The following is a 72089-nucleotide window of genomic DNA, read 5'->3' as shown; positions in this document are numbered from 1 at the left end:
CCTCCAATTAAAACAAATTAATTAATTTAAACAAAAAATAAGAGGAGTGTGGTAGGCAGAATAATGGTCTACAAGATCTCCACACCTTAATCCCCCAAATCTAAGAAAAGTGAAGTGAAATTGAAGCTGCTCAGTCATGTCTGACTCTTTGCGATCCCGTGGACTGTAGCCTACCAAGCTTCTCCATCCATGGGATTCTCCAGGCAAGAATACTGGAGTGGGTTACCATTTCCTTCTCCAGGGGACATTACATTATAATGCCAAGGATAAGTAAAGTAGCATTTAAATCAAAACAGGGAGAATATTATGGGTTATCTGAGTAGCCTTGAGGTAATCAAAAGAGTTCATAAATGTGGAAGGCAGAGGCAGGAGAGTCAGTGTCAGAGTGACACAATGTGAAAAAGACTTAAATGGGCATTGCTGGCTCTGAAGATGGAAGGGCATCACCAAATGAAGAATGTGGACAGCCTCTGGAAGCTGAAAAAGGCAATAAATTGACTGTCCCTTGGGGTCTGCAGAAGGCATACAGCTCTGCTGACATCGTGATTTTAGTCCAGTGAGACGCACATCAGGCTTCTCACTGACAAAACTGAAAGATAACTGTGTGTTGTTTCAAGCCACTACATTTGTGAGAATTTGTACAGCAGCAATAGAAAATGAATACAAAGAGCTACTATTATTTCTCTGAATTTAAAGTGAGAAATGTTGGGTCCCAAGTAAGGAGAGTTAATTATCTCAATGGACACATACTTTGTAATGAGACAGTCTCATAGTTTGGGATATGAAGAATGTGAAATTTCTGTTTATTTTCTTTAATGATACTATTATATCAGCTACTCCTTCTCCTAAAAATGGGTGTGAAGCTATGATTGATTGCACTTGTCATATAGCACATGGCTTTTAAAATTATAAAATTGGCCTGTATATAATAAAGGAATTTTTTCTGAAAAATCTCATCTCACAGTCATGGGATGAACATTTCATGTAACTCAAGCGACAAAAGCATCTTCCCAGACCTGGTAAAATTTCCATGTAATAAGTCCAAGAACTTTAAAGAAAGTAAGTAAAAGAGAGTCAACCAAGCAAAGAAATCTATCATAAAATGTTTTAAATCTATCAGAAAATGGCTTAAAACTGGGAAGAGCATATGGATGTTTTTAACTGAGCTAAAATGCCATTTTCTATTGTTGACTATATAAAGCAAATAGTTGTATCTCTTGAAATCAACCAGCTCATATTAGTATCTCTGGTATATAACAGAAGTTTAGTGTTTGTGCCAAATTCCTTAGGGGTGTCAGACACATCACAAGAGCATATTTCATGATAAGCCCTATGTGTGTTTTTATTAAATATCACAGTAAATCCTCACCTGCATAACTCTGAATAACATATTTCTGTGGTAAATCCTCCACCAGGCAATGATCTATACTGAGACAAAAAAATGCCTCAAGCACCTTCATTTTTAGCACTTTGTTCCAGTGACTTTAATCTATAGCTTATTTCATCAGCAGAGTACATACTGATATATCTAATGGGACCTAAACACTTTTTGGCTTAAAATGACATTCTCTAGGGAAATGAAATGTGCTTACTGGTATGAAGTCAGCTAGTAACATAAAAACTATGTTTAGCAATTTATTAATTTCATTTGTTAGGCTGCACAGCAGAAAGCCAAAACAACAATTGCTTTAATCTTTTGTTCCTTATCCTGTTTCTACCCACTGATAGGCCATCATTTAGGTGGCTCCTAGGGCTAAGCTTCGGAGTCTGCCTGGGGCAAAGCTTTCACACTGGTGGGGCTTTCTCTACCCTTCATCTTCAAGCTGTCCCCAGGTCCAGCAAACAAACACTCCTGAACAAGTTCTCATGTGCTTGGGCCATGTATTCAAGTCCCTTAATCACAGTCCTTCATTTCTGACTTTGTCTATGATGACTCAAGAAGACTATTTTTCATCTTATGTATCTCCAATTATTTTATGTACACATTGTGGCTGTATTAGTCACCTTGCGGCATGATATTGCTACATAACAAATGAGCCTTGAAACTCAGTGACCTACAGCTGTAAGCATTTATCCTTACATTTATGGATCTGTGCATAACATGGTTTGGCTAATCCAGGCTTTCTTTCAGGCTGTGGGTGGGCTAGCCTTGGCTCTTGGCTGTAGGTTCAGTTCAAGTCTGTCTCAAGTATCTTTGTTCTGGGCCTAGGCTCATGGAGAAACCGCTGTCGAGGGCATGTTCCTCTCATGGTGGAGCACTGGAGCATAAGAAGGCAAACGGGACCATTCAGGCACATTTCTGGTCTCTGCTATGTTACCCATATCTGATTACTAAAGCAAGTTACATGTCCAGGCCCAAAGTCAGAGACTAGGAAAAATACAGTTCACACACATGAGGGAAAGGCAAGGGAGGAAATGATATAAGTATCTCATGGGAGAAGGAAGAATTGAGACCAAAAATTCAATCTACCACACTGGCCCATCTCCACAGAAAATGTTGGGCTTCCTAGTGAACCAACTCCTGGAAGGAGAGGGGTAGAGAAGTGTTTAAAAAAAGAAAAAAGCAAACTGCAGTTAGAAAAGCTATGAGTTTCCAGCAATAAATCAAATTAAACAGGTATATGATAGGTTTTATTTGCTAGCGACCTTAATCCTTGCATTTTTAGCATAGTTACAATTCATCCACACCTTCTTTTATAGTTACTGTTCCATTTTCTACCTGTGTAGGCATCCTGCTACTAGCATTGAGGCTTTTAAAAATAGTGCTAGCTCTGGAGTTTGAAAGGCCTGAATTTTAACCATAGATCTACCATGTATTTGTGAAGTAACCCTGAGTGAGTCCTTGTGTGTTTTGTGGCTTAAGGTTCCTTATCTTTAAATTATGGTGATATCTGTGCTGTTGAGTTCTTGTAAGGATTAGTCATAACACATGTAATACTTCTGGCACATAGTAGGAATCCAAAATAAGAACTTATTTTCTTATAATTTGTCCTTCATCTCTCCCCTTCTCTCTGTCCTTTGCCCAGGATCCACCATAGAAATTTGGTTGTTGGTTCAGAATAGTTGGTGAACATCCGACCATCTGTCTGCTTTGACCATTTATCAGCAAACAAATAATAACTTGGAGCCAAGCCATTTGGGGTTATCAAGAGCCCACCATCTAAAGAATTTTCTCGCAAATTGGCAAGTTCTTGATTTTGCTCTCATTCCTGTGAAGTATCTTAGGAAAATATAAGTATAGAATTTCAAGCATGTCACGTCTAACTGTACTATCAGCTTTCAACTAAGCAAGAAAGAAAAATGGATCCCACCTCCTACCAGGGTGCTCTAGGTCTACAGGGTTTAGAAGTTTAAAACTTCCTTTATAAGAAAGGATTCCTTGAGCTCCTACAACACCACCTCAAATTTAATGTTTAACTCCACCTCAACTTCCTAATATGTGTTCTAATTCACCAAAAAATAGTGCAATCAATTGACAAACCACAGTCTATTTTAGAAGGTTGACTTCATCTCTCTCATCGCTGTAATTTTACCATTTGGCACAACAGATGCTCTATAAATATTTGCCAAATAAATAAAAGAATTAATGACTGAATTTTTAAAAAGCTATGATGGTGGTTTGGTTGCTAAGCCGTGTTCGACTCTTGTGACCCCATGGACTATAGCCTGCCAGGTGCCTCTGTCCATGGGATTCTCCAGGCAAGAATACTGGAATGGGTTGCCATTTCCTTCTCCAGAGGATCTTCCTGACCCAGGAATTGAACCCAGATCTCTTGCATTGCAGGTAGATTCTTTACCAACTGAGCTACAAGGGAAACAAAACAAACTATAGAACTTCTAATTAAATACAAATTAAACTAAGCCCATTATTTTTATTTCTCAACTCAAAATGTATTTTATTACTCAATTCTATTGACTTTAAGCTGCTATTCAAACTATCAGTCTTAGGCCCTAATATTTGGAGTATAATAAATTACTCTTTGAGATTTACTGTGTAATAGCTCAGTTTTATACAAACCATGCATGCAGCATTTTAGGGGTTAAAGAGGAGGTCATTATAATCTAACCAGGGATATATTTGAATTTATAAAATGAATAATAATGCTAAAATGAAGTTTTCATTATTCCATAGTTTGATCTTTAAAGAATTGGACTTCAACTTTTTAATTCTCATGAATTAAAAGAAGTCTTGCATCTAGGGGTATTTATTGTATTTTACTTGCTTTAGAATCAAAAGCAAATGTTTGGCAATCATTTAAAGGGATTATCATAATATCACATTTCAGAATTTGAACTGAAGCAGCAGTTCAAGAGTTATTAAGGAACTGAGTAAACAATGAAGTTATGTGAGTGTGTATGTGTGGGAACACATATGTGTGTGTAGACATAACATGTACAATATACTCTAATCCACCATAGGTAATCATAGGTAATATTGTAATCATAAGTAATATTGTATTCATATACTCTAATATATATTGAACTTATAATACAAAAGTTTAAATATAATTTCAAACAATGCCTTAACTCTTAGAGTCTTCTTTTTGTGAAAATGTTTCAAAGTAACATTTGTTTATTCTAATTACATTAATTTGAAAAAAAAATTATAAAACTATCATAAAAATAATATATGTATGGGTATATTCCTATACACTTTATTGGCACCACCCAGGTAAAATAGTCCTATTGCATTTTTGGTATATTTCTTTTTCTTTTACTATGAGTATATATATATGGGTAGGGTGTGTGTGTGAATGTACTCAGTTGTGTCTGGCTCTTTGTGGCCCCATGGACTATAGCCCACCAGGGTCCTCTGCCCATGGAACTTTCCAGGCAAGAATACTGGAGTGGGTTGCCATTTCCTGCTCCATGGATCTTCCAGAACCAGGGGTCAAACGTGCATCTCTTGCATCTTCTGCATTGGCAGGAGGATTCTTTACCATTAGCACCACCTGGGAAGCTCATATGGGTTGGGGGAGGATTAATAAACACTGCATAAACAGCTTTGCTCTCTCTTTCTTTCACTCAACAATACATACTATATAAAAAGGATATCTTTCAAAGTTCTTTATTTGCATCATTTTAATGATTGTATAATATTCTATACTACATATTTAGTCAATCCTTTAATGTTGGTCATTTAAGGTATTTCAAATTTTATAATATTATAAATGAGACAGTAATTATTGTCTGCTGCCAGCTATTCTGTTCTACCCAGAAGCAGGCTTCAACCTAAGTGGTAATGCTCCTCTTGGCCAGATTTTCAAACCAGGACAACTTGTCGGTCAGTTATCAAACAATAGAGTGGTGATTCTTTAGCTAGGTATTCACCCCTGGTTGAGCTAGTTAAGGTCAGCAGAGATCATATGTTCACAGTGTTGAAAATAGTGCTAATCAAAGTGTGGTAACTGCAGTGGTATTCAAAGGTAGACAAGATGGTTTTAGGTGGTGTATTTCATGCATAATAAAATAATATCAATAGGGTAACCTCTTTGCATGAATACTTCAGTCAGTTTCAGTGATGATTTGTGCCTTTCATACATTCTTTGAACAAACTCTCATTGAGAATCTCCTAAATCCTAGGCTCTGTTTCTAAGCATGGGGAATGCCAGTATAAACAAGATGTAAGTTTTCTAACTTCAGGAGGCTTGCATTCTAGCAAGCTGCTGCTAAGTCACTTCAGTCGTGTCCGACTCTGTGCAACCCCACAGACGGCAGCCCACCAGGCTCCCCCGTCCTTGGGATTCTCCAGGCAAGAACACTGGAGTGGGTTGCCATTTCCTTCTCCAATGCATGAAAGTGAAAAGTGAAAGTGAAGTCACTCAGTCGTATCCGACTTCTAGCGACCCCGTGGACTGCAGCCCACCAGGCCCCTGCATCCATGGGATATTCCAGGCAAGAGTACTGGAGTGGGGTGCCATTGCTTTCTCTGATTCTAGCAAGAGAAACAATAATTAAAAAGTAAACAAATATTTAAGTTCAGGAGGAAATTAAGAGAATGGAATATGATTGGGTAGGCTTGGATTCATTTTAGGAAGAGAGATCTGAGTATATATTTTCATTGGAGGTACCCCTTCTATGGGGAAACAGTGGAAACAGTGTCAGACTTTATTTTGGGGAGCTCCAAAATCACTGCAGATGGTGACTGCAGCCATGAAATTAAAAGACGCTTTCTCCTTGGAAAGAAAGTTATGACCAACCTAGATAGTATATTCAAAAGCAGAGACATTACTTTGCCAACAAAGGTCCGTCTAGTCAAGGCTATGGTTTTTCCAGTGGTCATGTATGGATGTGAGAGTTAGACTGTGAAGAAAGCTGAGTGACGAAGAATTGATGCTTTTGAACTGTGGTGTTGGAGAAGACTCTTGAGAGTCCCTTGGACTGCAAGGAGATCCAACCAGTCCATTCGAAAGGAGATCAGCCCTGAGTGTTCTTTGGAAGGAATGATGCTAAAGCTGAAACTCCAGTACTTTGGCCACCTCGTGCAAAGAGTTGACTCACTGGAAAAGACTCTGATGCTGGGAGGGATTGGGGTCAGGAGGAGAAGGGGACGACAGAGGATGAGATGGCTGGATGGCATCACTGACTCGATGGACATGAGTTTGAGTGAATTCCGGGAGTTGGTGATGGACAGGGAGGCCTGGCGTGCTTCGATTCATGGGGTCGCAGAGTCGAACACGACTGAGTGACTGAACTGAACTGAACTGACCCCTTCTATTAAATGAAGGAATGAGTCATGTAAAGATCTAGGGGATTAGCATTCTCAGCAGAGTGAGCAACAAGGACAAAGACATGAAAGAGAACAAGCCTGGTGCATTCTGGAAAACAAAACAGCCTGCTTGACTCAGTAGACTGAGCAAAGGGAAGCTGGTTAAGATGAAGTCAGGAGGGTGATTCAGGAGCCAGATTATAGAGGGCCTTGTAATATATGATAAGGATTAATTTCTTCAAAGTTCAATAGCAAGTGTTCAGAATGTAATAGCAAGCCACAAGACAGTTTTAAGTGGATTTTAAGGAACAAATTTATATTTTGGAAATATAATCTGCTGCTGTATGGAATATAATTGGAGGAATGCAGTAACAAAAATAGGAAGGCAAATTAGGAATTTAATTGATGTCACAGCCAGTTACAATAATAACTTGGACCAACATGACAGATGGATATGATGAGAATTGTCAGATTCAAGGTATGTTTGAAAGTACAGCAGACCAGACTTGTTGACAGAAGAGAAGTAATGTTTGAGAGAATAAACCACATATTTGATTGTGTAATTCAGTAATTATGTAGCTTGATGTGTGTGCTAAATACAGAAACCTCTTGAGAAGTCTTGTTATAAAGCAAAGCCCAAAAAAGCTGCTGGAACCAGAGTGTGATAATAAGTCTAGGAGGGTCATTTTATTTCATTGAGATGGGAGGTCTATTTGTATGATGATGAGAGTGATCCAGTATTGGGGGTGGTGGGATGGATGTTCACAGGGTACAGCAAGAGTGGAGGGCCTGTCCTTCAGAAGAACTGGACCTGCTCGTCCTTTGTACCTAGAGGGAAGAGCATAAGGGTAGGATCAAGGAGGCTGGCAGCTTGGTAAAGGGGAAAGGAAGCAATTCTCTTGTTCTTATTTTCTTAGTGGAATTTTAAAAGTCAAGATTATCACCTGAGAGTGAGGACTGGGAAGGAATGTTGGAGATTTGACAAATGAGAAGATATAAAGCACTCATTTAAAAACAAAACAAAAACGTGGACAGGAAATGGATGAGAGGATTCTAGCATAATTATCTCTCCTACAGTTTTGAGATCTGTGGCAATACCCAAAAAGCAAACGTGTTTTTCTTCCATTTTACTTAGCTGCTTAAATGAAAGGGTCAAGTAAGCAGAGTTTGGGTTTGGGTTTTGCCAAAGAAGCACAATGGAAACAGGGAAGAACAAAAGAATTGACAGTATATGAAAGGGAGTTATGGTGACATCTATGGAATCTAAGATGGGTAACTAAAGGACAAAGCGGAGAACTGGACAGAGAAGAGGTATGGGGTGGACCCATGAATTATTGGAGTGGTAGGGTTCTTGAGGAGACAGGAACAGATGCTCTGGATATCAGAAAGTGGGATGATGGAAAAGAAGAATTTGGAGGTTGCTGATAATCATAAAATCTAGGCTATGACTGTGGGATTAGGTGAACACAGTCGAGGGTGGGAGTGGGAGGGAGGAAGAGATATTGGAGTGACGAGGTCAAAGAACTAGAATTGATCTCCCAAATAAGTGGTTCTGAATCGTTTCTGTTCATTCAGAGCAACCTGAGAGTTAAAAAAAAAAAAAAAAAACTTAAATACTTGAATTCCATCTTGACTAATTAATCTACTGACACTGTTTGTAATAAAGGAAATACAGTGTTCATTTACAGCATGCCAAGCAACAAAAACAAGGTAGTTCATGCTCAGAAGATCCAAACTCCCCGGTGGATTTCAGGGAAGGGTTTTAAAGGCATTACTTGGGGTGAGTGTTGCAGCTTGTGGACCTTCTTCTGATTGGCTAATGGTGAGGTAACAGGGTGATGATTTAGGAATCTTAATCATCAGCCTTCTGGTTCTAATCAGTCTGGGGTCTGCTTGCTTGTGGTCAGCATGTTGTCAGCATCCTCCCCCAGAAGGTCTTAGTTGAACAACTCGAAGATATGTGACAGATTGTTACGTAGAGAAAGAATATTCTATCTGAACCATTGTCATTACTTTTCTTGCTTGACTGCTTTTCCTTTCTGCAATCCCTGTCTTCTATAATTGGTAACTGCTTGAGTCTATTCTTGGCAACCTCAGGGAAAATCTAGAAGAGTAATGCCTTTCTCTGCAAACAAGAAATGGAGAACATGGGGGGCTTTTTTACCTGAGACAACTTCATAAGGTCCTGCTTGGTTTTAACCCCCACTTCTCTTTGATACTCTTCAATCTGGAGGGGAACAAGGATGAGACAAGAAAGGGAATAAAGTTTCCAATAGAGATTTTAATCATAAACTTGGCAGGGGAACTTGGTTTTAGGGAACTCAATTTCAGGAGTAGCGGTGAAGGGAAACACAGTGAGCCAGCTGCTAAAACCTTTCATGCATGAAGCAGAATGACTGAGTAGATAGGAAATGAAAGCACTTTAACATAATCTCAAGGGAACTGGGGTTTCTGAAAGAGAAGCAATGATAAGAAACAAGGAGAATAACTATTATTCTATTCCTCCCTCTGATCTGGAAATGTGGGGCATGAAAGCAAAAACAATTGTCCTTTGAAAGGGCAGCAGGTAAGCTGGATGTAACTGGGAGAGTCAGGTCTTAGAAGGTGATGTATCCAGAGAATAGACTGAGACAAGAATTCAGAAAAAACAATTTAGAGAAGAGTGTGAAGGTAAAAGAGTTTCAAGCCCTGAGTTCCAAAGGCTGCCCTGGCAAGGACTGCAGTTTGGGAAGGAATGAGAGAGTTGGTCAGGTAAGGGGATATTCAGAAATGTATGGATGAGAGTCCCCATGTTAATCTGAGAGGCTGGAGTTGTAGTGATTAGTCCCATGGTCTCTCAGGGAAAGGTGGAAAATTAATTCTAAGGATCACTTCCTTCTTGGGATAGGTTGCTTAGTAGCATGTGATGAAGCAAGTGGAGGAACTGGGTAGGTGGAGTGGGAATCTGTGAATCTCAAACCCTCTGAAGTTGGACTGAGAGCAGTGTCAAAAGCTGTAGAATAGTCGTTCCCACAAGTATAAGCTATGAGCTTTCCTTAAAATCTTTGACATGAGCAGTTAAATGGCCTGAAAATCAGAACTTAATGAGTCCTGTTGTATTATCTATGTATCTGTTTACTAGGCTTTAAATTGCCCTAGCAGAATCTTTTTTTATTAACTTTTTATCCTCAGCACCTAGCACAGTGCTGGCTGCAAAGGAAGTGCTTAATAAATGTTTGATGTACTGAAATGAACTGCTTAAAAAGCTAAAGACAAGACTTTATTGCATCTAGAGTTAAGTAACCAAGTGAGGCACAATATTTTGTTAGCAATTCTGGACTGCAATCTTACCAGGCTGGACCTACTGCTAAGTACACTTACATTTCTAACCACAAAGAGCACTTTTATTTTTCACTTGTTAAAATAATTAAATTAAAATAGTTTCTGCCAGGAATTGGTGCCACAATATACATGGTTAAGTATTACATTAAGAAATCAATATTTCTAGCTTGCACTAAGTACATTAGCATCCCTTAATTTTAGAAGCGTGAACAGTGTGTGAGCTTAAGATTCATTTCATGAAAGGATAAATTAGATCAGCTAACCCAAGGAGAAAATGAGACCTCAACATAGTTTTTAGTTCTAAACTTTTTGTTCTATGTGGGGCACAGGTTTTCCCTTTCTTTGGAATTTGTTGTTTGGACTCTGGGCAATCTAACACAAAGCAAAGGCAAAGAGGAGAGAATCTCTGCTCAAAAAAATCTGCCGTCTGATCTCGGTCTCTTGTGTTAGAACCCTGTTGTATTTCTTCCTCATTTATAATGATGTATTTCAAAAATCCAGGTACCAAGTGTTTAATCTAATATGTGATTTGCTAGTATATTATTTTTAAGAAATCTTTTTTATGCTATATATTAAAATAAAGATTTATTATGAGAGAAAAAAATAAGGAAAATAGAACAAAACCATTGTAAATTCATGCAACCCAAGTGCAATAAAAAAATACAAAGGAAAATATTCAAATATACAAAAATTTATAAAATCATAAATATGCAAATCACAAAACAGTTGAAAGGAAAAATATTTTCATTAAATAGGAAAAAGGGTTAATAAGAAAAATAACCTCAATAGTTAAATAATCAAAAGATATGAATGACAACTTCACAAAGAGATGAAAATTGTAAAGGAAATAAACTTAAGATAACAATCAAAATACTAGTTTATACTTAACAAATGAACCAAACTAGATTAATAAAAATACAAATGCTAGTGAAAGTGTGGTATAAAATATTTGCACAGAACTTGTAATATTGTAATTTTGGGTAACCATTTTAAAAACTTATACTGAAGTGTTATTGTTTTAACATTCCTACCTTTATATTTAATAATTCTAGCTCTTCAGTTAAAAAAAGAAATCAATAGAGTGGATACAAAATTTTCCAAGATGTCCACAGACTATTTTCGATTGTAAAATCATAATAGGAACAATCCATACAAATAATAACAAAGGGATAGGTATAGTTAGAGTACTACGAAGGTTATATGAAATCCGTAGACTGACTGCTCTACAGAAAAACCCCTCTTATTTATGGTTTCACTTTCAGTTACCTATGGTCAACCGTAGTCCAAAAGCATTAAATGGAAATTTTCAGAAATAATTCATAAGTTTTTTAATTGCACACCATTCTGAGTAGCAAGAAAAAAGCTTGCTCCATCTCACTGTCCCATCCAGGATGTGCGTCATCCCTTTGTCTAGCTATCCTGCCTCTTAGTCACCTAGCAGCCATCTCAGTTATCAGATCAGCTATCACACTGTCGCAATGCCCGTGCTTAATCACCCTTATTTTACTTAATAATGACACCAAAGCACAGAAGTAGTGATGCTGGCAATTCGAATATGCCAAAGAGAAGCTGTAGGAAGATTCCCTTAAGTGAAAAGATAAAGTTCTTGACTTACTAAGGAAATAAAAAAAAAAAAATTGTATGCAGAGGTTGCTAAAATCTAAGTCAGAACAAATCCCTCTGTGAAATTTTAAGAAAGAAGAAGAAATTCTTGCTGGTTTTGCTGTTGTACCTCAGATTACAAAAGTTATGGTCACATTGTGTGATAAATGCTTAGTTAAGATAAAAAATGCTGGTGACTCAGTGGTAAGGAATCTGCCTGCCAATGCAGAAGACGCTAGGAGATAGATGTGGGTTTAATCCCTGGGTCAGGAAGATCCTCTGGAGAAGGAAATGGCAACTTGATCCAATATTCTTGCCTGGGAAATTCCATGGACAGAGGAGTCTGGCGGGCTACAGCCCATGGGGTCACAAAGAGTCAGATGCGACTCAGCATGCAGGCACGCACCGCAAGATGGAAAAGACATTAAGTTTATATCATGAGATATTTTTAAGAGAGAGAGAAACCATATTCACATAACTTCCATTACAGTATATTGTTATAATTGTTCTAGTTTATTATTACTGTTGTTAATCCCTTACTGTGCCAAGTTTATAAACTAAACTTGATCATACTATATATATATATATATATATATATATAAATATATATATATATATATAAAACATAGTATATGTGGAGTTCAACATGGTTTCAGGCATTCAGTGAGGATGTTGGAATGCACCCCACATAAGGGACTGCAGTAGTACATGACAGTGGAACAATGTAATGGATTATATTAATTATTATCAATATATATTATAATTATTATAGTAGTTATAATAATTAATAATTATTATAATTAAATAAGCTTACAAAGTCTATTTAGCCACATGAAAAAATACTTCTGTAGATCAACAAAAAATGTGAAGTTTAAACTTATATATGCCCTGAGATTACACTCAATAAAATACATGGAATTTGGATTAAGATTAAAAGGAACATTTTTAATATAACTATTTCAAAATGCATAATAATGGTAGCTAATATTGGCACCCCACTCCAGTACTCTTGCCTGGAAAATCCCATGGACGGAGGAGCCTGGTAGGATGCAGTCCATGGGGTCACGAAAAGTCGGACACGACTGAGCGACTTCATTTTCACTTTTCACTCTCATGCACTGGAGAGGGAAATGGCAACACACTCCAGTGTTCTTGCCTGGAGAATCCCAGGGACGGCGGAGCCTGGTGGGCTGCCGTCTATGGGGTCGCACAGAGTCAGACACGACCGAAGAGACTTAGCATAGCAAAGCATAATATTTACTAAGCACTTACTTGGGCTAAGGACTGCTCTAAGTACTCTACGTTTTTTATCTAATGCAATCCTCAAACCACCCAATTAAGTAGGTATTATTAATATCTCCATTTTGCATATGAGGAAATGGGAGTCCAAAGAGGTTTCATGTTTAATAACTTTTTTCATGGTCACTCAGCTACAGTCAGAAGGCAGAGAGTCAGAATTCAACCCCTGCCAATCTGGCCTCATGGTGACATAACAATGAACTATTTTCTTTTTCAAGCTGCTTTATACTGTGGTTGAGACATTGCTTAAATGATGAACAAAGAAGGGTTTTTATGCAAACTATTCTACACAGATAAATCTAAAGGTATGGAAAATAGATCTTTTAATTCTTTGCCATGGGGATTTCTCTAACTCCTAAGAATCATTTATTTAAAAGGAACTTGGAAAACAAGGAGCATTCCTTGTTTCTCCATTCCTGCTATCATTCCTAGTAAACCAGTCTCCGCTATAACTGATTCAGGGAGTTAATACTGTCAGCTCTAGGGGACAATCAGCCCTATCTCCATACTGAGATAAAGATAACGCTTATAGGTGCTCATCCACCTGGTGAGTACTGTTACCATTCAGCTGTTGAAAAAGCTACAATCAAATCAAAGAAAATCATGCTTCCTGGGGGCACATGAAGAAATGCAAAGGCACAGGCTAGAAAAAAAGATACAATAGCAGATGATATCACTTATACTGGGATCTAAAAAATTGTGCAAATCAACATATCTATGGAACAGAAACAGACTCACAGACAGAAGAGACTTGTTGCTGGTGGTGGAGGAGGGCAGGAGAGGGAAGGCATGCGAGTTCTGGATTAGCAGAGGCAAGCTATTACATAGAGGATGGATTAAAAACAAGGCCCTACTGTATACCACCAGGGACTATATTCAATATCCTGTGACAAAAGAATGTGAAAATGGAAAAAGAATGTGAAAAACAATGTAGCTATATATATATATGTTTCACTGAGTCACTTTGCTGTACAGAAGAAATTAATACAGCCTTGTAAATCAACTATACTTCAATAAAATTTTTTTTAAAGATTATATTAAAATGATTGAAATCTTTTCCTCTTTCAAAAATAAAAAGCCTGTAGGAAATCTCGCCTTGAGCAGTTTTGCCCAACGTCATAGCAATCTTCTTTTGCTTTCCCTCAAAAACAAAAGTAATCTGAGTGTCCTCCAGCACACACATGCAGTTTAGATTCATTTGAGAGGAACAGTCCACTGGTGTCTCTGGCATAGCACGAGACTGTGGGGTTGTGGAAACATTTCCAGCAGACCCAGAATACTGATTCATCACTCCAAACTAGCCCTCTTCTCTAGCTCACTCCTAAGAATCAATATTCTTTTCAAATGTTCATTATTTTAATCTACAAATAAGAAAAAGAGTCTCTTCACAGTCCTAAAAATGGCATTACAGGAGGCACCAGTGTGAGTGCAACTCAAATGTACTCTGGGGGAAAAAGAAAACAATGGGAGCTTAAAAAGGCAACAGAGAGAAATTACACGGGTTATCTTTACAGAGCTATGATTGGTGCTGGCAGGCATTCAGTCACTGGCTGGCAGCAGGTAGGTTGCTAGGCTGTGATCTCTAAGGAATAAAGAATTCTAGGTGGTCTCCAGGGGGCTGGATCCAAAGTTCATGTTGGGTTAGGGGTGGACACGTGTAAGCTCTACTTTCTTAATGACCTCCCAGCTCCCTCTCAGATCACTTTGAAATAAATGGCTTCATTTCTTATTGATTTAAGCCACTGATACTTAAAGAGATTTGTGTTACAACACCTAGTACTCTCAGCTAACCATCATTTATGGCCCCCTCACCTCCCTACTCTTTTCGACTTTGGAAGGCTCACCCTACTTCTTCACCTTCTGCCTCCAGAACACACAGAATCACCAATTCAGTCTGCCACAGACTGGGCCTGTTAAGCAGCAGTCAGTGTGACTGCCGATTAGGGCCTGAAAAGGAAGAAGGTATCCTTGGACCTAGATATGTTCACCAATCTTCAGTCCAGTTAGATTTCAAAGACTATCCTGGGGACATCTCTCAATGAAAGAAAGGGGGGGAACCTGTAAACAGAAGTCTGAGATTGCTTCTCATAGGAGACATCAGTTCAGTTCAGTTCAGTTCACTTCAGTCGCTCAGTCGTGTCTGACCCTGCAACCTCATGGACTGCAGCACGCCAGGCCTCCCTGTCCATCACCGACTCCCGGAGTTCACTCAAACTCATGTCCATCACATTGGTTGACTTAAAGGACATGAGTTTGAGTGAACTCTGGGAGTCGGTGATGGACAGGGAGGCCTGGCGTGCTGCAGTCCATGGGCTTGCAAAGAGTCGGACACGACTGAGCGACTGAAGTGAACTGAACTGATGGTGGTGCTGGTGCTGGTGGTGTAGGCACTAAGTTGGGTCCGACTCTTTTGCGATCCCATGGGCTGTAGTCTGCCAGGCTCCTTTCTCCATGGGATTCTCCAGGCAAGAATATGGGGGTGGGTTGCCATTTCCTGCTCCAGGGGATCTTCCCAATCCAAGGACTGAACCCAAATCTCCTGCATTGCAGCTGAATTCTTAACTCCTGAGCCATTCAGGAAGCCCCTACCGTGGATGGGCCTCATCCAATTATTTGATGGCTTAAAAGAGAAAAACTGAGTTCCACTGAGGAAGAAGAAATTCTCCCCCCAGACTGTCTTCAGACCCACACCTGTAACATCAACCTACCCTGGGTCTCTAGCCTACTGCCTGCTGGCACAGCTCTCTTGCTACAAACCAACTGATGCTTTCACAGAAACTGAGAGCGTGAGCCTAGGATTAGTTCACCCCTCTCATGATTACCCTGGTGGCTCAGTGATAAAGAATCCACCTGCCATTGCAAGAGATGTGAGTTCCTTCTTTGTGTCAAGAAGATCCCCTGGAAAAGAAAATGGCAATACACTCCAGAACTTTTGCCTGGGAAATCCCATGGAGAGAGGAGCCTTGTGGGCTACAGTCCATAGGGTTGCAAGATAGGACATGACTTAGAGACTATACCACCACCCCATGATTAGCTTCCCTTATCCCGTCCCTGACCCAAAAGAGAAGTGCGTATGAGATGCTTCATAAATGTTTCCATCGTTCTGGACTTTGATCCCAGCACAGCTGCTTTTGCTCTGGAAAAGCACGACTGAGCGACTTCATTTTCACTTTTCACTCTCATGCACTGGAGAGATCCATGCATCTAACCTTCCAATGGTTAACCAGGAAAACATTGGGTTTATTTGTGTCTGTCACCTCAATTTAACTCAGGTGCCTTTCTCCCAGAAAATCATGGATTATTTGAAGATGAGACGCTGTCTTTATTGTAAGAGTGCCTTTTATATAGCAAAACCCCTCTGCTAGAAATACTTGGCTGCTTCTCCATAGCTGTTGTTTGGTACCATCCCCCTCCCCTGCTGAAATGTATGCGTTCCCTTTAGCCCTTTCCAGAGGTCCTAGGATATGATTTTATCTCACTGTCAATTCCGAGGGGACCATCTATTGATCCTTAAAGGAGCTGTCAAACTAGATTGAGTTCTCCTCTTAAAATCCTGGACTTCTGGCATACCTTTAAAAATAAAAATAACACAGAGGTGACTGGACGATTGATCACTCCCTCCCTAACAAGATTAAAAGTCATGGTTTTCAAAGAATGGAACTGATTTACTAATAAAATCATATAGTAAAAGCCAATGATATTCCATTGCCCTGTAGTGTGTCCAGTCACTTCTCCTGATAAAATGTTTGCTTTATCCTCCAGATGAAAATGCAATTAGATCACATAGAATCTCCTCCTTAAAACACTGTAATGCTCTGCACGCCCTACAGAAGAGAGTCAGAACTTCTTAGTGTATATAATATAAAGATCAAAGACGTAACTGCTGATGGACAGGAGGCTGATGACTGTGCTGAAGGAGGAGAGACCCGGCGCAAACTGGGCGGTGCACATGCCACCCCTGTCGCTGTGCTGGAACTTCAGCAGCATTGCCAGATCCTCTAGATTTTCTGGAAAGCCCGGAATCCCTGGTTTCCCAAGTAAAACATGCTAAATTTTAAATGCCGCTGATTTAAGGAAAATACTGAATGAGCCAAACAAAACCAATCTAACTTCAAATTCAGGCCACAGGGCCCTCTTTGCAAGGCTGAACTCTGACATCTGCTGCCTGTAGGGCATCACCTCTCACTCACCCGTTAAGCGCATACCCTGTGCTCAGGTCATGTTCTGAGAAAGGCAGCTCTGTAAATGCCCTGCCTTCAGCCCCATGTTCACAAGCCCCTTCTTGCCTGTGAACACATAAGTCATATTTCATGATTCAGCTCAAGGGCCTTTCCTCAAGACACCCTTTGACCCTGACTCAGACCATATTCACCACACTGTCCTTGTACCCTTCTCTCCAAACTCCATGTATCTTCTCCCTTAATCTGTAATTTATTGCTCTTTTTTATTTATCCAACTCCTCCTAAGAGACCCTAAACTCCCCAAAGACAGGAGCAATATTTTATCAATTTCTCTCTCAATGCAGCGCCTGGTACCTCACCATCATCACTAGTACACACAGTATTTAACCGTGTTCCTGATGCCTTGCAAGTATTAACTTGAACTTTCACACCAGACTAGTAATAGCCTCCTCATTTGACAGATGAGGAAACTGAAGCACAGAGTGCAAGAAGATTCAACGCCAAATAGTCTGGAATTGGACACTAATCTAGACACTTCTGGAGAAGGCAATGGCACCCCACTCCAGTACTCTTGCCTGGGAAATCCCATGGATGGAGGAGCCTCGTAGGCTACAGTCCATGGGGTCGCTAAGAGACACGACTGAGCGACTTCACTTTCACTTTTCACTTGCATGCATTGGAGAAGGAAATGGCAACCCACTCCAGTGTTCTTGCCTGGAGAATCCCAGGGACAGGGAAGCCTGGTGGGCTGCCATCCATGGGGTTGCACAGAGTCGGACATGACTGACGCGACTTAGCAGCAGCAACTAGACACTTCTAGACACTAATCTGGAAGCGTAGTCTAGATGTTAGACCACGTTAGACTATATGGAACAGCATTATTCTTTGGAAATAAAATTATATCTAACGGTCATTTTCTAATACAGGATCACTCTTTAGTACTTCTAATCCTTTTCTAATGTATCTTTCAGTTGCTAATCAGAAAAGCTGAAAGACTATTTTGTCAAGAAGCCAAAACTTCCCTAAAATAATGTTTAAAGAATCTAAGCCTACCCAGGTTTCTGAATTCATCTGCCCTTGATTCAGCCTTGGTGAGAAACAGTGCAGCTTGACCTGGTGATAACCCCATTAGGGAGTTTCATTTGGTGCAAATAGCAATTTAAGCAAATATGCCCTTCTGTTTTTCCTAGTGCTCTTTGTTATTACAGTAAAATCCAAGTTTGAGTTTCATGTGGGAAATCAAAGAGCCAAAGAAAGGGACTTTTCATTATATGCAGAAATGCAAAGAAATGCTTTGTATTCCTATTCAAGCAGTTATTATTTTTCTGCACAGCTAAGGAATGGAAATTCTAAAAAGAAACTAAGTACTAGACTGGCCTCTGCTCTTTTACCCAGACGGAGGTTTCACAGGCCTGTGTGAGTTTCAGGGTAAGTGCTGTTGGTCTCAAAAAACCAGTAGGTCTGCATTTTCCTTTGCAGCTCAAGTACTCAAACTGTAGACGTTGTTACTGTTTTTAATCTGATTATAAATGTCCAACTAAAGCTGTTGAATGTTTAGAAAAGGTGAAGACCTGATAATAGGTAAGAGACTTTGAGGTACTCTGTTGACACTCAAATAATGTAGCCAAGAGCAACGCAGGAAGTCATTTAGCGCTATTAATCAGTAATCCAAAAGCATTGTGTCTGTGTGCAAGTGTCTTTTTCTTGGCTAACATCTGTGAAGTGATCGTTGAAAAATCTGATAAGGGAACGTTCTTGAAGTATGCAGGAAAATCCAAATGATTGCCATCAATTACAGCTCACCTTTTGTAAGGCTCAAACTTGACATTTTAAAACATTTTTATCACCTTGCTTCAAAATGAACAATGTACTCATGATTAAAATTCTACCTTCCTTTAGTCTAGATATTTGTGACATAGAAGGTCTAATCCTCTAGTTAGTATTTTTACTTCGGTAATTATTTTTTTCTTTCTGCCACACAGTCTCTCTTTATTTCATGTAATTTTTAAAATAAAGTTTTCATACCGTCTGTCTTTTCCCCCCTCCCCCCGCCCCAAATAGTGTTCTATATTCCTGACCCATGAAAAGTGCTGCCATCTGCTGGCCATTGATACATATAACTGCATATGAACAGTTTGGAGATTTTTGAGGAAAGAATTCTGGGGAAAAAAAAAAAAGGCGCCTTGTTCTATACAAGCAATGGAAGCTGAGGACAGTTGTTTAACCTTTAAATTATCACACTCTCTCATATGAAGCTAATATGACTCAAGCGTTAAACAATGTTGACTTGCAGGGTTAAAAGCAACAAAAAAGCTAACGTTTGCTGCCCCCTGCTGTTCAAATTCCTTGGTGTTTCTGAACTTTAATTCTCACTGAAAGCAAACATAATTAACGCATCGGTTCCTCTATTCATTCACTCATATAAGCCGTTCACTCAGCTTTCATTAAATGAAAGAACGGAAGCCATCCTATGCACCTACAAACCATGCTGTCTGCAGGCGACTGAGACACAAAACTGATCAATGTGACAAGGAGAGAACAAAGAAGAATTTCAAGGCAAAATTATTTGAAATCTGTTTTTACACATCCCTAGAACCCATCAAAGATTGAAGGCAGGAGGAGAAGGGGACAAGAGAGGATGAGATGGTTGGATGGCTTCACCGACTCAGTGGACATGAGTTTGAGTGAACTCTGGGAGTTGGTGATGGACAGGGAGGCCTGGTGTGCTGCAGTCATGGGGTCGCAAAGAGTCGGACACGACTGAGCAACTGAACTAAACTGAACTGAGAACTCATCAAATCAGTTGTACAAAATCTGTGGTGCCTCGGCTTGGTAATAATATGAGGATGGGAAAGAGAGAATGGAAGGGGAGGACAGGTGAGGGGCGGGAGAGGGAGAAGCAGAGTGTAGGTAGGCACAGTGAACATGACGAAATCCAGTCTTGACAACTTGCTGCATCCTCTTTAGTCCATTACAAGCATTAAAATTTTTAGTAAGGCGCTAGATGAGTTTAACACAAGCATGTTCCTTCTGGAGCAAGTTTTCTGTCTGATGTTTTAACTTTCTCCAGGAAGACTAGCAAACATGCTCTGCTCTGCCCTTTCATAGTACCTAGTGGCAGTCTCTATCCTCACCCTGACCACAATGTGTGATAATATCTGACTTCCTGACTCCTCTCACCAGATGGCAGTTCATTATGGGCTGAGAGAGGATAAAGTCATACATCTTTCTCTCTTCAGCTCTTAGCTTAAGGCCCAGCACATGGTGGGAAGGATAATACAGTCGTTAAGAATTTAGACTTTGCAGTTAGATTGAGAACTGAATCCCAATTATCTAGTTATATAAATTTGAGAAGACTTCTTAAATGTACTGAGCCTCATGTGATAATTGGCATAATAACACATACCCTTGTGCCTTCTCTAACATCACATTCCACCTAGAATTTTATTATCTTAGTTTGTTTTAATCTCTGTAAAATTCTCAGATCCCTAGGAAAGGTAACATTAAAAACTGCCACTGGACATTTAAAATTTATCAAGAGTGATAGATGTGATGGACTTTTAGATGGCAGGTGGGGGTGGGAGAGAAAGACTGAAGGCCAAAACAGACAAGGAAGCTTTTGAAAAAGGTAAATAAGCAGAAAAAGCGGGGTGAGGGTGAGTCAGCTTTTCTCAGTCTCGTCAGCTTTACAATGAGCATTATAACAGCATCCAAGGTGATTGTAAGGGTTAAATCAAGAATTTGTAATTTTCAAGAAATATTAGCTGTTCTTATTGTTGTTCATAAAGATTCGCAGAAGACAAACATGACCCCATTCTCAATTTACTTTTAAGATATTATTTCCAGACAGCACATGGATTTAGCAGGGAAATAAGGAAACATTATAAGTTATTTCCTATATTTTAATTTTTCTCCACTGCCCACAGGTGTGCCTCATGTTTTAAAAGCAGAATGAAGAGAAGAAACCACAGTTTGCTATCACAAAAATACCACATATTGCGGGGCTCAAACAGCAAGCATATTTCACAGTTCAGGAGGCTGGCAAGTCTAAGGTCAAAGTTCTGACAGATTTGGCATCTAGTAAGGGTCTGCTTCCTAGTTCATAGGTGACTGTTCTCTCAAAGGGCAGAAAAGGTAAGGAAGATCTCTGGGGTCTTTTTTATAAGAGAATGAATTCCATTCATGAGATACCCCCCTCCATGCCCTAATCACCTCCCAAAGGTCTCACCTCTTAATACCATCACATGAGGACGGGTTAAGATTTCAACATACAAATATTGGAAGGACACAAACATTCAACACATAACATTTGTCATAGCTCAGATACTGACTTACTGAACAGAGCATATTACATCGCAACTGTATGTTAAAATATAGTTGAGCACTTAAAACATCCTGGTCCTTTTTCTTCCAGAGTACAGAAATGCCCATGTCTCTTTCTCTTTTCTTTCCTTCTTCTTCTTTTTTTTTTTTTTTTTTGAGAATTCATGATGCCTATGTTTCACAATAAGAAGGAGATACAGAGAACGATTTAGTTACATAGATACTCTATGGCACATATTTTTATTTTCAAGCATTTTCATGTAATGTCATTTGCATCTTGTTTAAAATGTATTTATTAGTTATCTATTTAAAATACACTAGAGTGCACATGTCAATCCCAAACTCCCACTCTCCCCTACCCTTCCCCCCTGGTAACCATAAATTCACTAAGTCTGTTCCCTGTCTCTTTATGACAAGATTGCATACTCTTTGCTTCACCAGCGGAGGTGAATAGGCTTTAGGAATTCACCTTGATATTCCTTTTCTTACAATAGAAACAATAATAACTACCTCAGAGGATGTGAGGACTTTGTAATTCCAGGATGGAGAGCCATTCTGTTAACCAGAATGCATTCCTCCTGTGCAGCATTGCTCTAGGGAGAGTGATCAAGATTTTCCTTCAAAAAATCCAAATAATACATAACAATTCACCTTTGGTGGGATCTCCAGAAATGAAAGGACAGACACAATTTGAAGTGAACATGGAAGAAAAGACAAGATGACTTGAATGGAAGCTATTTCTAGGCATTTTAGGGCGAAATGAACTCATGGTAGAAATAAGTAATGGAAAAAACTAAAGAAGTAGAAATTGATTGGATGCAATAAGACAATTAAATAGGGGAATCTCCAACTATCTCGAGCACACCAAGTTCAAAATAGCTGGTCAAAACTGACCCTTATTATCTCATTTCAAATCATGTGTTTCCTCCCTCAATCAAAGATACAAGTTACATGTTATTGCTGGACACTCCATTTTTATTAAATATGGGATTGCTGGGGCTTCCCTAGTGGCTTAGCAGTAAAAGAATCTGCCTTCAATGTAGGAGACTCGGGCTCAATCCCTGAGTAGGGAAAATCCCCTGGAGGAGGAAATGGCAACACTGTCCAGTAATCTTGCCTGGGAAATCCTATGGACAGAGAAGCCTGGTGGGCTACAGTCCATGTGGTTGCAAAAGAGTCAGATACTGCTTAGCAACTAAACCACTGAAATATCTATATAGTACCTTAATCAGAACTTCTAAGGTGGCCTGAGTACTTTTTTAGAATTGTCTTCAGAAAGACAAGGTACAGATGAACAGAGGGAATTTACAGGGCAAGAACAGCAGGGCAAGATAAGGTTATAGACACCTTATCTTGTTCCAGATTCTCTATGCCAATCATAAAGGGAGAGACCACTGACTATCAGAAATTTTGGCCTAGTTTGATTCTGGGCCTTGTTAAGAAAAAAAATTATCCCAACTTGGAAATAAGCCAAAAAAGATTATTGCCTGCTTATCAAAGCATTGTCTGACAAGTCAGCCCAAAGGTCATCTGCTTCTGGGAGGAGAGAAGTTCATTCAATTAGATATTATCTATCTTTTGCCCCTATGAGTAGTGGGCTATCAGCAACAGGACAAGCTCTCCACAGCTGACCCAGCTTTCCATCTGTTTTTGTATAGCTTCAAACTAAGGATAATTTTTACAATCTTAAGTGACTGGGTAAATATCTAAAGAATATTTTGTCACAGGTGAAAACTATATGAAATTCAAATTTAAGTGTCCATAAGGCTGCGCTGGAATACAGCCAGGCTCATTCAGTTAGATATTGTCTGTGTTTTTTAACTTCACACACTCCTTAATTTTTGCTTCTTTGTAGGCAAGTTTTGCAGACCTCTTACCTAAGGGCTGTAACTGTGTTTTATTGTTTTTTATTGATAAGGGTTCAAACTCTGGTGGTAGTTATCTTACATCAAAGCACCTAAGTTTGTCAAGATTCCCTAACTGTGAAGCATCATATAACCCAAGGTCTCTGTGTCCCTGCAATGGTTCCCCTCTGAGCAGACAAGCTCCTAGGAAACCACATTCAGGAGGAGCTTGCAGCCCCCTGCCCTTTCAAAGGAGCACTCCAGTCTTCCACTTTGCCATTTCATTTTATAATTTAAAAGAAACAGAAGAAAACTTTACATTGCAAGAAAATTTACATCTTGAGCAAATAATGAGTGAAAATTTTTACTGTTTTAAGTAAACAGGATATGGGAAACACCCAGTGATGTCTGAACGAAGTTATACTTGTGTGGGGTTTCAGTTTTACTGCTGTAGGGAAAAAAGGAAGTTCACCCCTCCACAGCCATTCTCCCACCCCCAGAGTAAAATCTTTGCAACATTTCTGCCTATCAGAATATCACTGTCACCCAGCATTTTGTTGAAGAGAATTCAACTCATCCAAAGAGTTTAAATTGGATTATCCCAATGGAGGGCTGGTGCAACGTGAAAGGGCGGGTGGGGGTGGGGGGGTGCCCAACTAGTGGTTGAGTGATGACAGAAATCCGGATTCTGAATCTAGTTGAATTGGACTTTGATCGGGTTGGTTAGGGTTGAAGTCGGCCTTGGCATTGTGGACCCAGGCTGGAAGTTAGGGAATGGTTTATCCCGTGGAAAACCTGCCCCATAGCCAGAGTTTGTAGGTCAGAAAGTTCATCATTATCCAGCAGCACGTTACACTGTTTATTTTCTTTCTGTCATTCCAGAGTCTTGGGCCAGCCAACCCCACTCTATTCTGTCTCCAACGACTTAACAGAAAGGAGCAAACCCCCGGTTGAGTAGCGGGGATGAGACGAGTCAACGGCACCCCGCCCCGCATTCGCAGCTCGAGGCAGCCTCAGCAAAGAGCCTGTCCCCTCGTCGCCACGATTCTCCCTCCCCCGCCCCCGAGAACTTCTGGAACAAGATGGGCCCGACTCTACAGATGAGGGCGAGCTTGCCGCGGATACGAGACGGCGCCAGAAGCGCTGCTCTTCCTTGTCGTGTTCTTGCGAAAGGTAACGGAGCCGATGAGAGTGCAAAGCACAAAGTCTGGAACAGCATAAGCTGTCAATCAACGGTCCCTATTATTATCACTATCATGAACCTGTTAGCTACAACTGGGGGTAAGTCGAGGCGGGGAAATCAGCCGAGAACCGAAAAGGTCTGCAGAAGAGGCGGGAGGCGGGCGTCTGGAATGGAGAGGGGAGGCGGGGGAGAGCCCACGCCAGCAGCCAATCCAGCTGTCCCCGGGAGGAAGAGGAGGAGCCACCGCCGACCCCAGGACCTCCCTGCTCAGTCCCGCGCCGCGCGCCTGCACCCGCGCAGCTGCTCTGTTCCCCGCCTCCATCCCGAGCGTGGCCGCCGCTCCTTCCTCGCCAGACATGTCCTCAGGTGCCACTCCGGCTGCCGTGAAGGTGAGATTAGACGTCCTGGCTGCTGCGATCCTGCCTGACCTGTACGCTGTCTCTCTCTTCCGGGAGGACAGCGCCTCTGGGCCGTGCGCCTAGCGGGGGCGCCCCCGCCGCGGCGGGGAGGGTCTGCGGCTTAGCCCGGGGCGGCGAGCGAGGGACAGGAAACCACGGCAGAGTTTGCCATTGCCTTGCCTTAGATCTCAGCTGCTCACGCAGGGCGAAGGCTTCCCTTCGGAGAGGGGCCGCGAATCGGTACTGCAAGTACCTTTCTGAGCAGATGGGTCAGGCTGGGGCTGGGTGTGCCACGGGGTGGGCACCTACAACCCCTGAGGGTCTCCTCGAGCCCTGAGCCCTGCCCGACTTAAACGCTTCCGCTCCGACTTGGCCCTCTGCCCGCGGCCCACGTGGGAAAACTGCATGCTTGCTCTTTTGCAAGCTTCCGGCTTTTTGTTTGTGCTCTAAACGTAGGCCTTCTCTGCTTTGGGAACTCTAGAGAGTTTTTACAACACCGAAATGGAGTATAGGAGTACTGGGCTGCTCCCTGTTTGGAGGCCTCTGGCTTTAACCTGCTTTGCTGTTGTTTAGTCGCTAAGTCGTGTGGGACTCTTTGGGACCGCATGAACCACCATAGCTCACCAGCCTCCTCTATCCTTGGGATTTCCCAGGCAAGAATACTGGAGTGGGTTGCCATTTCCTTCTCCATAGGATCTTCCCGACCCAGGGATTGAACCCCGACTCCCCCTTGGCAGCGAATTCTTACACCATTGAGCCACCAGGGCAGCCCAAACTGCTTTGTGGGCAACCTTGGAAGGTGGAGATCAGTTTCCTTGCCCTCGGTCTTCAGGGGTCTCCGTATAAGGGATCATTGTACTGTGGAAGCTTTGACCAGTAGTTCCAAGGTTTGCAACGAGTTTCCCAGGGGCTTTTAAACAGTTTTTCCTGTTGGTCCTTGCTTTGGGGGGGGGGGGGGGGGGGATGTAGAATTACAGTCCACAGAAGTAAATTAATGATCAAAAAGTTAACATCGCTTTCAGGCCTAACCAGCCAAGAGGTCAGTTAACTTGTCTGGCTTTAGACATTCTTGGCTGATGAGATAGGAAGGTCCATGATTCCACGTTTTGTGGAATCAGTTTTCAGTTCCCCTGGAGAAAGCAAATCTGTGGTCAGTGTGTACTCAGCCAGAGTGATTACCTTAGTAGGCCCTTGCAGCTATCAGAGACACTAGATGAAAAGGGGGTGGGGTGGGCAGAGTTGCAGTCACACTTAGGATACTAAATTCCTTTTTCCATTTCGAAAAGAATCTTGCATTAAACAAGTATTTGTAGACTACCTCTTCCTTATCAGTCATAGAGAACAAAGCAGAATTTTTACAAAGCTCTTTTTCATTTCAGTAAAATGGGAACCTTACTGTAGGGTTTGCTAGGACATTAGAATGTATTGTCTTTTAGCATGTGGCTGAAACTTATTCAGTGGTAGTGCTTCCAAGTGGGGGAAATGAGATTAATTTTGATTATCTTTTTTCCAAAAATTAAATTAGGTTGCAGCTTTCAGTGGGCAAGCAAGAAACTATTGCCTTTCTCTTACAGGAATGCACTTAGAGTGACGTTAAAGATAAAGAGGGGTGATATTTAAAACAGTCTCACTTTAACCTCGTTTGGCATTCTCCCTACCACACAGTTTCCCTGTAAATTAGTGCATTTAAGTGCAGAATGGGCACTGTGATTAGAACTCTGATGTAAATATTGAATGATGTATATTTGTTCTTGGCCAGCTGCTGAAGATAAAATTAATAGGTCCAAATAGTGCTGGGCCTGCCTGCTGATTTCTCTTTGGAGTCAGAACAGGTGAAAACTTTGCTGTTGCAATTCCTTTATTCCTACACCATTTCTGCCAGACTGTTGAGGCAACGTCCTATATAAAGAACACGAGATGGTAATGTCCTGAGCAAAATAAGCTAATGAAAATCATACCGTAGCCCCAGATCATAAACTGTAGAGCTAGAGTGTTCCTTAAGACCATATAACCACACATACCTCTTTTTTCAGAGGCCCAGAAAGGTCACCTAAAGAGTCCAGAATTACACAGCTGGACCTTGACAGTGATTGAACTGGTGTAGACATTCCACCAGTTAGATGCTGTGAGCCATTTCTGAACTCTGACACATGTGGTCCCTGTGCCCTGTTTTACTGTGTTGAGAAAGGTCATGCAGCTTTAAGGAAGAGGGAGTATAAAGTGTGTCCATAAGCAAGCAGCCTTCCAAGTGCCTTCTGGACACTCTCCCACAGAATTAATAGCAGCCAGTGTCTGAGAGGACCTCAGATATACCATATCCTACGGCACCAGGCATGGGCAGGTGGCATGCTTAACCACGTAGAAGGTTTGAACCAGTCTCTGCCATTCTGAGGGGCTCCTTTAATGCGCCATGGCTCCCTTAGGCAGCTGCCCAGCTTCTACTCTGACAGATTAAAAATCAATCTTGTTTACATGATTGCTATGACAAGGAGGGGATGTGGTCCCATCATAGTTGGGTAGTGGGCTGTAAACAAAATGGTAGTAAGGGGGATGATGGGCCAGTTATGGAGTGTAGACTGTGGAGGACAGGCCTTTGAAGCTCTCCCTTTTGCTGGCTGAGTGTGGACCTTACACTGAAAAGTCCTTGAGTGACCTTAAAATCTGGTAGACAACCCGCAGACCCCAACTGGAAACCACATGACGAGGAGCCTTTGTTTTCTGCCTAGAGACCCAAGGACAGGATGGTTCCTCCCTTAGTAGAACTGTCCTGAGCATTGTTGGACATAAAAGAAACACATCCTGGGTCCCTTCTCCCCACAAAATGCTGGTAGCACTCCCCCAGTCATGGTGACGGCCAGAAACGTCCCCGTGGGCTCCCAGGCACCTCCCAGGAGAGCCTCCATGCTTGGTTGGGCACCCCTGAAGCAGAGACCGCCTGGTGAGGAGATGATACAGCCAGGGTTGTGCTCTGAGTAGCAGAGAAAGACAGAGATAAGGGGCTTGTTGTTGTTGCATTAAGGAAGGCTTTTTTTATTTTACTTTTGCTGGAGGTGAGAAGGTGTATAGAAACAGTGACAGATATAAATGCATTATTTCATTTGATTCTCATAGTTGTACAGATTAAGGAAAGGCTGGGCTTACCTGGTGGCTAAGAATCTGCCTGCAATGCAGGAGACCCAGGTTCGATCTCTGGGTTAGAAAGATCCCCTGGAGAAGGGAATGGCAACCCACTCCAGCATCTTTGCCTGGAAAATTCTATGGACAGAGGAGCATGGCGGGCTATAGTCCATGGTGTCATACAGAGTTGGACATGACTGAGTGACTAACACTTTGACCCATTAGAATAATACCTTGACTTTGCAAGGAGAGGTGGGTTAAATTAAAACCATGATGTTCTGAACCTGCAGTTATTTTAGATTAGCGCTCCCACCCCGAGACCTCAGTTAATGTTACTTGTTCAAAGACTCATTCTCCAAAAATAGTCAAATTCTGCTCAATGTCACTAATCATCAAAGAAATACAAATCAAAACCACAATGAGGTCACCTCATACCTGTCAAAATGGCTATCATCAAAAAGTCGCCAGGACTTCCCTGGTGGGCCAGTGGTTAAGAACCTGCCTGCCAGTGCAGGGGACATGGGTTCGATCCCTGGTTTGGGAAGATTCCACAGGTGCAGCAACTAAGCGCCTGCACAACTGCTCAGCCTGCACTCTAGAGCTCGAGAGCCACAACTACTGAGCCCTCATACCTAGAGCCCATGCGCCCCAACAAGAGAAGCTACTGCAGTGAAAGCCCACGGACCATAGTGAAAAGTAGTAGCCCCTGCTCACTGCAACTAGAGAAAAGCCCCCATGCAACAAAGGAGACTCACACAGCCAAAAATAAATAAATAAAGGGCATACAAATATCATGTTGATGGGAGTAACCTAAGTGCTCATCAACAGATGAATGGATAAAGAAGTGGGGTGTGTGTGTGTGTGTGTGTGTGCACAGTAGAATCAGTTCAGTTCAGTTCAGTTGCTCAGTCGTGCCCGACTCTTTGCGACCCCATGAATCGTAGCACGCCAGGCCTCCCTGTCCATCACTAACTCCCGGAGTTCACCCAGACTCACGTCCATCGAGTCAGTGATGCCATCCAGCCATCTCATCCTCTGTCGTCCCCTTCTCCTCCTGCCCCCAGTCCCTCCCAGCATCAGAGTCTTTTCCAATGAGTCACCTCTTCGCATGAGGTGGCCAAAGTACTGGAGTTTCAGCTTCAGCATCAGTCCTTCCAAAGAACACCCAGGGCTGATCTCCTTTCGAATGGACTGGTTGGATCTGCTTGCAGTCCAAGGGACTCTCTAGAGTCTTCTCCAACACCACAGTTCAAAAGCATCACTTCTTCGGTGCTCAGCCTTCTTCACAGTCCAACTCTCACTTCCATTCATGACCACAGGAAAAACCGTAGCCTTGACTAGACAGACTTTAGTCGGCAAAGTAACGTCTCTGCTTTTGAATATACTATCTAAGTTGGTCATAACTTTTCTTCCACGATAGAATATTAGCCATTAAAAAAAAGAATGAAATTCTGCCATTTGCAACAGTGTTGATGGACCTAGAAAGTATTAGGCATAGTGAAATAACTCAGAGAAAGACAAATACTCTATCACTTGTATGTGGAATCTATGAACACATGTCTGTAACAAAAAAACAGACTCAGAGAACAAGCTAGTGATTACCAGTGGGGAGAAGGAAGGGGGTGGGGCAAGATAGGGGTATAGAATTAAGAGATACAGACTACTCTGTATAAAATTAAAAACCAACAAGGATATACAACACAGGAAAATATAGCCAATACTTTGTCATAACTTTGAATAGAGTATCATTACAAAAGTTGAATCACTTAGCTGGAACTCTAACACTTTGGTCACCTGATATGAACAGCCAACTCATTGGAAAAGACCCTGATGCTGGAAAAGCCTGGACACAGAAGGAGAGGGAGGCAGCAGAGGATGAGATGGTTAGACAGCATTATCAGCTCGATGGGTGTGAACCTGAGTAAACTTCAGGCAGTAGTGAAGGGCAGGAAAGCCTGGAGTGCCGGAGTTCGTGAGGTGGCAAAGAGTCAGGCACAACCTAGCGACTGGACAACAACAATGCGATACACCTGAAACGAATATTGTAGCATAACTGTACTTCAGAAATGTTTAAATAGTCAAATTCTGAGGGGTTAGGAGTTAGAACGTCAACATATGGATTTTTAAGACACAGTGGCATCCATAACCATCACCTACTAGGGTGGCTTACAGAGAAGGGCCTCCTGTCAGAGATGGAGCCGCTGGCTCTCACCATGGACCATATTGCAGGTTCTGGACAGGCTCCCAGACTGAGACATTTGGCCACGCTCCCCGTACAGCTGACCTTCCAAGATTTTGCAAGACTCTGGCTAGAAGGCCTCACAGCGAGGTCAGCCCATTAAGAGGAGGACTTTTGTCGGCTGTACTTTCAGACCTGTCAGTGGTGACCAAAGCTGAAGGACTGCAGTGCTCAGAGCAGGGGTTGCTGCCAGCTGGAGCTTTGGCTCTTCCCTCATCATGGGCTTGAAGAACTCAGAGGCAGCCCATCTCCCTGGCAGGGGCTAGTCTCACCTGCTCGGGGTTATGGTATTTTTGAGAGTGCCTTCATGGAGTTCTAGGTTCCTCCATGTAATATTTCCAGGCTTCAAATTGATGGTGAGTGGTTGTTGAAAACAAGTGATGTATGTGAAATCAGTTGCTGGTAGAGTTGCACACAGAGTAGGGGTTAGCATGAACCCTTCTGGCATCATTGGAAATAACCATTCTTGCCAGGTAAGCCAACATTTAGATAGAATGCTTTCACAGTCTCAGAAGTCAAGCCCTCTCTTGTTTTTGAAGAGTCTGACTTGGTCTGCAAGTGGAAAAAAAATGTGGGCAGAATCAACTTAATGTTAAAATCTAGCAGTGGCCTTAAATGACCAGGGGATTCTTCTTTCCGAACTGTATCTTGTGTAGTGAAGAAGTCCTGGCTGGGCAGAACTGGCCCAGAAATTCCATCTCAGACCTTGAACACTTCTGAGCATTCTAGGGTTGCTTGGATGCATGCAACACCTTGAAGACCTGATACATACGCATGAGGTCCTGGATGGACTGCCCCCTCCGTTCTGGGGTGGTTCACTCAGATGCCCAGAGTTGCATTTCCATGCTTGTTCTGTGACTGGTCCAGAGCTTGAACCGAGCATCAGTTCCTTCCTAACATGAAGACAGGTTTCTAATTGTTGTTGTTGTTGTTCAGTTGCAGTCGTGTCCAACTCTGCGACCCCAGGGACTGCAGCACGCCAGGCCTCCCTGTCCCTTACCATCTCCCAGAGTTTGCTCAAGTTCGTGTTCATTGCATCAGTTCTAATAGGGTAGGGTGTTATTATGGATTCCAGGGTATATTGGGAGGTAATACATCATAGTGGTTGAGTATGAAAACCTGGGTTCCTATCCCAGCTTTGCTCTTTATAATTTGCTCTTTGAAAATTCTTAAGTTTTGTGTTTCTGTTTGCTCTTTTGTAAAATGCGTATTAACACTATAGAGCCTATTTTACAGGATGACTGTGGAAAGTAAATGAAGTAAGGCCACTGAAGCACTTAGCACAGTGCCTATGATGTGTCAATGAGAAGACACAGTTCCTTTATCAAGGCAGATACTATGTTGACCATTTGAATTTAGAGACTGGAGGGGAATGACAAACACTCTTTTCCAGCAACACAAGAGAAGACTCTACACGTGGACATCACCAGATTGTCGATACTGAAATCGGATTGATTATATTCTTTGCAGCCAAAGATGGAGAAGCTCTATACAGTCAGCAAAACACAACACGGGGAGCTGACTGTGGCTCACATCATGAACTCCTTATTGCAAAATTCAGACTGAAATTGAAGAAAGTAAGGAAAACCACTAGACTATTCAGGTATGACCTAAATCAAATCCCTTATGATTATACAGTGGAAGTGACAAATAGATTCAAGGGATTAGATCTGATAGAGTGCCTGAAGAACTATGGATGGAGGTTTGTAACGTTGTACAGGAGGCAGTGATCAAGACCATCCACAAAAAAAAGAAATGCAAAAAGGCAAAATGGTTGTCTGACAAGGCCTTACAAATAGCCGAGAAAAGAAGCAAAAGGCAAAGAAGAAAAGGAAGGATACACCCATTTGAATGCAGAGTTCTGAAGAATAGCAAGGAGAGATAAGAAAGCCTTCCTCAGGGATCAATGCAAATAAATAGAGGAAAACAATAGAATGGGAAAGATAGACATTTCTTCAAGAAAATGAGAGATAACCAAGGGAACATTTCATGCAAAGATGGGCACAATAAAGGACAGAAATGGTATGGACCTAACAGAAGCAGAAGATATTAAGAAGAGGTGGCAAGAATACACAGAAGAACTATAGAGAAAGATCTTCAAAAAAAAAAAAGAGAAGAAGATCTTCATGACCCAGATAACCATGATGGTGTGATCACTCACCTAAAGCCAGACATCCTGGAATGTGAAGTCAAGTAGGCCTTAGGAAGCATCACTGCGAACAAAGCTAGTGGAGGTGATGGAATCCCAGTTGAGCTATTTCAAATCCTAAAAGATGATGCTGTGAAAGTGCTGCACTCAATATGCTAGCAAATTGGGAAGACTCAGCAGTGGCCACAGGACTGGAAAAAGTCAGTTTTCATTCCAAGCCCAAAGAAAGGCAATGCCAAAGAATGCTCAAACTACTGCACAATTGTATTCATCTCACATGCTAGCAAAGTAATACTAAAAATTCTCCAAGCCAGGCTTCAACAGTACGTGAACTGTGAACTTCCAGATGTTCAAGTTGGATTTAGAAAAGTCAGAGGAACCAGAGATCAGATTGCCAACATCCCCTGGGTCTTTGAAAAAGCAAGAAAGTTCCAGAAAAAACATCTATTTCTGCTTTATTGACTATGCCAAAGTCTTTGACTGTGTGGATCACAACAAACTGTGGAAAATTCTGAAAGAGACAGGAATACCAGATCACCTGACCTTCCTCCTGAGAAATCTGTATGCAGGTCAAGAAGCAACAGTTAGTACTGGACATGGAACAACAGACTAGTTCCAAATCGGGAAGGGAGTACATCAAGGTTGTATATCGTCACCCTGCTTATTTAACTTATAAGCAGAGTACATCATGAGAAATGCTGGGCTGGATGAAGCACAAGCTGGGATCAAGACTGCCGGGAGAAATATCAATAACCTCAGATATGCAGATGACATCACCCTAATGGCAGAAAGTGAAGAAGAACTAAAGAGCCTCTCGATGAAAGTGAAAGAGGAGAGTGAAAAAGTTGGCTTAAAGCTCAACATTCAGAAAACAAAATTGTGGTATATGGTCCCATCACTTCATGGCAAATAGATAGGGAAACAGTGGCAGACTTTAATTTTTTGGGCTCCAAAATCGCTGCAGAAGGTGACTACAGCCATGAAATTAAAACATGCATACTCCTTGGAAGGAAAGTTATGACCAACCTAGACAGCATATTAAAAAGCAGAGACATTTACCAACAATGGTACATCTAGTCATATCATGGTTTTTTCAGTATCATGTTTGGATGGGAGAGTTGGACTATAAAGAATGCTAAATGCAGAAGAATTGATGCTTTTGAACTGTGGTGTTGGAGAAGACTCTTGAGAGTCCTTTGGACTGCAAGGATATCCAACCAGTCAATACTAAAGGAAATCAGTTCTGAATATTCATTGGAAGGACTAATGCTTAAGCTGACACTCCAATACTTTGGCCAGCTGGTGCGAAGAACCAACTCATTTGAAAAGACCCTGATGTTGGAAAAAGTTGAAGGCGGGAGAAGGGGACGACAGAGGATGAGATGGTTGGATGGCATCACTGACTCGATGGACATGAGTTTGAGTAGGCTCCAGGAGTTGGTGGCGGACAGGGAAGCCTGGCGTGCTGCAGTCCATGGGTCCAAACAGTTAAACAGGACATGACTGAACTGAATTGAACTGGGGAATGATAGAATTAGCCACTGGTGCTTGGGACTTTTATCCCCTAGTTGTACTTTACCATGGAACCAGCAGGTGGCGACTTTGCCACATCTTTTCACTGCTGGCTTCCATATGCAGCAAGAAAAAGGTGAGTGATTCATTTCCCTGGTTTGGCTCAGTTGCTACACTTGTTCTCTATCCCTTATAAGATAATGGGTTTTCATAAACCGCTGAAGCCATTTTGACTGGACAGGCTCTCCTGCGGATAATTCCAGTACTAGAGACCATATCCTGGCCATTCTGAGTTGTAACAGCTCTTGTTTTCACATCCAGTACTAAAATAAGTGAAATTAAAAGACGTTTGCTCCTTGGAAGGAAAGCTATGACCAACCTAGACAGCGTATTAAAAAGCAAAGACATCACTTTGCCGACAAAGGTCTCTCTAGTCAAAGCTATAGCTTTTCCAGTAGTCATGTACAGATATGACAGTCCATAAAAGACTGAGCTTTGAAGAATTGATGCTTTCAGATTATGCTGGAGAAGACTTGAGAGTCCCTTAGACTGCAAGGCTACCAAACCAGTCGATCCTAAAGGAAATCAACACTAAATATTCACTGGAAGGACTGACACTGACACTCCAATAGTTTGGCCACCTGATGCGAAGAGCCGACTTGTTGGAAAACACCCTGATGCTGGGAAAGATTGAGGGCAGGAGGAGAAAGGGGTGGCAGAGGATGAGATGGCTGGATGGCATCATCAAGTCAATGGACATGAATTTGAGCAAACTCCAGGAGACGGGAGGACAGAGGAGCCTGGTGTGCTGTAGTTCATGGTGTTGCAAATACTTGGACACAGCTTTGCAATTGAACAACAACTAAGTCTTGCTCACCAGGGCTGAGTGGCTCAAAGGTTAAAGCCTCTGCCTGCAGTGCCGGAGACCTGGGTTCAATCTCTGGGTCAGGAAGATCCCCTGGAGAAGGACACGGCAACCCATTCCAGTACTCTTGCCTGGAGAATCCCATGGACGGAGGAGCCTGGTGGGCTACAGTCCATGGGGTCGCAAAGAGTCGGACACGACTGAGTGACTTCACTTTCACTTTAGTGCATGGTCACTATGCAGCCAGAGTGGGATGGGCTGAAGCTTAGGGCAGCTGAGGGTGGGCTCCAGGGCACTGAACTTGAGCAAGACCCCAACTGGCATTTCTTATTCACTGCTGTGTTACTGAGCTAGCTTGCCTAAACAGAGAGTAGTTTCACAGCCAAGTCAGATGTGTTTTGTATATACGAGTGTGAGTCCATTGTTAAATCCAGAATGGCAGATGCCTTGGCCCGAGGAAACAGCCAAGTCAAAGTGGTAGTATTTTTTTTTTTAATTAAAAAGAAACCCCAAAAACCACCCAAAGTTTGCATCCGTAGCAGAATCCCCAAAAGTAGGCTGAGAGTGATTTCAGAGTCATCAACTGAATTTGGTGGTCTAGGGGATGACATGGGTTGAACAGTTCATTACATCCCCTACCCATCCCAGCTATGATCTGAGATGCCTTGGCATTACATAAAATGGTAAAAGGGAGATGCCAGCTGGAGGAAGGATTAGGATTCCATAAAACAGTGTGATCTTAAAATTTTCTTCTGAACTGGAATGATTTAAACCCACTGACTTAAGTGAATGAACACTTCCATTGACTTGAAAACTGCAATAGTGTACTGGTTAGTCTTCACCTATGATTAACAAAGCAGAAAATGTTGAACTGCTGCTGCTTGCTGCTTGTCACTTCAGTCGTGTCCGACTCTGTGTGACCCCATAGATGGCAGCCCATTAGGCTCCTCTGTCCCTGGGATTCTCCAGGCAAGAATACTGGAGTGGGTTGCCATTTCCTTCTCCAGTGCATGAAAGTGAAAAGTGAAAGTGAAGTCGCTCAGTCGTGCCCGACTCTTAGCGACCCCATGGACCGCAGCTTACCAGGCTCCTCCATCCATGGGATTTTCCAGTCAAGAGTACTGGAGTGGGTTGCCATTGTAGTTTCAACAACGTGCCACAAGGTGGCAGCAACCTCAAAAACAGGTTTAGCCACCCAATGTTGTGGGAATGCTTTCAAAGTGCTGTCATAAACCTGATTTTGTAAAAATTTTAAAGTTCTTTGTAAAAATCTTACGCAATTGTGCTTTTTCTTACTGTGCTGATGTCTTTTTCTAGGGAATAGAGCTAGTGAGGTAAATGCTTTCCCACATATTAGTATAATTCAACTTGTGTAACCTTATCTGAAAATTATTTAATTTAGATATTCAGTTAATTCTTAACTTGGAAAATTTTTTTCTCAAGGAGCTACTTTCTTTCAATGAATAGAAATTTTACTCAAGTGACAATATATTTAAAGCTATTCATTGAAAAAAAATTGCTCAGGTGACTTTTCATTAGGTTTCTAGTAATGCATCATCTCTGTAGCTTATTGCTGACAATTTATTATTTTTCCTTTAGGAAGTATCAGCCCAGGGAAACCTTGCTAATGATTTAAGCTATTTAATTTTTAGTTTACAGTTAATCAGTTATCTTTGTAATTGTTTTTGTCTGTGTGTCTTAATCATCAAATTAGATTAACTCTACAGGGTAATATCAGGTTTTTTTAATTCAAATTAATCCCTGAGGATAAGCACAATAAAGTTAATCGCTGGAAAATGCAATGTAACACTTAAAAATAATTTAGGACTATGGCCTTTGAATTACTTATATTTACATATATATGAATGATAGCTGGATTTCATAAATATACATGAGGCTAACTTTAAATGCTTTTCCGTATTCCTCTGTGATCCCTTACAGCTCTGATTTTAGTCGCATAGGAAAGAAAATCTCTCATTTCTTTACAAGTGGGGTAATGAGAAATCCTTACCAAATGGAAATACCAACTATATTCTATCCTAGTTGTCTTTTGAACATTTATTCCATTACTTATTCAATAAACATAATAAAATTGGTTAGAAAGTACTTTCTCCAACCATATTTACTTATCTTTATGTTTGGTTTTATAACTTAAAATAGTTACTTTACTATGCTAAGTTGTTATTCAAATAGTGAGCAAAAATGTGATTTAGTCCAAAAAGGTGACTCATGCTTTGGTTATTTCTCAAATACAGAAGGCTTTCGAGTATTTCTTGAATAAATGACTGCTTTTCAGTAATGCTCAGATTTTTAAAAATAATTCAGGGCTTAGCAGGAATGGAGAAGAGCATCTAAGTATGGATAAATGAATTTGCTTAAAATGATGAATTTGTTTCTACTGAAAAATGATCAAATGTGGTATCTTTTTATTGTCTCCTTTAGATTGGAATAATTGGTGGAACAGGCCTGGATGACCCAGAAATCTTAGAAGGAAGAACCGAAAAATATGTGGATACTCCATTTGGCAAGGTATCCATTTATGGAAACATACTAGCTTTTTTCTTTTTCCTTGCTAGCTTGATTTTTTTAAGTTGCAAAAAAAAAAAGTTTAATTGCTTTTGTCTTGGCAGCACAGGGCTGCCTGCCCCAGGCGGAGAGGGGCCAGGAGTTCTGCCAACTGAGATGGTGTCCCTAGGGATGCCTTGTACTTGACTACCAAGAACATAGCTTTTAAATACATACAAAAAATTTCTTAATTATATCCCTAGAAGCCAGATGCTCATTTCAAACACAGGAACTGTACCCTCTAGATCAATGCATTCAAATCAGCTTCTAATTTGGGGCTTGTCGGTCATGCCACAGTCTTTAACAAATGGGAGGAAATATCAAACGGTCTTTTCTTAGTAAACCCTGGCTCAAGGGGAGATTTTAGGGGGACTGAGAGCACAACTGCAGAACTGAATTGGAAATAAAACATTCCTCCTTGTCTATTAAAAGGAGGCTGTTTAGTTTTCCCAGACCATGTGTCACCCAGCCAGGGGGAGGGTGTCTGTCTTCTCCTAATTCCATAGGGGTACTTCTAAACATGTGGTTCCTCTGATCCTCCTACAAAGATCCCTGCATCTGGCAGTCCCAACCCAAATCCCCCTTTTCAGCCAGGTTCTTAGATTTGATATCTCATCCTCCCAGGTCCTGCTGTCAACTTGCTGACATGTTTTCTTCACCTCCTAGGTTCTCAGACCTTTATCTGAGGCCTAGTTAACACAGCGAATGCTTCCAGTGCCGAGTTCATAAATTGCCTGAGAGTGGCCTCCTACTCCTTTTGCATTTCACTCTCACACCTGTTCTTGAACCTGCCAAATACCCTTGACACATCTGTGTATGATCAGTCTGGCATCAGAGTCCCCAGGGGTGCTTGCTACAAATAGATCTTACTAAATGGTACCTACCCACGCACCCTTCTAAGTCTTACATGTCTCTGTGCTGGTAGAGAGGGCTCAGTAGCTACTGAGTGATTAAGTTGAACCATCAAATCTAGACTCTTTTACATCTTTAAAATGTATCTTCAGACCTCAAGTTTCTATGAGTCCTACTGTAGTTGAGCAATTTTTGGTTGTTCTATGTATTTTCATATCACTGACTTGTAACCGTTTTTCATTATGTGCAGCCTTCTGATGCCTTAGTTTTGGGGAAGATAAAGAATGTTGATTGCGTCCTCCTTGCAAGGTAAGGTATTTCAATCTTTTGAATGTTACTACTAAAGGACAGTTTAACTTAAATTCTGAAAAGAGTATTGGTGCAGGTATGAGTTTTTAATGTGTTGGTGGAGCCATAGCATCTGGGTCATCTTTATCGCTTATGGTTTGGGGGTAGGTTTTACTGACTTTGGTGATTAAAGATCTTGCCCATACCCCCTTAGGTTGGGAAAATGCTTAGAAGAATCTAATGACCGATGCGATGATTTGACTAAACTTGAAGCTCTGCTTTCAGTTCTAGCAGCAAGAGGCAATGTTTTCTTCTGTTCTTTTTTGTCTTTTATCAAGGTCAAGAAAAACTGTTTTATTTATGACCTTTTGTTTAATAAAGTTCTGGATCTTTGGGAGGGGGTTTCAGGTCCCTGAAGTTGAGTTCTCTATGGTGTCTATACCCTTGTTCCCTTGACAAGGCTCATGCTCTTCCGTAAAGAAAGGAACAAGTCATTTTTCACAGTTAGAAATTAGTGAGACTGCATATATTAGCTTTCTATTGCTGCATAACAAATGACCACAGATTTAGCAGCCTAAAACAGCACACATTATCCCACAGTTTCTAAGTAACCAGAGTGTGGCCACAGCTCATCTGTGTCCTCTTCAGGGTCACACAAGGTCACATGGGTATATATAAGTGCTTGTTTTTATCCGGAGCTCCAGGTCCATGTTCAAGCTCACATAGTAATTGGCAGAACTAAGTTCCTCAGGGTTGAAGGACTGAGGCTCTCACTCCTAGAGGCTGTCCATGCTCCCTGCATTGTGGCCCTCCCCATGGTCATTTCAGGAGACAGTAACTTGCTTCTGCAAAGCCAATGGGAGGTCTCTAGTGCATGCTGGAAGGAGGGGCCTGATCATGGGAGTGACTTCCAGCTTCTGTGTGCTGTGTTATATTGGTTAGAAGCATCTCAGGTCCACCCACAACTCGAGAAAGAAGGAATTATTCAGAGCATGAAAATGAAGACCACCCTAAGGTCTGTGCCACACTGCATTTTTGAAACAAGTGGCTTTGCTGAAACCAGTGAATCTAAACTTTAATTTTAGATGGTCACACAGGGTTGGTTTCAGGCAACCTTCTTGTTAATCTGTGGTCATTGCTAGAGAAACACTTAATTTCTTCCAGACTCTTAAGAGAAAGTGGTTGGTGTTGTAGCCCCGTGGTGAAGGTTTTATACTCCTACCAGCTGAACTGAAGTGCTGGATTGTGAACCACTCTATGTAGTGGTTCATAACTCCTTTTGATGTTTGAACTTCTATTGAAAATCTAATCAGAGTTGGATATGACTGAGCGACTGAACTGAACTGAATCAGAGATTTGGAGACCAGACTTAGAAAAATGCATGTACAGTAGTAGTCCACTCTCATTGGAGATTTCAGTTACCCATAGTCAACTGTGGTCCAAAAATATTAAATGGAAAATCCAGAAAGAATTCATAAGTTTTAATTTCTGTGCCATCCTGCTCCGTATGCTTGGACCAGGAATCACCCTTTATCCAGCATATCCACCTGTTGTAGGACAAAACTGCATATATGGAAGTCAGTACTACCTGCATTTTCAGCAGCCTCAGGGGATCTTGTAATGCATTTCCTGTGGCTAAGGAGGGGCTGCTGTACTTTCTGGGCATTCATGGACTTCCACCTTCGGAGAGGCCATTTTTGACCTTGGGGTAAAAACCCTGATATGCTATGCTTATCTGCAGTTAACGTACGAATTATTTTGCTAGTCTTAATTCTGTTGTTAGTGATCAGAAGAGATAGTTATTTCAAAATATAAATATGGAATGATATAAGAGATACTGAGTAACAACCCTGTGGTACTGGTTTCTATTATCTATATTTTAACAAATCTCGTCCCCCACCCCCCGTCAAAAATCGGGGCTGAGAGAGCTGAGTGACTTTGAGGTCACACAGCTAGTAAGTGGCAGAGGTAGGATTTAAACCCAGGCAGTTTTACTTCAGAGCCCAACCTTTAAATCATTATGGTACAAAGTAAGATTTTTGTGTGTCAGTTACTTCCTTGAGAGGCTGCTTATTGCGTTATGTGTGAAGACCACTGGTCTCCTGACACTTAGCCTTGTTACAGTCGAACATTACCCGTGATGTCTGTAGTTTTCCAAGCAGCTCAGGATAATTTTAACTCTGAAATACTGCTTGTAAATATACCCTCTAAGGTGTGAGTTTTTAAAAAAGAATGTTAGAAATTGGGTTCCCTTCACTGGCTGTTTCCTGGCACCCTGGGTGGGTGGGTGTGGGTGGATATGAGAGAGGGGGGTGGAGAAAGTGTGTGTGAGTACTCAGTTTTTTGTCCAGTGAATGACCTAATCATGGCAAGCGCAGTTCTAGGTACCAGCAGAGAAGACAGATAAGGGGCTTTCCCTCTCAGCACTGTTGCTAGTGGAAAGATGGGTGATGAGAAGGAAATAGTCTGAGTGGCCAGTAGGTGCCAAGAAGAAAAATAAGGTCGGGGTAGTGATGTGTTGTAGATGCCGTGGTCATGGAAAGCACGCCTCTGGGGAGGTGACGTGGGGGCCAAGCCTGCGCAGGAGTGGGTACAGCTGAGCAGCGAGGCCAAGCAGGCGGGGCGGGAGAAAGGCGAGGGCTGAAGCGGCCATGTGCGGGCTGGGCCCAGACGATCTGAGGGCCACGGTAAGGTGTTTGGATTTTCTGTGAAGTATGACAGGAAATCATTAGTGGCTGTATGAAGTTTGCTGGGGCTGCCACAATAAGAAGCCACAGGCTGAGTGAAATGGGAATTTGTTCCTCACAGTTCTGGAGGCCAGAGGTCCGAGACCAGGGGATCAGCAGGGCTGGTTCCTTCTGAAGTTAGGAGCGAAGGGTCTGTTCCAGGGCCCTCTCCTTGGCTTGTAGAGGACTGACTGTCTTCCCCCGGAATCTTCACATTTCTTCTCTGTGTGTGTCTGTCCAGATTTCCTTTTATAAGGACACCATTTGTGTTGGATTAGGACCCACCCTAATGACCTCATTTTAACTTAATTACCTCATTAAAGAGCCTGTCTCCAAATACAGTCATGCTCTGATATACTGGGGGTTAGGACTTCAGCCTAAGTATTTGGAGGGGACGTAATTCAGCTCATAACAGTGGTGATGTGTGAGGTGACCCCTTCTTGGACCATACCTGCTGATGTCAAACAACTGGGAAATCTGGTATTTTAAATGTTTCAAAATTTAAATTTATTTGGATGATCGGGCAAAAAAGAATAGAGAGATTAAACTGGAAACTTGAGTTTCTATTTCTGTCTGTCTGTTTCTTCATTGGCACCTCTTGTTTTCTGTGTTGTGGCTTAGGGGAGACCAGATGCCTCGGATTCGGGGGTATTGGTGCCTCACAGGATAGACACGGCATGTCTTCCCGGGGAGTGAATTCTACATTAGCTGTTAACCTACCCTCGATAGGAAAGTCAATATGGAGAGTAAAGTGAGTCTGCACTTTAAAACCAGATAGTTTATACTTAAAGTAGGCTGGTAATTGCCTGACCTGTTTGCGTTCTTCCTCTGCCAAGGAAAGCACTTTGGTGGAAAGGGCTGGAAGGCACTGCTGGAAATGAGTTTTCTTTTCCAGAAGTGTGAAAATGCCCTGCTCACTCCTCTACTGTGTGTACCCTCCTTCCTTAGGCATGGGAGGCAACACACCATCATGCCTTCGAAAGTCAACTACCAGGCGAACATCTGGGCTCTCAAGGAGGAGGGTTGCACACATGTCATCGTGACCACAGCTTGCGGTTCCTTGAAGGAAGAGATTCAGCCTGGCGATATCATCATTATTGATCAGTTCATTGACAGGTGAGCAGTCACCTAAGATGCTTCCGGCTCCTGTAAGACCATTCTCAGCCCCGGGGGATAGTGTGGGGACTTGGGGGAGAGGCGGCACAGGCCTACAGAAACAAAACAGAATAATCCCCATAAACTCTCAAGTTCCTAATTCCCAGCTTCAACATTTATCAGTTTGTAACTTTTAAAGATGAGAATTCTTTAAAAAACAAATTACTTCGTATTTCTTTAGAATTAGGTGTCTAGGCAATATTTTTTTCCCTGTTGTCTCACAAACTTTTTTATAGTTGATTTGTTCAAATGAAGATCCAAAGAAGCCTGTTTTTCCTTTTTTTTTTTTTTGTCCTTTAGTCTTCCCCACGTGCTAGATTCTACTGATTGCATCCTCAAGTGTCGTTCAGTGTCTTCCTCTGTCCCGTGCATTTACCTGATAAAACAGTGCTTAATTCTGGAGGCCTGATCAGAACCAGGTCCGAATTCTTGGCAAGAATCTTTCTGCGTCATATCAGGAGGCACGTAATGTCTGGTTGTCTTTTTCTGATGTTAAGATCAATAGTTTGTTCATGAACTAGGGGATTTTTTGTTACTGAATTGCACAAGGAATATATAATGTTCCTTTACTAAAATATTAAACAAGGATGGACTGCCAAGATCCTGGGCTTTGCATTTAGAAGTAGGTGAAGAAATGGACGAGAGAGAGTGGATGGTCTCCTAGGGATCCCATCCACACACTGCCTTCACCTCCCATTCCTGGTGGGAGTAACCGCCTCCCGGAATGCACTCGATAGAGACAGGTTACTGCACTCTGCTACTTTGAGTTGGGGAGAAGTACCACAGAGAGTAAACGGCCCGGTAGCTCCTATCAGAGTCCCCCACCCAGTCACCCAGACCATCACCTCGGTCCATCCTGCTCTTCCTGCTCGCGATACCCAATGCCTCTCCTACCGCATCTGTTACAGGAGGAAAGTTTATTCAGTCCTATTCTGTGCCTTCTGTTTTCATGGATTTAAAATGATCCCTAGTCCATCAGGAACATTCTCGAATGTTTCCTGATGAAATGAAGCTACTAGCTTGAACCAAATGCAATGCTTGTTCTGTAAGGTAGAAGTGGTTGAACATCAGCAGTTTCGTGTGGTGCAGTCTGAGGATAGACTAAAGTCATTACCTGCCCCTTTCATTCTCTCCAGGCATTTCTCTGCATCTGACACTGCAGGTTTTACAATCTCCTCTCTAGAATGTAAAGTGTGAAGGTTACAGACCCCACGTCTCCTGTTTGCCACTTCATCCCCAACACCCACCACACTACCTGGCCTGGGGTATAGTTCAGTCAGTAGTGTTTGAGTGATTGTGTGAACGTGGTTGTTCGAAGGGAGAGGGAGGCTGGAGTCTGTGTTTAGGGGATATCTTGATCAAAATCTCTATGGCTGTCAGATGAGTGTTTAGGGGTAATGACTTAAGAAAATGGGTGTAATGTGGTTTTTTAATAATGCAATACACAAAACTCTAGAATGATGCGGATTTATAAAGTATTATATATGATACTGGAAAGAAAAGTTTGGCTTCGTTACTAAGCCTGGGATTAATTTGTTACTTAAGTGGTGTAACTATACACTGTTGTATTTCCCAGATCTTTTTCTCACATAGTAAAGGTAGATGTTTCACATACTGGCTCCCACGAAAGCATTTGGGACACAAAGACAATAGAAAGTGTTGCCATCAGGTCTGGTTTCTTCCTGTCTTGGCACTTAGCTGTGTGACCTTAAAATCTTCTGGTATCTGTTTGCTTCTGTGTGCCATGTCCATTAACCTGCCTCCTTACTCTCAACTTAGCGAGTGTCTTTAATGGAATCGTTTGTGTTGCTGCTGCTGCTGCTAAGTCACTTCAGTCGTGTCCAACTCTGCGTTACCTGCCCAGTAAACACCTTTACTGTGAGTCTGGGCTGGAGTATGTCTACTAGTTGACATCACTTGGTAAAGACAGAAGAAAAGATCTGTTAAAAGGGAGAATCCCCTAAGAATCATTTAGAATGCAATGTCAAATTTTATATTGATTATATAACAGTAACACTTTTTATATATTAAGTTACATAAGATATAAAGCTAATTTTACCTATTGATGTGATTGCTAGAAAATTTTAAATGACATATGTGCCTTGTATTATATTGCTCTTGGAGAGCATCTTATATATTGCTGCTGCTGGCTGAGCTATGTGGTTTCTGTTACCCAGGCTTGAGAGTGTCTTATAGGATAGGAGAATCCGAACTTTTTGCCTTGTGAGAAATGGCCTATATGTGTTGTACTGATAGTACTTTATTATTTTAACAGAGTAAATCCTGGTGTGTTGAGGCAGGCACCTCCACTTACGCCTGTCATCAGGGATGAATGGTGAGCTGGAGGCTGTACTGCTTGTAGACTGAGCGCCCCTAGCTAGAACCACAGCCTCAACATGTTGAGTAGAATTGCGACACCCTGCCAAGCTGCACGGTGGATTAGTGCTGTGGGGGCAGGAGCCCTGGACTAGAAGGATTCAGTCTGGCTCTGTGTGGCCTCAGGCAGATCATTTCACCCCTGTGGGCTTTGGTCCTCTCTTGGGAATTACAAGTTGAATTCTATCACTTAAGCTCCTTTTCCTTGAACGATCCATGGGTTCTCCTCCAGGGACTGATCTGGAAACACATACTTGCCTACTGCTATAACTTTGCCAGCACATCATCTAAGAAACAGTGTCCTCATCCTAAAGTGTCTTCAAAGGCTAGAAGGATTGTTTTAATCTCTGACATACATTCATGATAAAGAATCAAAAGGGAAGAGTGTGGCTGTTCTTTTTTTAACAGATGACAGGACTGGAACCTCTTGCTTTCTCTGCTCTTGGTGCTTAGCATAGGGAAAAAAGACATCAACCTGGCCTCTCACCTATGCTGTGCATACCTTAGAGGTCATTACAATTTAAGAGTGACAGGCAGCTTTGATTTTTATGGTTGTTTTTTAAAATCATCAGATTTTTATAAGCTAAAAATGAAAAATATCCTTGAAAGGTATCTGACAGGCTGAAAGCTCTTTTAAGAAAATAAGATCATTCTCTTCTAAAAATCATTGGGATTGCTCATGCTACCTTCCAGCCTGTGAAAACTTGAAAGCCTGGGCATGAGAAAAGGGGAATCCTGGGTGTGGCTGACCTGGAGAAATCAGAACAGCAGACAGGTGGGGAGAGGAGTGGTTCCAGTATTTTTAGGGTGTGTCCTCTTAGTCCTTCTGTTTCTCAGACCTGCAAGGAAATAACCTTTGCTAACGCGCAAAGTGAAAGTAATCATTCATTCGTCATGAGGGCTGCTGTCTAAAGGAAAATGGATATGGATGTAGCCCTTAAAGCTGAAAGGAGGAGTCCTTTTGTCATTTCCCATGTGTGTTACACAGTGACAGGTTTCCCAGTGAACTCTTCCCTCATCCTGGCTCACATGTGCAATATTCTTCACAAACCAAAAATAGTAACTCATTCCAGGGAGCTGTACGAGGCTCACCCACAGTAAATGTCCTCAGCGCCTTGGGCCTCCTGACGCACTGCTTTGGTTAATCCCTTTCTTCTGCTTGGTGGAGGACTCCACTAACAGAGTCATGAGTCATTTCGCAATTCAGGAGAAAACATGGGTGAGCATGGGGCTTGTTCTGCTTCTTGACCATCGTTTAACAGTCCATATGAACTCTGGAGAGAATGTGGCTGACCTTTCATCTGTCTCAAGAGAAAGCTGTGAGGCTGTTTCTACTTTAAAAGGATCTTATAAGGGAGATGCTCCCAAGATTCATAATCTGGGGTGCTTCTGTGGTACAAGTCTGTGTCTGAGCAGGGCACACCCGGTTCTCACAGTATCACCGCTGGGGAAGCAGGACTCTCTGAGCGAGGCAGAGAAAAATCTCATAGGAAATCCTAGTCCATCCCCTCCCCAGAATCTGGCTTTGCTCAGGAAACGGAGAGAGCAGTCTGAAAGCTCAGCTGCTCTCTCCGTTTCCACTGGGCTTTTCAGATTGTCTCTCTGTTGTGCTTCACGCCTGCCTGCATCCTTACGCCTGGTGCTCTCCCGTGTCTACTTGCCCCCGCCCAGCAAGCGCTTGGGACAGTCAGCAGGCTGTGTTTGTTCACTGGTTCTGCTCCCCTCCCTTCCTGCTGATAGAAGCGCGCCCCTCCTTTGAGCCTAGCTGGATCAGTGGTACTTGTTCTGTGGAGCTGGGTCCTCCCTGCCTGAGGTTTGGTGATGGCTCCATATAAGACTAACCAAATTCTGAGATGAGACTTGGAAACTTGGAGGCATGACTATGCATTTACTTGGCTTTTGTTTCGTTTTTGCTTTTCAGCCTTGCAGGTAAAGACATAACCATCCCTCACATCCTGCCCCCACTTCAGCCTGACTTTAATGATGCGTTATAGATGGAGTGGAGAGCTGACCTCTGATGAGGTTTTTGCCGTTACAGAGCGAGCAGCACTGTTTGCCCACTAGCTGCTTTTTCCAAAGCAGGAGGCATTTTGTTGTCTCTTCCTGTTTTCCTTCTGCTGCCCATCCCTGCCACTGGGGACCAGTTAGGTACTTCTACAGATTCATTTGTCTTCGGGGTAGGGGGGTGAGCCGATTGTATGGCCTTTCACTCCAAACTAGTAACTGTCCATACCATGGAAGACGCACGTGGGCAGGGGATTCTAGAAGTTTCCGCAAATGACCTTTCTCCTCTTCACCATCAATCCTGATTATTATCATTGAAGGGAATTCAACTTACACATTTATTAAAGGAACAACTGGATCTGCAGAGTGTTTGGAAAGATGCCCACATTATATTAGGTTTAAAAAAAAATGCAAACTAGTTGGATCTCTTAAATTGCTTCTGTTTCTACCAGAAATATCTCAAGGTGAGGCTGGGTAACATCCATAAGGGTAAGAATAAGATTCTTTCTTTTCAATAGTGGCCTCTTAAGGGGTGTTTTTGTTTGTTTTTTCAATAATGAGAAAAGTATGACCAAAAAATTAAGATTAAAAAAAAAGCAGGAAGTAATTCCTAATGCCAGGTGTTTTTTGCAAAACGCTGTTAATACACTGGCCTCTGGCCCCCGGTTAGATTCTATTAAAAGAATGCGGTAGAAGTCCTGGCTTGGAAGTGAGGACATCCAAAATTGTTTCCTGGCTCTGCCCCCAAATTCCTGTGTCACTTAGTGTCCTCATCTGCTAAGTGAGGGTGCTGGATTGATTCCTAAGAGTTCTGATGTCCACCCTCTTAAGAGAATTCTTTTCTTTTCTCGCTAGAGTCGGGAGAGGTTGGGGGTTGGGATAAGCGTTGGCTGGTGATGCAGGCTTACTCATCAGGAAAGTCCCGCTGTAACAGTGGTAAGGGATTATGTCAGTTTATTTCCCTCTCCCAAAGACACAGCCCTGCCTTGGGCTTCCCCCACCGTGTCTCAGTGCAAAGTTCTTCTTTGCCACCCTTGGGAGGTCAGCCTGGGGAAGTTGAGATGTGTACTAATGTCAGTTCATTAGTCCTTCCGCCTCTTGGGCAGAGGGTGGGTTCTTACCAAGAGAAATGGAGGTTTATGATAAAGAATTATACGGGAAACCTTTGCTCAGTGAGCTCTTTCTCCCGTTCCTGTCAGCAGTTATTTTAAAACCTTTCTGTTCTCTCACAGCTTCCTGCTCATATCCTTCACTCTTGGTTGAAACGGTTGCCTCTTTACAAGAAAACAGATGTTATTAGGCACAAACACGTCATCTTCCTTCACCCTCCCTTTCACCAGTTACTTGCATCCCTGTTTGTCATCATGATACTGTCCTTGAAGTGGGGGCCTTTATTCCCTGGGTGAGGTTAACTCTTTTCCTTGTTCTGCAACCTACCTTCTCACCTTCTGTCCTTACTCTTATTTAAAAATGCTAATAAGCTCCCAGTGTTTGAGTTCCCACCAAGTGCCACAAATCAATTAACCCTGTTTATAGCTCAGTTGGTAAAGAATCTGCCTGCAATGCAGGAGACCTGGGTTCGATTCCTGGGTCGGGAAGATCCCCTGGAGAAGGAAATGGCAATCCACTCCAGTATTCTTGCCTGGAAAATCCCATGGACAGAGGAGCCTGGTGGGCTACAGTCCATGGTGGCTTAGTGATTAAACCACCACCGCATATAAGGATCAGTTTAAATTGATGTTACTTAAGCTTAGAAATACTGGTCATTTGCTAATAAGTGGGACCTATGGGATCTGAATTTGGGTTCATCTCCAAAGACTGACCTCAGCCACTCCTGATCTGTGGACTTCCCAGATCTGTACTCCCCTTGAGATCCCCCTTGGCTCCCAGATACAGGACAAGGTCCCAAAGACATCTCACACTTTGTAATTCAAGTGTATGTTATCAGATCAAGTGTATAATATTGTGTGTTAGTACATATATGAACTCTAGAAATATGGTATAGATGAACCTATTTGCAAAGCAGAAATAGAGACACATAGAGAAAAAAGGTATGGACACTAAGGTGGGAAAGGACTAGTGGGATGAACTGGGAAGTTGGGATTGACATATATCCACTACTCTGCATAAACCAGGTAACTAATGAGAACCTGCTGTACAGTGCTGGTAGCTCTTAATCCAGTCCTCTGTGGCAACCTAAATGGGGAGGAAGTCCAAAAAAGAGGGGGTGTATGTCCGCAAAGAGTCGGACACGACTGAGCGACTGAACTGAACTGAACTGATGTATAACTCCGCACTTCGCTGTACAGCAGAAACTAATACAACATGGTAAAGCAACTATATTCCAATAAAAAGCTGTTTTTAAAAAGACTGAATTATCCCCCTTGGTTGTCTTCTAACCCACACTTCCCCCCATCCCGAGCTCCCTCCTCTCCACTTGGTAAGTTGCTGCGTTGGTGATACCACGGCACTGCTGTCCACCATGTGGTCATTGCTGAGGATCTGTCACCCCTATATCCAGCTGGTCTCCAAGTCGTGCCCATATGTGCCCTGAATCCACCCTGTTGTCCATCACCACTGCCCTCATCTGGATTATTAAGTTTCTTAACATTTTTGCTTCTCTCAGGTTGACTCCCTGGTTTCCATACTACTCCCTGGAAATAGAAAGAAAGACACAGTCATCAAGAGAGCTGGAAACCAAGCCCAAACATCTGCTGCCTCTGGGAGGGCTTGCCCTGAAATCTGTTACTGTAATTTGATGTAATTTTTCCTCGTTCCTTTTGTCACTGATGGTAATGATCTTTGACGTAAACTTAAAACTGTCCCGTCCCCTTTGTGGTGGTTTCTTCACTGCTTTTCTACTTTGCATCCCTGCTCATATTCCTTTCCCCAGTGAAGGATTAATGTTGATTATCTGGTCATCTCTGGTCTTTAGGACATGAAGTTATTTCTGGATATTTATGAAGGGGGTGGTGGAATACTGAGTTCTTCCCATCTATAAGGGAATGCTGTTAGGTCCTGGGTATTAACATACATATATGTGTTACTGGTAGAGATGGTTAGAATCATAAAAGGTAATCTGCCACATAACTAAAGTTTTAATATGCATGCCTTTCCAACCAGCCTTCCCCCTTTTGCAATTTGTAGTCTTACGAATAACTGCACCAAAGGATGCGTTTTTCAATTAGGGGTTCTCCTGAGATAGACTGTTTGGATAGACCTTAAGAGATGTGGGTGGAATCATTTCCCTGAACCCAAGCTCCTCATAAGGAGCCCTTGGCACCGCTTTGCTGGTAAATTAACTGCCTGGTATCCCTGTGTGCTGAGGCTTATGGACATGTCCTGTGCTCCAGAACTACCTTGGAAGTGTGCAGGTGTGTGACAGGTGTTTCTGCTGTGGGACAAGTGTTTTCTTTCAACTTGTCTGCAACTCAGCATTTCTTCAAAGGAAAACTATTAACAGACAGCAATCTTTGTTTGCAGATTCAAGGGTCTTGATCCTGAAAGAACCTACCAGTCATTCTTTCTCTGCATTTTGTTCCCTGCTGTGTCTGAAAGTGCCCGGTGTTCTCTCCTCGATGGCCTTGAACTCATTTCCCTTGCCAACACACACCATAATTTTGTCTCCTTCACTCTTCCATGGCAGTTTGTTGTTTGTTTTCTAACTTTTCTTATCACAGATCTCTTTTTGGGGGGTATCCTTGACTTGAGGCCCACGTACAAGCCACCCTCAGAGGTTGGCAGACGAGAAGTGCAGAAGCAGATTTCGACCGGCAGTGAGGACTTGGGCTGAGCACTTGCTTCGTGTGCTCTCTGTCTTCACACTGACTGTATTTCCCCTTCATGTCCCCGTTTTAAATATGAGAAGACTGATGAGACTGAGGTAGACAGAGGTCAGGGTGACTTTCCTGCAGGCACACAGCTAGCCAGGAAGTAGTAAAGCCAGCCAGTTGGGCAGTCCCTGAAGTGTATTTCCAGTGGGTGTCCCAGGATGATGGTGCGGTTGGGAGTGAGAATTGGCAGTCCCTTAGCCCCGCTAGGAGGGTTCACCAGTTGAAGCAAGAGTTGGAGGCAGACCTTTGGCATCAGATCTTTACTACCAGAGAAATTGCACTGTGTTAACCAGGTTAAATGATATCAGCACATGTATTAGCTTCCTTTTGCTGCTGGAACAAATTTCCACAAACGCAGTGGCTTAAACAACACGACATTATTAGTTAATTCTGCAGGGTAGGAGTATAACATGGGTCTCAGTGGGCTGAAATCAAGGGCTGAATTCCTCTCTGGAAGCTCAGGAGAATCCCTTTCCTTGTGTTTTGTCACCTGCATTCTTGGCTCCTGGCCCCTTCCATCTACAATGGAAGACAACATATGTTCTGGGCATTGGGGTATGGATATTTGGGGGTATGGTGGGAGGCATTATTCTGCTTGCTACCACATGCCACTTTCACAGGTTGGTAGGATGGAGCCACTGCCCCCAAACTGTCATCCTTGGTCTAGGTTGCTTCTAGCAACTGGGTGATCCTTCGGTTCTTCTCGCCCACAGTCTAGAACACTGCTTCCCCACGGATCCAGCCAGTCTGACGTCTAAGGCTAATTTTTTTCCTATGGCCCAGCAATGTATTTCAGTTCTAGCTCTTAATGGAAGGAAAAAGATATCCCATTAAGGCCCCTGTTTATCAGGAAAAGGTGCTCACTCGGGCACCGCTCCAGATGTAGAGAAATCGGCGGGTGTCTTCCGTTGACGGGCTCCATGTGCTTGCTTCTGCTGCGCCTGCATCCATCTGTAACGTGACTTGTGTGAGTCTGTGTGCTGGACGCTTTGTCTGTCCCCTCACTGATCCTCAGGGCAGTAGTAGTAGTGCTTTGTAACAACTATTGTTTATCCCCAGACTCACACATTTGACATAAAAAAATGGAGGAGTTATTGCATCTGCCTGTTGGGATGTCGCTACTGGAGATTTCTGTGACTCTGTTTTCATATTTAAACAATATTTCAATATATTTAAACATATTTAAACAAGGGTGTAAGTGTATGTTGTTAATACGTTATGAAGAAAGAACTCACAGAGGTTAAGCAATTTTCTCAAGGACACATGAAAAATCAGTAACAAGATTGAAATCCGTGTACAAAACTGAGGATGAGCCACTATTCTGTCTACAGAAGAGCTTTTCTTTTTTGACTAGAAATTAGGAGTGAACAGGCAGGGGAGTCCCTGTCAACACAGGCTCAATCAGGTAACAGTCCCCACTGTGGGATGTCCCTTGCTTCTTGCAGACTTGTAGAACCTCTGACTTCTATTTAATGTTCTCAGGGGGAGGATAGGAGATCTTAAAATTACATGTATTTTCATTTTAGAATTTCCCTTGGGTGTGTCCTTCAGTACCTTCACTTGTGGTTGCATACCTCATTGTTCTTGATCTGAATTTCACTCAGCATAATCATGCCTCATTTTATGCAGTATCGGAATATTCACAGTGATTTAAATTCAGATCATTATTTGAATGTATTGCTATCTGAGTTGTGCAGAACACCATGATTAGGTGGGCAGGCTGCATGAAGAGATCTTTCTTATCAGCATTTTCCTTCCTGGAATCTTAACAGTATAACCCTGAAACTATTAGACATATGGGTATTAAAGTCCCCAGGTCTTCCTTGGGGCTACCCCTCCTGCAAGGCTGGGTGTTCTGAGGGCCAACTACAGCTTCTCCTTGGTGCTGACTCCTGATTCAACCTCCAGCTCAGACCTCAGTCCTGAGCTGCTGTGGGGTAGCTGGGCCTCAGGGCTGACTTAATCCTCATAGCACTCTTACAAATGGGTAGTGAACAATACATTTTATAACTGGAAAATGAAGAATCAAAAAGATATGATGGTTTTACTATAAACCGTAGAGGTGGAAGTTGGGGAGCTTTGTTTAAAGAGAAAAATGTAAAATGTTAAACTGTAGGCAGTTAACATCACGTGTTTATAGCATAACATAAAGAATTACTCCTTGGAAGGAAAGTTATGACCAACCTGGACAGCATATTAAAAAGCAGAGACATTACTTTGCCAGCAAAGGTCTGTCTAGTCAAGGCTATGGTTGTTTCAATTGTCATGTAAGGATGTGAGAGTTGGACTATAAGGAAAGCTGAGAGCCAAAGAATTGATGCTTTTGAACTGTGGTGTTGGAGAAGACTCTTGAGAGTCCCTTGGACTGTAAAGAGATCCAACCAGTCCATCCTAAAGGAGATCAGTCCTGGGGTGTTCATTGGAAGGACTGCTGTTGAAACTCCAATACTTTGGCCACCTGATGCGAAGAGTTGACTCACTGGAAAAGACCCTGATGTGAAGAGCTGACTCATTTGAAAAGACCCTGATGCTGGGAAAGATTAAGGGCAGGAGGAGAAGGGGATGACAGAGGTTGAGACGGTTGGATGGCATCACCGACTCGATGGACATGGGTTTGGGTGGACTCCTGGAGTTGGTGATGGACAGAGAGGCCTGGCGTGCTGCAGTCATGGGGTTGCAAACAGTCGGACATGACTGAGCGACTGAACTGAACTGAGCTGAAGAATAATACATAATTGTTGCTTAGTCACCAAGTCAGGTCTGACTCGTTTGCGACCCCATGGACTGTAGCCTGCCAGGCTCCTCTGTGCATGGTATTTCCCAGGCAAGTACTCTGCAGTGGGTTGCCATTTCCTTCTCCAGGGGATCTTGCCAAGCCAGGGATCAAACCTGCATCTTGTGCATCTCCTGCATTGGCAAAAAGATTCTTCGCCACTGAGCCATCTAGGAAGCCCACTAAGGATGTCTTAAGGTAAATGTTCAGAACAGAGAGAGGAGTAATTAGGCGAAGAAGGGACGGGAGAGAGGGGGGCAGGATAGATAAGATGGGGTGTTACTGCATAGATGTCTACTGGGACATAGCCCCTGAAGGGTTCTGTGGCCCTGTTTTTACACTTAATCATGGTTGTAAATAGGATTATTGCTAATATTTGATTCACTGAAGGCTGAAACCAAGTCAAAGCTGGAATATGTGGCACCATTTTATTGGTCAGTTTTACAAAAAGAAAACAGCCTCTCTGTATATAGGCTGGAAGAGTCATTTGACCTGTTCTTCAACCCCATCTGGAATTGCTTGGGGTTAATTTAGCCTTTCTGTTAAGACTCACGTGATAAGGGGGTTGAGAGGAGCATGGACTTTGATTTCATTCCTCCCAAGCTCTGAGGCCTAATCTCTGAGAGAGGTGGCTTTGATGCCAGCTGGTATCACTGTTTAATGTGTGATGGGGAGGACGTGACAGGTGAACTTTGAGAGGTAGACATGCCAGCCATGTAAACTGAACCAGAATGTTTCTCCATGCTGTTCTCTGCCCTCCCAGTAGAAGTAGAAATGAAGCGATGTACCTTCAGCTGTTGGTTTTCCCATGCCCTGTTGCTACCCTGCTCTCCCCTCTCTAGGAAAATGAGGGCTCTCTCTTTCCTATATTACTCATGAGTTCAAGTTTAGAACAGTGCAGTGGATATAAAAAGTGCTTTATTCTGAAAACTTTGAGAGAGAAGTTGCTGGGTGACTGACTTGGCACTGGGTTAATTTTGGACTCTCTTATGGACTCAAAAATGTTTTATCAGAAAGTTAACTTTAGACCTTTCATGAGACTTTAGAATTAATTCTGGCAGGCAGACGCACAAGTTTAAGCAAGACAGCAGAGACAGATGCTTCGAAATGCAGAGCCGGATGAATGGCTGCTTTCTTCAATGGATCAAAGGCATGAAAAAATAAGGTTGAAGGTGGAGGGCAGGAGTTACTCTCAATTTAGTGACAAGGCAGTCAAGTGCAAAATTTGGACCTTGGACCTTGTTTGGAATATGAAACTAACCAAACCACAGTTTTTAAAAAAAGGAAAAAGACTTTATTTTTTGAGGAGGACATGAGGGAAATTGGCAGATGGTCTATAATATATTAGATAATACTTAGGAATTGTCATTTTTATCAAGTGTGATAATGACATTGCCATGGAAAATAATCCATATATTTTAGTCTCTCTGAAGTAGGGATAAAGTGACAAAGTCTGGGATTTGCGATACATGAAGTAGGTTTGATGAAATTTAGGAAATTTTTGAATCTAAATATATATAAGGGGTTCACTGTACGATCCTCTATATCTGAGATGACGGAAGATGTTCACAGTTGATTTCTTGAGTGTTTCACCTGGCCTGCTGAGCCCACAGTTGACTTTCTCCTACTGTTCAGTGTGGTTAGCCTGTCACGGTCAGCAGACCACAGATACTTCAACTCCTGTTGGGAGGCAGGTTACTACCAACCGAGAGCCAGAAAAACCAGGTACTATCAAGAAGCTCTCTCTCTTTTTAAACAGTTTCTTTCAGCTTATCCAGAACTATTGATTCTAGAGTGAGGACCAAGATCCTGAGCTAGATATAACTGGTTACCAGCTCTAAAGGGTGGAGAGGTAACTTTTTAAAAAATAACTTTTTTACTTTATTTTGTAGGACGACCAGAAGGCTTCAGACCTTCTATGATGGAAATCATTCCTGTGCCAGAGGAGTGTGCCATATTCCAATGGCTGAGCCATTCTGCCCTAAAACAAGAGAGGTTCGTAATCTTCCTGGAAGGTGTGCCAGAGTAAACCATGAGGGCTTGGGGTGGCATCTACAGACAGATTAGTTGGGCAGGCATGTGGTCTCTCCTCCCCTCTCTAGTTTGATGCTTATGCAAGGTTTTAGGAAGAGTTGTTTACCTTTGTTAATAATCCCACTGTCTCAGTCATCTATAAGCTGAATTGCTCAAATTTGCAACCTTTTTTTTTTTTTCAGTAAGTTGATTTTAGTGTCAGGATACCTGGATACCTTTTAAAATAATTTAGACAGCATAATATGGAGTATACACTCTGGAACCAGATTTCTTTAGATCAGGTCTTTATTCTTCAACTTATTGTTGCTTGTTTCTGGATCAGAACCTTGGACTCTGGTTTCCTTATTTATAAAATAAAGTAATGATAACATATTGATACTTCGCAGGACTGTGAAAGATAAAAGAGTAACTTACTTATAAAGTGCTTTGAGTGATGCCTGTCAATTATAAGACATCTAGTGACTGGTAACTGCTTTTATGAATTAAATTATTAATAATCTATAAATAGTCAGATTGGTATCATTTGCCTTTGAGCTGAGTTTGACTTTTCCTGTCCAGCCTCCTCTCCTCTCCAGGATTATAGTAAGATCTCAGGATTGTAGAGGTAACCCTTACAAAAGCCAGTGGTGGTATAAAATAAGAAATCCTAGCCTTAGCTTTCAGAGAATAAAAATGGCTACCACAATTCACAAGTCCATCCATGGTACTTTTCTTATAACCCCAAAATTTGAAAGTCAAATGCAACCTAGTAGGTCAGAAGTACTGTCAGAAGGAGACTGCCTAGTAAAATCTTACTTAGACAATACAAATAACTAAACATGTTACTCATTCAGATAATTTCAACACCTGTGAAACAGATTTATGTTCAGCCTTGCATAATCGTGTAAAACTAGCTTCTTTACAGGCAAAGCTAGAGTGCTTTAAATAACTGCACTCTGGTCTCAGAAATCTAGAGTCCGAAGCCAGGCTTTGAAGGGAGCTATTTCAGGTATATCACTGCATGTTTATTCTTTGTGACTTCTGTGAAAGCATATTTTTAAGTAGGCGTTTAGATATACATTTGAGCCTTAAACAACATTCGGCATGGTTAGAGGCACTGACCCATCATCCAGTTGAAAATCTGAGCCTGAGTATAAATTTACAGTTGGCCCTCCATATCTGGCGGTTCTGCATCCAAGGATTCAGCCAACCCACAGAGTGAACAGCATTGTAGCATGAATCTATTGTGAAAAAACTCCATGTAAGAGTAGACCACACAGTTCAAACCTGTGTTGTTCAAGGATCAACTATATATGTTCCTGGGTAGTTATCAGCAGAATATATCAGAATGATGTTGGCCTTAACCTCTGAAACACAGATCTCTCCGCAAAATAAATGTGCTCTCCAAGAGAAGTTAGAAGTGTATAATAACATTTTTGTCCACTTCAGATTGGGAGAAGCTTGGAAGAAATAGACTAGGGAGAGAATATGCATGTTAATAGTAAATCTGAGGTATTGCCCCAGAGATTTGGGTACTAGGAGTAGAGGTGTGTAAGGGAAGTGCTGATGAGGTATTCAGAGTACTTGTAAATGTGGTGGCTGAGTGATAGTATCCAGGAATAAATACAGTGTGGCCTCCTTTGAGACTGAATTAATTCAGCTATTATTAGTCTAGCCAAGCTAAGGACCCATAAAGATTAAGAGTGCTAGGGAAGGCAGTTTAAGAAAATGGGGAGGCGGGGAGAGGCCTTCACAATATTATTTTATTCTTATATACCCTAAAAGGGATTTTTAAAATACTATGAAAAAATGTAAAGAGTAGATGGTGTTGCCCTTCGGTAATTATCACTTAAACTTTCAGTATCCTTGTGATCTTTTGTGTACTGACGACAGATTATCAAGATGAATTGTCCAGTGGCAAGCAAGGTACATAATGGTTGTACTGTATCTTATCATTTGTGTTAAATATGTGTGTGTGTATATATAAGGGGCTTCCCTGGTGTCTCAGCGGTAACGATTCCACCTGCAATGCAGGAGACATGGGTTCAATCCCTGGGTCAGGAAGATCCCCTGGAGGAGGAAATGGCAACCCAATCCAGTATTCTTGCCTGGGAAATCTCATGGACAAAGGAGCCTGGCAGGCTACAGTTCATAGGGTCGCAAAGAGTCAGACGTGACTGAGCATCTGAGCGCTCACACGTGTATATAAAAGAGATAAATATGAAAATATTTATATGTAAATAGTGTTTCTGAAAAGCTGACCAAAAACTAGAAACAGTGATTTCCCACTGGGAAACTGAATCCCTCGTACACAGACAGAAGAAATACTTGTCAAATAAGAACCTTTGTGCTGTTTACATTTTGTACCATGTACGAGTATTACCTATTCAGAAAACAGTGTCACTTCTAGTCAAAAAGTAATCTGAAACATATTTCTTCAAAAAGTCCTGACACATTAAAAAGACCTCTCAGGCTGGAGTTGCATTTCTGGCACCTTACAATGGCATTACCTGTTTGTGCAAAGTGCTGCTTCGGGTGGCAAGCCCTCAGGGTCTAACACTGGCTGGGCCATGCCCATAAGCCTCCACTTCTCCTCCCCAGCGTGGCACCCACCCCAGGGTGATGGTGAAGACTTACATGCCATATGGCACTGGCTTGCGAGAATTGTGATCTTCCTTCACACATCTTTAGAAGCACTCTGAAGTTTGGCCAAGACATACAGCTCAGTTATTTGGGACTTTTAAAAGACATTTAATGAAGACAGGACTGGGCTGGTTATACCTTAATTTTGAAAGGGGGTGGGGACAGCAGGGGAAGGAGTGATTTAATAATGCTTATTATTTATAACCTGTGCTCCTTAGGAAACAGTTTTGATTTAGCACAGTCTTATTTTCAGCATGTACAGGATAAATAAACATGATGGAGCATCAGCTAGTCATTGGCTAGCGCTTGTCATGGTTCTAAATTTAGTTGCCAAGGTCTTACTAAAATTCTTCTATTGCCATAGCACAATGTTATTTTTAAGGAAATACGTTAATTTGCCTGTGTGGTTCAGACATGTGCAGGCAAGACTTTGGCCTAGATTGGAGCCTTCTATTGACTTTGAGTCACTCCGTTTTGTATATAGTATCCTAGGAACTTTGACCAATTACTTGGGAAATGTGTAGAAGCTGCCAGTGTTAATAATTTGAAGAGGACTTCCATGGTGGTCCAGAGGTGAATAATCCACCTGCCAATGCAGGGAACATGGGTTCGATCCCTGGTCTAGGAGGATTCCATGTGTCACGGTGCAACTAAGGCTCTGCGCCACAATGAGAGAGCCTGCGCTCTAGAGCCGGTGAGCTGCGACTACTGAAGCCTGCACGTCCTAGAGCCTGTGCGCCCTAACAAGAGAACCCACCTGGACGAGAAGCCCAGGCGCTGCATTTAGAGAAGCCTGTGCACAGCGGCCCAGACCCAATGCAGCCAAAATGATTAATTAAAAAAAAAAATCAGAAGACCAGTTAAGCATTTATATATTGTGTTGGGCACTCCTTGCCGTTTATTCCTTGAAAGTGTTGCCCAGTCGTGTCCAGCTCTTTGCAGTCCCAATGACTGTAGCCCACCAGGCTCCTCTGTCCCTGGGATTCTTCAGGCAAGAATACTGGAGTGGGTTGCCATTTCCTTCTCCAGGGGATCTTCCCAAGCCAGGGATTGAACCTGCTTCTCCTGCATTGCAGGCAGATTGTTTACTATCTGAGCCACCAGAGAAGTGGAAGTGTATTCCTTAGCGTGTATCTCTGAGTTATATTATTACTCCCATATCACTGATGAAAAAATTAGGGCATAGGGAAGTGAATTCTTGTCAGTACTTTAACAGTTAAGTTTAAAGGACTAACTTTTTTCAATTAAACAGGAATGTTTAAGCACAGAGTAAGAGAAAAATGAAATTAGATTAGATATACATTATTAGACACTAGGAAAAGTGATCAAACTTTTAAATAATGTTTCTAAGCTCATATATAGCCTTGTCTCTAAAAGGATGCCAAGATAAGTTTATCTCTGGATAGAAGAAATCAGCATAGCCTCCATTCTGTTTTTTATTGTATGTCTTTAGAGAGGCAGCAGGCAAAGAGATTATGAAAGCACTTTCTACCCCAAAAAAGCTTTCACAAAAGCCCTCAGGTTTTGTATAGAAGAGCAGTGAGAATGAGTTTCTCAGGAGCTTGGAAACTTTACTCTGCACATCTCTGAGATGTGGATGAGGAGGGTGCCTTGTGTCGCTTTGAAAGTTAAGAGCTCAGACTCAAGCCCACATTCACAGTCCATGATAATCTATTAAATCAGCTAAAAAGTGAGATTAAAGCATGTAAACAAATGCCTGGTGTAAAGAAAAAGCCCACTGTTTGCTCTTATTGCTGTGAGCTAGATGTTGGCTGGGACAGAGCATTATGTAAATAGATAGGGAGCTAGGAAACTCCCTTCTGTGATCACCCAGGTTCTCTTTGAGGGCCTGCAGGTACTGGGTATTTATAGCAAGAATCTTTGAAAGTAGTAGGGAAGAAAAAATAAAGCTCAGCTTCTGTTTGTATATTTTGAGTTTGGTTCTTTCTGTTCTAGGTCCTCATAGAGACTGCTAAGAAGCTAGGACTCCGGTGCCACTCAAAAGGGACAGTGATCACCATTGAGGGGCCTCGTTTCAGCTCCCGGGCAGAAAGCATCATGTTCCAAACCTGGGGGGCGGATGTCATCAACATGACCACAGTTCCAGAGGTGGTTCTTGCTAAGGAGGCGGGAATTTGCTACGCAAGTATCGCCATGGCGACAGATTATGATTGCTGGAAGGAGCATGAGGAAGCGGTAGGTGGAATTCTCTTCGATGCATGTATGGCCTGGGTTTCCATGTGCCATGAGAGCCAGTGAGAGAGTGTCTTAACTTTTTGTTTCTATTATATACTTCCAAAAAGTGCCTTTATACCAAGTTTTAAAGTCAGCTTTTTATACATTGTCATTAGGTGTTACCAGATTTTTTTTCTGTAGTTCCCACTGGAAGAACAAAATCTTCATAGAGAATGAAAGGACACTTATGCAGGGATCAACAGGGAAGAGTACACTGTAAACATGTAGGTGTTTTGGGAATCTTACTGAGACTCAGCCCTTACATTACAGATAAAGATTCTTGGTTATAAGTTCTTTATGTTCCTATTTATTATGTAGCGGGAAAACCTATTAATGTACCTCTTCCCTACTCAGTTTTCTCCCCGCTTACCCTCATGATTTTGAAGTAAATTTTTCTAAAAGACCTCTCTTTTAAAAATAATTTTTTAAAACCACACCACCATTGTTGTACAAAACAATGAGTGATATTAATTCTTTAATAAAATCAAATGTCCAGACTTGTCACATTTTCCCCTCCTGTCTCATAATTTTTGACTGTTCAAATCAGGATCCCTTATAATCCACACTTTGTATTTGAATGATAAACCTCTTAAGTCTTTCATCTAATATTCTCCTCCCTTTCCATTCCTTGCATTTTACTTGAAGAAACCAGATCACTTGTGTTGTCATTTATCTCATTTTAAAAAGAGACAAGGACAAAACTGCAGCCAAGAGATTTCGAAGGAAGGAGTATGGCAGTGGCTGTTCCGGACACATCTAGGGGAGGGGACATCTTCTCTAGGGGGACCGTACCACCATCTCAGAGCTGCTTGTTTGACCATCCAGTTTTATGTAAAATGGGCTAAGATATTCTAGCTGCCTCTCCATCCATGGGTATGGAGTTTAGGTCATGGATGAACACAGATTCTTTGAGGATATTTGTTAGTTAACAGATTTGCAAATCCTGACCCAATGTAGTCTCTGAGTTGGCAGCTTTGGTCACCTCAGGGGCAGCTCGGCCTCATGATGTTGAGAAGCTGCTTCCAATTAATAGGAGACTCCAGCCTCTGCCACTCCCCGAGAGCAGACTGCTTCCTGCCTGTGGCTTTCTGCGGGGTCACATAACATTTGTCTCCTTTGCAGAGCTAATGGTGCTTTCATTTAGTAGGCCACATGAGGTTTGGAAAACAGTCAATTGGAGCTACTTCAGTTAAAAGCAGAAAAACTAAGCTCTGTGTAAGTGGTAAGGCATGAAAGCAAATAATGTTAAATGCCACAAGGAAAGCATAGAAAAGATGGCATCATCTCAGTCAGCTATGTGTGTCATTGTGCTTTAAACCAGATGTGCAGCCTGGCACGGAAAAAGGTTCTAGAGTTGCCTAACCCCTTCTTCAAATTCCCGTTGTTCTTTTTACTTGTAATATTGGGTGACTTATTTAACCCTTCCACATGAGTGGGGGGTGTTAATTACATTTCTGACCTTCTAGGATTCCTGGAAGGATTAAACAGGATAAATACGGAGCCACTAGTACAGTGCTGGGGCTTCCCAGGTGGCACTGATGGTAAAGAACCCGCCTGCCACTGCAGGAGATGTAAGAGACACGGGTTCGATTCCTCGGTCAGGAATATCCCCTGGAGGAGGGCATGGCAGCCCACTCCAGTATTCTTGCCTGGAGAATCCCATGGACAGTGGAGCCTGGTGGACCACAGTCCATAGGGTCGCACAGAGTTGGACACGACTGAAGTGACTTAGCATGCACAGTATAGTACTGGCTTCTAAGAAGGTCGTAGTCAGATGATAGGTGTGATGGAATGGTGGAGGGATGTAGTTTCCGAAGAAATCTTTTGAGATTTAAGCTGGATGTTGACCAAGTGAGAATTTATTGTAAGAAAGCAGAAAGGACTTTCTGGGTGGAGTGCAGCAGCAAAAACACAGAGGAAAAGGAGGTCAGAATCTACATAGAAATAGCAGTCACAAAGTATGAGGAAAAGAGTAAAATATAAGGTAAATCTCCTGGTTGTTCCACGATGCTGCATTTGGAGTTTCCTACCTGGCAGGCACCCAGCTGGCCGCCTCCTTCCGCTGTGATCCCTCCCACAGTGATGGCACTCCTCTCTGCTACGGTGCTTATCATTTTGTTGTAAACACATCTCCATGTTGTGGGAGGGGTCTAGGAAGGAATAGGAAGGTATAATCATGGTGCCCCTGAATCTTGGGTTTCTTCTCAGCATAGTTAAGTATGACAAGTACGCTTTCCGGTCATCTGTCTTATACTCAACTTCCTTCAGCTTAGGAAGCAATTTCAGTCATACACAGAAGCAGTGGGGTAAGCTTCTGTGAATCCAACATCCAACTTCAGTCATAAACATAACGATTTTAAGCCAACCATGTTTCATCTCAGTGCTGATCCATGATCTTATCTGTGAACATTCTAGGAGACATCTAATATAACCACATTGCTGTTATCACACTCCAACAATAATTCCTTAATATATCCAGGCAAAGTTCAATTTTCTAGCTATCTCAAGTAGCGTGATTTTTTGCTTCCAGGTGTTCTTAAAAGAAACTAGGTCATTTGTCCTATAGAGTTTCCCACAGTCTGAATTGCTGAAATCATCTCCTTAGGATGGTTTATCCAATTTCGCAGTGTTCTATATTTTCTGTAAATTGGCAGCAGGATCCAGAGATTTGATCTAATTCTGACATCATAATCCACAAGGAAACTCATGAAAGTAGACTGTTTGTTTGGTTTGGGTTTCTGGTTTTGTGATGTTAACAGCCCATCCATTAATTCACTGGGACTATAAAAATGGTGATACTTTGATTCCATTATTTTTATTAAAGGCTTCTCTAAAGGGAAATCCAGTATTTGTCCAGTATAGCAACAGTTTTAAAACTGGAATCCATTCTGTGGACATGAGAAGAGCCACAAACTTTCTAGGCCATGCCAACACATTATACAACTGAAAAGGTTTCTCAGACACCATGTTGAAAACTAGTTGTGCTTTTCAGAGATGTCATTGGATTTCTCTATGACCTCTCCCCTAATAAGTGCAGAACTTGGGTTCAAGTTCTTGGGAGTAAACTGACTTCAACAAATCAGGTAGGAACTCAGAAAAAAAGTTCTGTGAAAAGCAGTGGAATTTTAAATTGCTGGTAATAGCCTGTGCTGTTGTTTTTTCTAGGTTTCAGTGGACCGGGTCTTAAAGACCCTGAAAGAAAATGCCAATAAAGCCAAAAGCTTACTTCTCACTACCATACCTCAGATAGGATCCATGGAATGGTCAGAAACCCTCCATAACATGAAGGTAAGTATCGTCTCCATCTGCAAGCAGACACTTCCTGGACTCTCAGCTGCCCTTTGCTCTAATTTGCATTGGACCCTTGGTCCATCTGTTCATGTATTTTATACTAGACTAGATGTTTTCTACATGTTTTCATGTCATTTACTAGCATACTAACCATAAATGGAAGAGAGAGATATTCTGGCTGGTAACGCAAGAGCACTAAAAGTTGAGGTGAAGGAGATTTATTATCTAATCTATCAGGTTCTTGACACTGTCCTGCTTTGCAGTGTATCCGTAAATTTTACTTTAGAAGATTGGTAGTGTTTGCTCTGTACACGTATTATGCTGCAGACAAGGCTGTTTTCTCTTTGGCAGATCCATGCTAAGTACTGGCAGCCTTTAAAGCCAGAACACTGGCATACAATACAAAAATGGTGCCAGGGATTGTCTCCTTATGGTTAATGTTGCATCAGACAAACTAAGATAGTAATAAACATGTGGAGGGTTGCAGATTGGTAGCTTTTCAGCTCTAGTATTAATTCCCAGAATATGATTTGAACTGATGGCTGAGCTCAGATGTATGGTTTTTATCTGGACCTCTTATGTCTCTTGACTAACCACCTTAGATAAGGAGTTGGCTGAAACTGATCAGATGTTACATTCACCTAGTATCCAAAGAGGGTAGCCAGCATATCCAAAGGTCTCCTAGAATACATCTCTACTCTTAGGTCTTAGAGTTGAGAGAGGATTTGAAAAGTTGATAAAAGCCCTCTCAACCTGAATAACCACCGAGGAACCCTGGAATGACAGCTACTGTTTCAGTGTGATGACAGTACTGTGGTAGTAAATGACTGCCAACTGCTGGGCGTGGAGGAGCCGTGATTTGTCGTTTGCTGACTGCTATGGTATAAATGCTCTTGCACAGCCCATTTCAAGCTATCAACATGAAGCCACTGGTAAGCTGGGAAGTGATATACATAATGGGTTTTTACAAGCTGGTACAAGCAGGCTCCAGAAAACCAGTGTAATAAAATGTCTCTCAGCCTTGAGGACTGGCAAAGTCAGGAATACTGGCATTTTGTAATCTGTCTTCCCTACCAGATTTTAAATCCATAAGGAGCAGGAAACACATCTGTTGGTTTCAGTCTGCCTGCTCAGGAGATAAATGTTCTTTAATGATAGGTCCCTTCCCTCATGAATTACTTCATCATAATTGAAATATAGGCAGCTCATTTAAATGGATGAAGAAAAGGGGAACAGAAAATAAGGTTTAGGAATTGGAGACTATCACTTTAAACAGAAACAGCTCCCTCTGGTAGTGAGTGTAACAGCATGACTTTGGCGTATCTAAACAAACACACTGTTGACTGGCAGGAAACGTGATTCATACTTTTGGTACTGCTGAGGCTGTTACCTGCAGGATGGGAGGGTGAGGTTTGGGGTTTGGTTTTGTTTTTTTTTTTTTTTTTGGTTTTTTTGTTTTTTTAAGGTTTCTGACCCTTGGTCAGAATTTGACTAAGCCAGTTTGACCATAGTCCCTTGAACTTTCAAAGATAATTTGTCAAGGAATAAATTTATTATTTCAGCTTCATTTTTAAGTAAAAATGTTTGGATAATAGATTGGTGTTCTCTATTCCTTCTGTGAAGCTTCTGAAAGTGTATGTAAAACGGCATTTTTTAAAAGGGTTAATATGTGTAGAAGAGAGAAAATGAAGAATTGCTACTCTAGACAAAATTGGGAATCATGGCCTCCATTCTGTAACATATAAGGAATACCACACTAAAAATCCCTTATTCCAAGGCAGTATTTTCAGCTCTCTGAACACCGAAGTGTGTATCATTAATTCACTAATTCATTTCAGAATCACTTAGCAAGCACCAACTATATATCAAGCTATGGTTTACACAGATATGTAAGATGCTGTTATGGAGATGCTCCTGGTCTATTTGGAGATAACTTGCATATTAAAATTTCAGTGACATTTTTCAGCAGAATAAGACAAAGGCTAGCGGTTGGTGTATAAAATATGTCCTAGTGGATGTAAAGGGGCAGCGGTGGAGATAAGTGAGAATCAGAACAGTCCTCTGAGATAAACATTCTAAACCTCACTTTACATGAAAGGAGAATGAGGAACTAATAGTTAAAAAAGAGTTATGCTCAAAACTCCATATGTGGTTAGTGATTATTAAACTTTCAGTGAACATGAGAATTTTCTGGAGAGTTTATCAGTGTATATCCCAGGAGTCTCACTCTATAAAAATCAAAGTGGTAATAAGAACTCCAGGTAACTATCATGCCCCCAAGCATGAGAATTCCTGCCTGTAGCAGTTGTTTGATTAATCATAATCTGTGCCTACTTCCTTTCAGAAAATGGCCCAGTTTTCTGTTTTGTTACCAAGACATTAAAATAGCATGGCTGCTCAGAAGACCAGGAGACTTTGAAATTCCAGTCCTTTTGGGAATTCCTGCTTGAGAAAACATAGAAAAGATATGCAGCTTTCATCCCCTTGCTGCCCAAGGAAGAAGTGATAAGACATTGCACTCATCAGAAATGCCTTCTCAAAGACTTGGACTGCTTCAAATAATTGAAGGAAAGCAAATTACACTTCCAGAAAAGAAAAAAAAGACACCTTTCACCATTCCCCTATTAAATTTGTAACAATAAAGGTAGTCAGTAATATTCCTATGCTGCCAAGGAATTTGAAGAAGAAAAGCTCTTAGACTATTTACTGGTGTGACTGTAAGTTGGTATAATCTTTTTGGAGGGCAGTTTGGTAAAATGTATCAAAGGCTTAAAAAATACTCTTTTGTGCTGGTTAAACTCCTAGGAATTTATCTTTAAGGAATTATCAGAGATACATATAAATAATTATGAATAAAGAAGGATGTATAACATAGTTATCATAGCAAATATTCAAAACAATCTGAATATCTAACAAATGAAGGTAAATCATGGTCAAGCTCTTAGATTGTGAAGCAGCCAGCTGAACATCATAGCTTCACATAATGTACAAAAGACATTGTTGCTGTAAATATGGAATGAGGATATGTAAGCATTTTACAGTACTAATTTTGTTTTAAAATTCTACATAGTTATATACAAAGAATAGAAAGAAATATATGCACTCTTCTGTTACTGTATTTGGGAAGAGGGATACTGGATAATTTTTAATTTTATTTTTCCATTTCTTCACATTTTTCTACAATGAATATAATCGAATAGTGAAGTTTTAGAAATAAAAATGGGCTTAGAAAGATCCAGTTCTTGAAAACCCACTGTTGTTGGTAATGCAGCAGAAGTTAAGATGGCACTGCCAAGAGGAGTTCTGTTTGAGTTCCATCTTTATATTGTTAAAAAGACCATTAATGACTGTATGGTTAGAACAATATTTGGGTTTGCAACAATGTAAGAAAAGCTGAGTGTTTAATATGGAGCTAATCTTAAATTATTTAAGAGACCATATACACACATTATAGTGTGTCAGATATTTTTTAAAACTGACATTTGACTTTTTATTTCTACACCTGTTTATGATTTGATGAATTATTTTACATGAGTTGATTTTTTTTAAATAAAAAAAAATGGAAGCTTCTTACTGGTTTTTATTCTTAATTTTATAGGAATGTGGTTTGTTTTCTTATAGAAAGATCATTTTTCCCTCAGAATTACTCCCCACTGTAGTCTGTTTCTTAGTCCTTTAGTAATGTGTATCTCTTGCCTGTTTAAAGAGAATGTAGAACGAATGTGTTTGTGTCTAAGGAATTGTCTTCAAGATAATGAGCGGCTAACTGTAAATAATAACCCAGTTACCCTTCAGCATTAATACAGAGCTGTTTGGGTTATATGTAAGTATGGCTCTTGGACTCTGAAGCAGCGTTTCAGCTCTGTGCGTGAAACAGCCACAGAGCATGTGATGGATCTGAACCCAGCGCTCTCTGGCTCTGTACACCATGATTCTTTTCACTACCCTGTAATACTTGCTGTGCCTTACTATCCTTCTTTCTCGGGAGACATCTAAGGATGTCAAGGCCGAAATGTAGGAATTTTTCTTGTGCCTTCAAAAGTACGGTGGTTTCCAAATTCAGTTCAGTTCAGTCATTCAGTTGTGTCGACTCTGCAACCCCATGGACTGTAGCACGCCAGGTCTCCCTGTCCATTGCCAACTCCCAGAGTTTACTCAAACTCATGTCCATTGAGTCAGTGATGCCATCCAACCATCTCATCCTGTGTCATCCCCTTCTCTTCCCACCATAAATCTTTCCCAGCATCAGGGTCTTTTCAAATGAGTCAGTTCTTTGCATCATGTGGCCAAGGACTGGGGTTTCAGCTTCAGCATCAGTCCTTCAAATAAATATTCAGGACTGATTTCCTTTAGGATGGACTAATTGGATCTTGCTGTCCAAGGGACTCTCAAGAGTCTTCTCCAACACTACAGTTCAAAAACATCAATTCTTCAGCAGTCAGCTTTCTTTATAGTCCAACTGTTACATCCATATATGACTACTGGAAAAACCATAGCCTTGACTAGACAGACCTTTGTTGGCAAAGTAATGTCTCTGCTTTTTAATATGCTGTCTAGGTTGGTCATAACTTTCCTTCCAAGGAGCAAGTGTCTTTTAATTTCATGGCTGCAGTCACCATCTGCAGTGATTTTGGAGCCCAAAAAATAAAGCCTTTCTCTTTCCATTGTTTCCCCATCTATTTGCCATGAAGTGACAGGACCAGATGCCATGATCTTAGTTTTCTGAATGTTGAGTTTTAAGCCAACTTTTTCACTCTCCTCTTCCACTTTCATCAAGAGTCTCTTTAGTTCTTTGCTTTCTGCCATTAGGGTGTTGTCGTCTGCACATGTGAGGTTGTTGATATTTCTCCCAGCAACCTTGATTCCAGTTTGTGCTTCATCCAGTCCGGCATTTCTCATGATGTACTCTGCATATAAGTTAAATAAGCAGGGTGTATCGTATACAGCCTTGACGTATTCCTTTCCCAATTTGGAACCAGTCTGTTGTTCCATGTCCAGTTCTAACTTGCTTCTTGACCTGCATACAGTTCTCAGGAGGCAGGTCAGGTGGTCTGGTATTCCCATCTCTCAGAATTTTCTACAGTTGATTGTGATCTACACAGTCAAAGGCTTAGGCATAGTCAATAAAGCAGAAATAGATGTTTTTCTGGAACTCTGTTGCTTTTTTGATGATCCAATGGATGTTTGCGATTTGATCTCTGGTTCCTCTGACTTTTCTAAATCCAGCTTGAACATCTGGCAATTCATGGTTCACGTACTGTTGAAGCCTGGCTTGGAGAATTTTCAGCATGACTTTGCTAGTATGTGAGATGAGTACAATTATGTGATAGTTTGAGCATTCTTTGGCATTGCCTTTCTTTGGGATTGGAATGAAAACTGTCCTTTTCCAGTCCTGTGGCTACTGCTGAGTTTTCCAAATTTGCTGACATACTCAGTGCAGCACTTTCACAGCATCATCTTGTAGGATTTGAAATAGCTCAACTGGAATTCCATCAACTCCACTAGCTTTGTTTGTAGTGATGCTTCCTAAGGCCCACTTGACTTTTCATTCCAGGATGTCTAGCTCTAGGTGAGTGATCACACCATCGTGGCTATCTGGGTAATGAAGATCTTTTTTGTATAGTTCTTCTGTATATTCTTGCCACCTCTTCTTAATATCTTCTGCTTCTGTTAGGTCCATACCATTTCTGTCCTTTATTGTGCCCATCTTTGCATGAAATGTTCCCTTGGTATCTCATTTTCTTGAAGAGATCTGTAGTCTTTCCCATTCTGTTGTTTACCTCTATTTCTTTGCATTGATCACTGAGGAAGACTTTCTTATCTCTCCTTGCTGTTCTTTGGAACTCTGCATTCAAATGGGTAAATCTTTCTTTCCTTTTCTTCTTTGCCTTTCGTTTCTTTTCTCAGCTATTTGTAAGGCCTTGTCAGATAACCATTTTGCCTTTTTGCATTTCTTTTTCTTGGGGATTGTCTTGATCACTGCCTCCTGTACAATGTTACAAACACCGTCCATAGTTCTTCAGGTACTTTATCAGACCTAATCCCTTGAATCTATTTGTCACTTGCACTATATAATCGTAAGGGATTTGATTTAGGTTATACTTCCCTAGTGGCTCAGATGGTAAAAGCATCTGCTTACAATATGGGAGACCTGGGTTAGATCCCTGGGTTGGGAAAATCCACTGGAGAAGGAAGTGGCAACCCATTCCAGTATCCTTGCCTGAAAAATCCCATGGACAGAGGAGCCTGGCAGGCTACAGTCCATGGGGTCGCAAAGAGTCGGACACAACTAAGTGATTTCACTTCACTTCACTTCATACCTGAATGGTCTAGTGGTTTTCTCTGCTTTCTTCAATTTAAGTCTGAATTTGGCAATAAGGAGTTCATGATCTGAGCCACAGTCAGCTCCCGGTCTTGTTTTTGTTGACTGTATAGAGCTTCTCCATCTTTGGCTGCAAAGAATATAATCAATCTGATTTTGGTATTGACCACCTGGTGATGTCCATGTATAGAACCTTCTCTTGTGTTGTTGGAAGAGGGTGTTTGCTATGACCAGTGAGTTTCCTTGGAAAAACTCTCTTAGCCTTTGCCCTACTTCATTCTGTACTCCAAGGCCAAATTTGCCTGTTACTCCAGGTATTTCTTGACTTCCTACTTTTGCTTTCCAAATTACAGAAGTTATTTTCTTGATTCAGTAGTGTTTTCTTGCAACCTCATTTTTAACTTCTCAAATGAAGTATACAGTTCACTTACATTGTTGCCCACCATTCACTCCTTAAGTAAAGCCAACAATATAATTTTCCTCATAGCTCATCCTTGAAGACTTGGCTGACCATTTCTTCCTGGAATACTTCTCAATTCCCTGGTTCTTCACTCCTTTTCTTAGCTACAACAATAAGTGAACACTGTGATGAGCTCTGAGTATGTCAGAGTTTCTCCAGAGAATGATGGGCATATTAGAAAAGTTCTAGCTTAGCAACTCAGCCCCTTAGAAGAGTGCTGAATTAGTAATTAGTACATCTGCATCTACATAAAAAATATTTTATTGGCATTGTGAGCTGCTTATTTTTATTTTGCATTGTTTTTCATAATTTTGATGAGTAGATAACTAGAATAGTTCATAGGCAGAGTGTTAACCAAAGAGTGGAGAAGGCTGGAATAGTAGGGTTACGTTTGAGAACTGAAAATACTTTGCAGATTAGCCTCAGTGCATCCTGGATTTGTTCATAACAGGTCAAAACTTAAGAACGGCTAAAATTCTCAGTGGTGTGGGGAAGTCTAAATAAGGTTCATTAATTCAAGTCAGTGTCTATACACCAGTATAGAACAATGTCTATGACAAAAGTGGAAATCAGAAAATTATGTGAAGTAAAGCAGTTTGTTTGTGAATAGCATATTTATGTTTTATGGCCACAGAGTTTCTGGAAAGAAGCTGAGTGACCACCTCTGAGGTATGAATCAAGAGACCTACTGTCTACCTCGTACCTTTCTGTACTGTTTGGACTTTTTACCATAGGCATCTACTTAGTAGATGCTTATATGTTTTGAGGAATGGAGAATAGAGACCTTGCTTTGTAGCAGTTTATATAAAATAATCTCTTTAGCCTGACATTGATTTCTGTTAGGTCATGTCTAGGTCAGTGTGTCCAGTTCTGGGCACAATACTTTCAGGGGAACTCTGACCAGAAAGCACCAACAGAAGAGTATAGGAACTGGGAAAGCAATGCCCACATATGTAATGGTGGAAGCAACTGAGTATGTCTAACCATTTAAGAGAAAACCTTACGTGAGCATTTCAAATATTTAAAAGGCTGTCATTCAGTTATAGACTAGTCTATCTCACTATTGAGTAAGCCTCCATAAAATCATGAAACATCTTTTTATTTATGAGATCCTTTGTTCCTTGAACTTACTATCACAAGATCAATCTATATTTGTGTAAGTGAAAATCTGATCTTTTGCTACATAAAACCTTCATTAGCTCTTCATGAACCTTCCCCTCCATGTCAACTTCCAGTAGGTAACTTCAGTTCCTTATTCACTGACAAAACTGAAGCCTCAGCAGAGAACTTCCAGGCATACCCCCCTTTACCATTCCCCAAACTCTTTTCTCCTCTCTTGCTATTTCTGACAATATACATAGCAGCACCTGGAGGGCTTCTTGAAACAGACTACATGGCACCACCCTAGAGTTTCTTTTTTAAAAGTCCTCAGTCTGGGATGTCGTAATCCGGGGTTCGTAGCTATCTTGAAATTATACACACATTTCAGTACTGGTGTCTCAGTCCCCCTTTCTATCTTTGTATCTTCCAGCCTCTACTGAGCTTGTTGACTGGTGTTCCCAACATAACCCATTCCACTGGTGGGCAAAGGATACTTAGAAAAAATTCTTTCTCTTAAATTTTGAAATTAATCTACCTGTAGCTTTCATTTATCCTTCTCTGGAACTGTTTGGGCGTCATCTAATCTCTTCCACACAGCACAGTTCTAAGATTTGATGGCAGTCTATCTGTCCTCCCAAGAGATCTTTTGCCTGAACATCTTTAGTTCATTTTCTTTTCCAGTGTTCCTGAAATAAAATTACATTTGATAT

The 72089-nt window shown here is 41.7% G+C and overlaps 1 protein-coding gene across 1 annotated transcript; it reads left to right on the top strand.

The window, feature by feature from the left end:
- Window positions 1-24747: 24747 nt before the first annotated feature.
- On the top strand, window positions 24748-67008 carry MTAP (methylthioadenosine phosphorylase). The gene is made up of 8 exons (XM_068974122.1): window positions 24748-24851; window positions 37185-37271; window positions 38410-38468; window positions 42122-42289; window positions 55207-55309; window positions 59927-60166; window positions 63371-63493; window positions 65841-67008. The coding sequence occupies exons 1-8, from the start codon at window positions 24819-24821 to the stop codon at window positions 65877-65879; spliced, it is 852 nt and encodes a 283-aa protein (XP_068830223.1). The 5' UTR covers window positions 24748-24818; the 3' UTR covers window positions 65880-67008.
- The last annotated feature ends 5081 nt before the right edge of the window (window positions 67009-72089 follow it).

Source organism: Capricornis sumatraensis, chromosome 6, assembly GCF_032405125.1.
Source record: "Capricornis sumatraensis isolate serow.1 chromosome 6, serow.2, whole genome shotgun sequence".
In the NCBI taxonomy this organism is placed as follows: domain Eukaryota; kingdom Metazoa; phylum Chordata; class Mammalia; order Artiodactyla; family Bovidae; genus Capricornis; species Capricornis sumatraensis.
This window is presented reverse-complemented; position numbering and strand designations above follow the sequence as displayed.

Excerpts from the sequence above, each read along its gene's own strand:
- MTAP (XM_068974122.1), top strand. The coding sequence starts at position 24,819 with ATGTCCTCAGGTGCCACTCCGGCTGCCGTGAAG. Across the intron at positions 38,469-42,121 it reads GATTGCGTCCTCCTTGCAAG|GCATGGGAGGCAACACACCA; the intron begins GTAAGGTATTTC and ends CTCCTTCCTTAG. Across the intron at positions 42,290-55,206 it reads ATTGATCAGTTCATTGACAG|GACGACCAGAAGGCTTCAGA; the intron begins GTGAGCAGTCAC and ends TTTATTTTGTAG.